The following is a 72,089-nucleotide window of genomic DNA, read 5'->3' as shown; positions in this document are numbered from 1 at the left end:
TATTGTTTCGTCATACAAATTTTGAACCACCCCCATTTTACCCCTTTAGGGGTTGAATTTCGAAATATCATTCCTCATTTTTTGTATACATCGTAAAGGAAAACTCTGTGCAAAATTTCAGTATTTTTAGGTCCAAGGATTTGGGCTGGACGTTGATGAGTGATTCAGGATTTGTCTTTTTATATATATGAAGATAATCTCACTGGGATAGCTTTCTTCGGTAAGCAGGTATTGTAACGTAAGCGGAATAACAATTTTTTTATGCATCTTCTTTGTTTAGTAATCACAGCCGTTTTGACTTATTGAATGTTTTACAAATAACTTTCGAGATCAAACAATGAATAAAATACTAATATATTTATGTTATATATATTTGTGTAGTTTATACAGTCTTGCCATTGCGCAGTGTTTGTAGGTATGTTAAAAGTTGTTGACGATGTATGCGTGTAATTATTTTTAGTCAAATATTGGTAATATAAATTTTTTGTACGTATATCATATTCGAGACTTTAGCAAGCAATTTTAGTTTACGTATGATATCATACGATAGCAAAATTCAGATCTCAGAGGCTCTTCACAAGTTAGTCTTGAAAGTGTTTTAGTCTAACAGTATGCACTAGTCTTAACACTCGTCCTCTTGTACACTACGTGCTTAGTTTTTAAAAGATTCTTAAAACATCTTGACTGCACTTTGTACTGAAAATGTGTCCGATACACGTCTTTAAGAACAGAACAGATGTATTACTTAGCTAGTTTTCTGTAGTAAATCGCTTTCATTTATCTTACAAATCTAAAAGAACTTTCTAAGACAATTTACATTAAAAATATATTTTACTAGCTATGCCCCGGGGTTCCACCTGCGTAAATTTGAGAAAAAAACGTTCTAAAATATTTTTAAACCTGTGAAAATTACTGTGCAACTCGGGCGAGTTTAATTCGTTGCAGAGTTATTTTCAAACTATGATATCTTCTAAGGTATTCATTAAAATCAGTTAATGATGAATAAAGAATGTCAAGGACAATTCTCTTCAAAAAGAAATACTTATGATGAATGGCGTATTTATTTGGACTAGTGGTCGCCCAGATGTTGAAAATCCACCACAATTAAAAATAGAAAATAAAGAAAACCAAAAAATTGTGAAAATAAAGAACCTTTTTTTTATATTTTTCAATTTCAATACTGACTTTGACAATCAACAAAATAGTGCGTATATGCGTATATGCGTGTGTGTGCTAAATACGTGGTAGTGTGTGTAATGTTTTTTTTTTTATTGATTTAATATATTTTTATGCATAATTTTAAAAAAATATTAGCATTTTGCACTCCTTCTATATAAATTATAAGTGTACGAAATTTCATACTCCTCCGTCCGCGCAATTTTTGTAAAAAGGTGTACAAAGTTTTTATTTCACGTAATAATATATAGATAAGGATTTACATAATTTCTATAAAACCACCTTTCCAAACAATTATTTTAGAACAAACTTGATTATCATAAAAAAGCTTGTAATTAGTTAACCTTAAAAGATAGACATCAAGTCCGCGACATCATGGCCTTTTTTTTAGAAATTCATGGTTATTTACTCCATAATATTACATATTTTTTTATGATACAAAACAAAAAAAAAAAAACACATTTTTGCACAAAATTTCTACTCGTGTTAGTCACAATCTTCTCATGTTTTATGGGATTTAAAGCTGACACGTAATCGAAATAGCCGAAAATATTTTAAAATCTGACGCGAATGTAATTGAGATTCCCTGACGCGATCTGTGTCATATTGCCGACGCGGCGTGACACGTCAGTGCACAAAAACAAGTAGCGTTTCAACGACGTGATACGAAGTCACCTAAATTCCAATGTTTTAATATAGCTGGCAGACTTTATCTCTAATATTATTAGGTTTTCACTATAGTAATTTGAAATATAGAGATTGTGGTGGACGATCTCATCACATTAACGTATAGTATCATTTTTTGGAAGATAAAATCAAGCCCAAAGGTTGAGCTAAATCCGTAAACAAAGAATTCTAATAGCATTATACAATACTCAAAAATATTGATTCTTGAGATCAAACTAAAAAAAGAACATAAAAATTCACTTTCTCCATGGCACTGTGTACATTTTCACATTGTCAAAGATACGGTGTGTTCGTGCATGCATGTGTGCGTGTATGAATGTTTTCTAGCAGTATGTCGGATGATCGTATTCAAAGTTCATGTCAACATTAAAATCAAATTAAAAAAATATGTTGTAAAACTTTAGCGATGCACTATTTAAAGAAACGTTTCCTTTCAATATTGGTTTTCTTTAAGAGTTTCTTTGACGTTTTTCTCATAAGTAATATTGTTTTACCTTCACTCCATATGAGGACTTAATGAGAATTACATTTTTGTTGACATTTTTTTTAATAGTTTAATCGAGGTTTTTTCTTGTTAAAACATAAGGTTTATTTTCAGACATCACAATGTGATTTTGGGTTAATTAATGTGTTCCTGCAAATCAAAGTTAGAAAACAGATTATAGTATAAAAATCGAAGTGTATTAGTACGACAAAAAATATATATATAATGCATATTTATAAAGTGGCACATGAATCGAAAAAAAAAATAGTTAAATAATCCTGCTCCAAAATTGTATGTTCCTTCTTATGTTCCTTGTATTCCTGTGGGGTGAGGTAGCTAAAGCTCCTGGAGAATATCAGAGGTGGATAGACAACGCACTTGCAATGCTTCTAGTTTTGCAGGCATTCAGAGGCTACGGTTGTAGTAGTATTAAAAATAAATTGATGGGAAGAACCAAAATCCCTCTACATTATATTTTTAATGACTGATAACTTAACAATATATATATTAGTACATTATTGCTTGTATATGTATAACAATTTAGTAAAATAGCTGAACAAAGAATTTTAGGACTTATTAATTTTAAACACGCACTCGTAATACTCAATCTATGGATTGTGGTTATTAAAGCGCAAAATCCAGTAACTTCATGTCGACACGAATTCTTACATGATATACTGTAATGTACTTATCCAACAAAATATATAGACAAACGAGTGCCCTTTCATCTCAAAATTATTACCAAGAAGATAGGGAACGTACGGGCTGTTTGAACATAAGTACGATTTTGTGTATAATATGCTGCTCACAACCATATTTTCATTGATATTGAAATAAAGATTTTCTTGAAATATAAAGTGTAATATACGAAAGTCCATAATCAAATAGAAGATATATTACGTATTACAGTTACATAATTTATTTCTTCAGAGTTTTATTACATAATAGATTCTAAGATAGAATATATCTGTTAAGGTAGTATATTTGTAACACAAATACAACCCTGCACTGTGTTGTTAAATATTCAACATTTTTGACCCTTTTATGTCTATATTATATTGATGAGGCTACCGATTGATTTTTTTAAGTTAAAAGGAGATATAAATAGTGAAAAGCTTGTAAAGGACCTTCTTCACTCGCTTATAAATTATTAAATTGGTGAAGTCAGATTGAAGGAACAAGGACGTGAGGTTAGCTAAGTATTTTTAAGTCTTTAACTTGATTCACACGTAAATTTTGTAACAAATAAGAGTATTTGTAAATACTCCTTTATTATTAATTACGAACTAATTCTTAGTTCGTAGTTACATTTTACTGAATAATGATATTGTTTTCTTTTGGAATCTGTAAATATAATTAGTGTGGACGAATATTGTTAATAGTTTTTAATTTCTCCATTTACTAATAGATGGCGTTGTGCTGTCTGTTAAATCGCGCTGTCAAGATTATTTCACAGATTTACTTAAGAGACTTCTGATTAAAATTCTGTGTGTTAAATATGAAAGTGTAAATAATAAACATACGAGTTATTTAATGTGTGCGTGTTTTTTTAACAATATGTTTATATCTACCGAGTAGTACCGAGCCGTAGCAACGCATGGCTGGGTCAGCTAATATATATTTTATATTATTTTGCCGTCCTAATTAAAGATCACGCATTATTTACAGGTATTGGTACATCTAAATAAACGGTCAGTTTATGTATTATTACGATTACGATGACAAATTAAACCTTTTAAATATATTTTTGTAAGAACATGTGTGTACCTACCACAACACTGATAATTCAATGGTAACTTGGAATGAACGTTGAATTTGCAAAATTTGAACTTATTTTACAACTCTTCATATATTAAATATTAACTAAAGCTTAAAATGAACACTATTAACTCTCTGTAACTTAGCGGCTACATAAGTGTATTCATTTATATAATATAATTCTTTGTTTCATCGTTCTGTACCGAAAAAAGAAAATGACCCCTGTACATGCGCTGCTAAAGAATGTACATTTAGTCTTTACTATATTTTGTGTGCCAAACGCTGCCTTAAATTTAGATCTATTAATAATAAACGACATTCTACAAGCGATAGAGACAAAAGGCATCGCCGGCCATTTAACATGTCGCTTCCGAAGGCGAAGGGCCCAATAATTGGATTCATTGCCGAACAGAAATTATTGCCGCTATCCATTGCCAGCGACGTATTGACGACGACTTGCGAGATATTGGAATACTAATGTCTTTTACTTATTCTATTAACGATTTGCTATGGGGTAAAACGTTCTATTTATAAAGATTTATGATAATATGGAATTGTCGTTTCTCGATTAATTCGGATTGTGTTTCAGATAGATGTAGTTATCTACTTGGCAGATTAATAAACAACGTCATCATTGAAATTCAGACACATGAATTCACGTCATTTTGTAAATGTAAATGTAAATTTGCCATTGCGAAACAAATACACCTTCTTATGGAGAGAAAGGTTACATATTAGTCCACAACGCCTCTTCACTGCAGGTAAGCAAATAATTTTCGACCATAAGTATCAACTGATTGCAATCAGATATGTACAATAACAACCCAGGCCTATGACTGTACATAGTTTTTCGTGGCACTATTTGGAGATCCATGAACAATTTGCTTTTAGATCAGACATTCAAATTTGCATTAATGACAAATATATAAACAAATATTCATCGAAATAAAAATTTCCGTTCTAAGCGGTAACCCAAAGCTCACCGGTTGTCCCTACTGGTGCTCGAATAACACAACAGTGAGTATTAAAACTTAGTTTGAAGCTAAATTAATGTACCTTATATTCAACCGAACAATTATTAAAACCAGGAACCCTGGAAACACTGTTTTTTGAACTTTTATTGAATTAGATTTAAGCTTTAACTTTTTAGCTTAGACTATTTTTATTTTAGTAATTTATTTATTTTGTAACTCTACGATCTGAACAATATATATTTTTTAATTCCACGCCGACGAAGTCGCGGGCACAGCTAGTTATCATATATTACTCTTTAATTATATAATTTATTGCCCTCAAAAAATACATATAGAAACATAAAATAATAGTAAGGTTTATAGCAAAGGTGGACTTATCTCTGAAAGAGATTTCTTCCAGTTAACCTATGGTCATGAGTAAGTGTTTCATATAGCGAGGCAAACAGTGACAGAAGTATTCATAAAGAAGAAAAATAAAAAATAAAAATATTTTTATTGACTCTTTATTGGTAGATATACGACTTTCTCAATAAGGTTACACTAAAATAATTGTGTTTGCTCGCAAACGAAAAAAAACCGACTTCAATTACATCGCAGAGTAATACAACGTAGATCGACGAAAAAATAGTAATACTTTGTTCGTATTCCATATAACGCGACATTATAAAATTGTAGAATTATATAATATTCTACTGTTATTTCTAACATTTTGTTAGCGATTGTAGGCAGAAATTTCATAAAAGGCCCGTCGTCGATTCGCGCGAAGCGCTGACATCGCTTATTACGGCGGGTTTTTTAGTTGAAGCGGATTTATATTGAATTACGGTTTGTCTTTTTTATTAAAAATATGTAATGTTCATGTTTTCACACAGCTCCGATGCACGATTGGAGTTTACCCCTTCACGGCAATAGGCACAAAAAGGCTTACTAGTCTAAGAAATATATTATTACTATATCAAATTGTAAATAAATGAATCCAATAACGCCATCTATCGGAACCTAATTGCGTTATTAGAAAACGTCTGAACGCCATCTCTAACAAGGTCATTCGTTCAGTAGATTTTACTGTTCAATTTTTTCATTCCGGGGCCTTAAATGAAAATCGATTCTTAAAGAGAAAACTCCAAAAACAGTCAAGTAAATACGCCATATTAGATATAGCTCAAAAAGTTCGAGTCAAATCTCAATTATATTTGAATGGGACCACATGACAAGCACCACCTATCGATTAAAAAAAGAATCATCGATATCGGTCCACCCAGTAAAATAGTAATGAGGTTAATATAACGTTGGTCGACGTAAAATAGCCAAGTAAATACCCAGTATTAGCGATAACTCAAAAATTAAAAGCTCAAATATATTTATAACGAATAAACTGCTACTCTCTACTCTAGTGGAATATTGTAATTTGATCGATAGTGAACGAAGTAATTTCATTAAATTTTGATAGATGGCGTTGTGGCAAAGTATTGAACATGACCACAGTCGTCTTAACATCGTCATGTAAATACGTGTCATCAAAGATTACTCAAAAATTGCTCATTATATCTCAATCATATTTAAAACGAACGACATGACAAGTATTAGCTTTTGATTTATACAAAAAAGATCAAAATCAGTGCACCCAGTAAAAAGATATAACGTATAATACAACGTAGGGTGACGAAAAAACCGTCAAGTAAATACGCAATATTAGATATAACTCACAAATTACTAATCAAATCTCAATTAAATTTGAATGGGACCACGTGACGAATAGTAGCTTTTAATTTATATAAGAAACGTCAAAATCGGTGCACCCAGTAAAAAGTTATGAGGTATAATACAACGCAAGGTGACGAAAATAATGTCAAGTAAATACGCGTTATCAAAGATTAATCAAAAAGTAGTTATCAAATCTCGATAAAATTTATATGTGACCACATGATAAACATCAGCTTTCGATTAAAGTAAAAATTATCAAAATCGATACACCCAGTAAAAAGTTTTTGCGGATTTTCGAGAGTTTCCCTCGATTTCTCTGGGATCCCATCATCAGCTCCTGGTTTCCTTATCATGATACCAAACTAGGGATATCCCCTTTCCAACAAAAAAAGGATTATCAAAATCGGTACACCCAGTAGAAAGTTATGTGGTATAATACAACGTAGGTCGACGAAAAAAGCGTCAAGTAAAAACGCATTATTAGATATAATTCGAAAAGTAGTTGTTAGATCTCAAATAAATTTAAATGGGACCAATCGGCACACACCACCTTTCGATTAAAACAAAATTTGTCGAAATCGGTCTACCTGGTCAAAAGTTCTGATGTAACATAGATAAAAAAAAAAAAGAATACAGTCGAATTGAGAACCTCCTCCTTTTTTGGAAGTCGGTTAAAAAACGATAGAAGAAACTAGCTGGCCCCGAACGTTGTTTTGCCATATATATATTTATTCTTAACCCTCTTAATCCCCCCCCCACTCTTGTAACTTAGTGGTATGAAAAATAAATGCTGGCCGATTCTTAGACCTACCAGATATGCACATCAAATTTCATAAAAATCGGTCCAGCCGCTTTGGAGAAGTATTGTATATAACATTGTGACACGAAAATTTTATATATAAGATATACCACCAGATAACACGCTGTCTAGACGGCATCGCTAGGCATGACAAACAGACATTGCTTTTCAAGTTCATTCAATGTCACGAAAGAGTGATGTTTTGTGAAAAGCGACAGAAAATGAAAGACAAAATAAAAAAGTCTTTGTCTCATTTCATATCTCGTTGATATAGTTTAAGAAAAGTAAATAAAAGTAATAGCTTTAGACTTACTAAAACACGGTAAGAAAATCTAAAGTATTTGACTTGACTAAACTTGTCCATAAAGTTGCAAAAATACCAATAAATCTTGTTAGAAAATTAGACTTCGTGTTTTTAATGCTTCTGAATATAATTAACGCGATTACCGTGAATGGGATTTGTCTTGCCTTGAAATTATTAGGTAACAGATTGGATTTAGTAATCAGAGACTTTGGCTCTCCGTTAGACTCAAAAAATACGAAATTTAGGTTAAGTTTTTATAATAGTCAGTGTTTTGGAGGTATAAATAACGTTTTTATGTTTCAGATCAAAAAATAAATAAATAAATAAATACGTACTTTACCGTCCTTTCATAGCTAAAGAAAAAAATTGGAATATTCTTATAGTAATTTCTCTTAGGTTTGAAGCCAAAATATTTTTGACATTGCATTTCAATTACAAGTAAATAATGACGTGTTTAAATGATTTTAATAATTTCACTTTTAAGGTAAAATAAAATAATAATAAAACTACCTTTTTATATACCTACCTTTTTTATTTGTAATACTCTACCCTTTTTATTTGTAATTTTTAAACCACAAATACACACATAATAAATTTCCAATTTTGTAAAATTTTGTTTTTGCAATCATTGTGGGTCTCCCCACCGTGCCTCGGAGAGCACGTTAAGCCGTCGGTCCCGGTTGTTATCATGTACACCTGTTAGCGATCGTTACTCATAGTAGGGAAAGTATTCGTCAGCCCGCATTCGAGCAGCGTGGTGTATTAAGCTCTGATCTTTATCCTACACGGGGAAAGAGGCCTATGCCCAGTAGTGGGATATTACAGGCTAAAGTGTAAGAACTTCAAATTTTCAGAAGATCATAGCTAAATAATTCTGCTCTTAATCAGTGTTGTGTTCCAGTGGTCAGTAAGGTACAGGTACAAAAAAAAATGACTAGCCCGTTGGTTTGTAGTGACCCTGCTTACTGCTCCGCGAGTTGTAGATTCGATTCCCGCCTGGTTCAGAGTGTAATGTTTGTATTGATATATTCACATATTATGTATTATTTCCATGTATATTTATTAAAAAAGATATATTTAGTTATATCAGTAGGTTGTTACTATAGCACTAAATTCCTTATATTAGAAACAGACGACCGGGTGTAAATGTTATAAGATTTTTATTTATTGATTTAAAGGTTATGGAGAGGCTCGGTTACGCGTTTGCGACGCTTCTCTTATAGCAGGTGACTATAAGCAAAAGTAACCGTTTACTATCATAGTCTTTTTTCCCGCCCTAGTCGTAAAAATATTATTTACTGAATAGATGTAAAAAAATCCAATACTAAAAGTGGAAACGGCAAAGTCGTACCATTGATTCATAGATAGCAACTCTCGTATATAGCGGAGTTTGTTTGATATATGATCGCAAAAGTGTGCAGTCATTAAAAACATTTTTTTTTGATATAACAAAAAAACCTGACATATTTCATTACACCCACAGTAGGACTTAGTCTGTTTGTGTAAATTTTAAATGCTATATCTTTTTCTATTGGTATATTTTTTTTTATATAAAATTCGGATGAATGACTAATTTTGTAAGTAAAAATTTAGTTATCATCCGGATTTTATTATGAACATATACACAATAAAGATTCAATAATTGTGTTTGCTCGCAAACGAAAAAAACCGACTTCAATTAGATCGACAAGTAATAAAACGTAGTTTGACGAAAAAAATTAAAAAAAAATTGTCAAGTAAATACGCGTTATCAAAGATCACTCAAAAAGTTGTTCAAATCAAACAAAATTGGTACACCCAGTAAAAACTTATGCGGTATACAACGTTCGACAAAAAAATAGTCAAGTAAAACCACATTATTAGATATAACTCGAAAAGTAGCTCAGTTTAGATAGATCTCAAATTAATTTAAATGGAACCAAATGACACGCACCACCTTTCGATTAAATTATTTTTTATCGAAATCGGTGCACCCAGTCAAAAGTTCTAAAGTAAAACACAAAAAAAGTACAACCGAATTGAGAACCTCCTCCTTTTTTAGAAGTCGGTTAAAAATTGTTTTAATTCATTACGATTTTTGTTTCATATTCTTTTGAAAAGAGAACTTCTTCTTAGTTTTTTTTTTTTCAGCTCTTCATCTATATTTATGTTATGAAGCTGAAGAGATTGAGCGTGTTCAACTAGAACACGCTAAACTGAGAGACTACTGGCTTAAATCGGTTAGTGTTTTCTTTTTATCGCTTAGTGTTGGACCCAAATATTGAGAAGAACCAAACGCTATATAACTTCACGCTAAATCCAATGAAATAATCAATAAATTTTACTGAATATAGTTTAAAATCCGCCATTTAGATTAAATGGAGACGTTTGTACCATTAATGTACTTGGAAACAATCTAAAACTTATATATTTTAGATTTAAGAGTTGTAAAACTTAGCATTTCAAGCACGGAAAATGTCCGAACATTGACATACTCTCACTTTGTGGATCGTTAAGACCGAATAAAAGCTATCAAATAAATTAGATTTCAGTGCTGACTAAAGCCTATTGTGTTAAATACACTAAAGCCCTAGAAACAAATCCGTTTTTCTTCTTTCATTAAATGTTAAATAAATAATCTCATCTCATTTATTTTGATACTAAACTTTTTAATTACGTGGCACAAGAAGAATTTTACTCACTTTAGCTCTTGCTGCGAGTTTCTTTGAAAGCTTTTGACTATTACTCTATATTAATAATATAGCTCAATAAGTACACGTATATCTTCTGAAAGCAAGAAGGAGACACAAGAACATGGGGTAAAATATTATTGTCTTCTATTTAGCCTATTTAGTAGAAGAACAGACGCGTAATACGATGCTTCATTGTGAATGGAGAACAGGTACAGGTCTCAAAGTTATTCGAAAAGTTATTAATTTGTATTGAAACAATATGTCTCTTAACATTATTAACTATCTTCTGTATACAATTTAGTATATGAGGAGTTCAATAGTAGTTGTTCATCCTAAAAATGAATTGTTTCTGATTCAATGAAAGACTTCAACACTCGATATTAAAAAATAATACATCGTTACGTTTTCACTATAACTATTTACAACGTAGAAACCACTTTAGATGGTGTATCAAAATGAAATCTGTCAAGAAAATTTGAGATAGAGCTTCAGATAACCAGTAAACATCGAACCCAATTTAGTGTTCCAGATTTTGTCTGATGTCTAAAAAATGAAAATACAAGAAGTCAGACACATCGACAACTAGACGTTATATGAAGAGCGAAAACTTGAACAATAATTAATCGTTTGGTTTCTATTATATCATGCGACTCTTTATAATTTATTTTTCGAGATAAATATATCTCTCATCTTCATGAAATATTATACATTCTAGTGTTTTACGCTGATTATTCTATTACCTGTACTTGTGTTTAATAAATAATATAATAATATGATTATTTATTTGTTTAATTGATATAATACTAACAAGAAAAAAATGTAGATTGGATTAAGTTGAATTACATTTATGTTAATTTGTAATTCCATATTATTATTATGCAGGCTGTATTCACCTTAAAAGGCAGGATATTTAGTTTTAGGTTTCTTTTTGTATTTACATTCTTTGCTCTGCATCGATGTATGTGAATTAAATAAATAAAAATAAAATTAAAAAAATATTATCCGACTCGATAAACGTTGTCCCGTGATCAGAATAAGAACCTAGAAGGTTCTTATGTAAGTTCAAAGTATTAAAAATCTACTAGAATGGATTCAACTGTTCTCGTGATTAGTGCTTTAACATGTTTAGTTTGTCTTAAATTAAATAACTCAAATGAGTCTTCTAAATATGCGGTAAATCGGTTAAAGATATACGCTTAAAAATTGCATAACAAACATAACAGCAAACAAACAAACATACATACATACTTGCTATAAGCCTATGAGGTTGTATGTTAACTACATTGCAAGTTTTAAACAGTGTAAATATTGTAGACTACAATTTTAGAAGAGATACGAATTGTCGCCTTGAACGCTTTTGAAACAAAAGTATCACATTTTTTTATCCATCAAATATAAATTCGTAGAAACGATGAAGGAACGAGGCGAAAATTTCTCGTCTCTTCCACAACATTACCAGTTTTCTTCGGAACGTCTCCATCACGCCGTGTAAAAGAAAGTGTCGTTTTTAAAATTGAATGTCTTGTTTTGTTTTTTTATTATTACTTTGACGGTGCCGTTTATTTCTTATATATTTTTTAGCGTTACTGGATTAAATTTAAATATAAGTGAAGTATTAAAACTAAATTTTGTTTTTTTAAAGTAGTGGAGACTATCAGATCGTTGACTTTGTAGTTTCGAATGTTTCATTTATACATATTTTAGAATAGATATATTATTTATTTACCGTCTTTGAGTTTTACTTCTCAACACTGTTCTGCTCTCATAAACTTATAAGGATGTATGTTTTGTAGTCTAAGTCACTACTAATATTATAAATGTAAATGTAAGTTTGTTTGTTACGCTTTCACGCGAAAACTAATGAACTGATCATCATGATACTTTGTACACATATTCTTGGAGGTATAAGAGGTAACATAGGATACTTTTTATTAAAAAAATTCAATGCGAGCGAAGCCGCGGGTAAAAGCTAGTCTTTTATAAATGAGCTTACTGAACAGCATATTCCCAGTTAATTATATTTGTTCTACATACAACATCTTTATCACGACAAGGTACTGCACGTAGTATTTTTGAATTACACTTGTTCATGGTAAGGGCACTTCGTAATTTAAACTTTTCAATCACAAGATCGTCTCACCATGTTTGAACATAAGTTATTACTTACATTTTGAAATTTTTATTTACTGTTTTAATAAGTAAGTTAGTAACTTGTGTTTTTTAGAAATTTTATTTAAATAGGAATTAAATACTGATGAAATATGAATACTATTTTTCGCTCTTACCGACATAAGTTAACTGTAATTGTGAAGTTTCTTGCCGGTTTTTTTTTCCTCTGCAGAATGAACACGCAGAATTTAATTTTAATTCATTATTGATCAAAATTATTTACCTGTAATAAAATAAGGGAACATAAATCTAATAAAGAAGAAATGTGAAACGCAACAAAAAAAAAAAAAAAAAACACATTTATTAATCTTAATAACCAAGCCTTAACTGATAAATATTTTTTTATTGCTCATTTACTGTTGTGGATTACTTTCATTTTACTTTCAGTACTTTATTATTTTACGCTACCACCATGAACAGGCCAAAATGACTGATAAAAGTACTTTGGGGAATAATTAATTATGATTCCGTCTGTAACACCCCACTTCTGGACATAGGTCTCTTTTTCCATATAGGAGAAGTATTGGAGCTAATCCATCACGCTGTTCACCTACAGGTTGGCGGGTATATTCCCTAATATGAATAAGGATCACTATCAGGTATTTATGATAGCAAACAGGACCAACGGCTAAACGTGATCTCTGGGGCACGGTGGAAAGACACACAAGGACAGACCTCCAAACCCGAAAGAAATAATTTTACAAATACAAATTTCTAAAATAAAAGTAGCCTAAGGTACGCCTTATTACATCAGCTATCTGTCAGTGAAAGTCCCGTTAAAAACCGGCCCAGCCGTTTCAGAGATTAGCCAGAACACACCCACAGACAGACAGACAGACCAACATTTAAAATAATATTATTTTGGTATATGTACTGTGTATACATCATTTACCATTCAGTAAAAAGCGGTTATTTTAATATTACAAACAGACACTCCAATTTTATTTATTTGTATCGATATACAAATGAGTCTAAAGGACACAAATCACTGTATATAATATTATCACGCTTTTATTTTATAAAACACTAAATATAATAACCGTGATTTACAAAAACTTCTTAGTCACAACAAAATAATCAAAACTTAAATTTTTATTTATTTATTCTACCGAACTAAATTTGGTAAGCAGTAAATCTTTGAAATGACAGTTGGTAAAGAAGGAATTTGATATGATCAAAGAATTTCTAATTATAGTCTTATTTATTAAGATACAAACCACGAATATGAATTAGAAAAACAAAATTAGAGCTCAAAATAAATAGACGCGTGGAAAAATTGCTGATCACGTCTTATTTTGTGTCAGTATATTTCACGGTTACCTCTCTCCGTGGCGAGAGTATCTATCCCAATGACTTATATTTCAAGTACAGTTTTTGAAAAGAAGGAACTAATTACAAATCAAACCTATCTAATCATAAATTCTCACCGACTATAAAAAAGATAACAAATTTGAATTCAGAAAAACAAAGTCGAAAGTTCAATTAACTATCCATACGGAAAAAAGCCCAATCGCGTCTTAATTTTGGCAGAATATTCTGTAGTTACTTCTTCGTTCCGGGAGTGGGTAATTTGCGCGCCTGCTGCCTTTCTTGGATGTGGTAGCCGTTTCTCAGACCCTCCCCTAAAAATAAGTTCGTTCTCCCGATTGCTACTGTATCATTTACGTTTTCTGCATGGCTTTGGACTTACAGTCGATAATGAAGGAACTAATTACAAATCAAACATATCTAATCATAAATTCTCACCGACTTCCAATTCCATTCTCACCAAATTATTAATTCTAACCAATAAAGACTGTTGCAAAAAAATCTTAGTAAAATATGAGTTTATTTAATAAATAAGAAAATTAAAAAAGAAACCTCAATTTGAATAATTCAGAAAAAAAATTTGAAAACTTGACAATTTTGAATTATACTAAGAAAATAATTCTATATCAATCAATGTTATCAATGGCCAGTCGGGTCTCTTCGTGCATGTGAATGAGAAGGGCCGGGTTCGATTCCGGCACACACCGATTCATTTTTTCCTTATTAACTTACAAGAAATCAGTTATTTAACATAATAAAATTTGAAAATTTTATATTAACTGAAATTTTGTAAAATTTAAAAGTAAAAGCAAAAAGCAGAAGTTCGAACGGTAGAGTTTGAACCTGTCCGTACAGGCTCAGTCCTGCAACTTATGCGTTGGCAGTTACCAACTATCCGCCGCCGCCTGAACCTATGTAATCTAACACATTCTACACACTGACTTTTTGTGTTGGCCGTATTTATATGGAATGGACATTTAAAGTGCCACAATCGGCATGGATTAAAGTTGCACCGTACAGGTTATAGCCGTGCTGACCTTTGTATCTGGTCTTGAAATGGACATTCAGATAATATAAATTCCGAGATTTCAAAATTACGATTACATAATTTTTTTATAAAATCCTGCAATTTTATGAAAAAAATATCTATCATATTGTAAAATGCTAGAATATTGTTGTGAACAAGCTATCAAACGAAATGAATTGCTTGATAGTGCATGTGAATGTTGATTGAAAAGTTGAGTCATGTTTGCTGCTGGACAAGCTTATTTAGCACTAAGTCGTGTAAGATCTTTAGACGGTATTCGGATTGAAGAACTTGATTGCTCTAAATTAACAGAAAAAACCCCATGCAACAGTGAAGCTTTAGACGAAATGACTAGATAACAGAATAGTTCGTAAGGCATTTCAATACTATCACATATCCGCAAATAATTAATTGAAAAATTGAACTAAAAAATAAAAAATAAATTATAGTTTAACGTTTTTACTCTGGATTGAATTATTCTCTTAATAACTTAAATTTTATTTTGAAGTAATTAATTATGATTGATCGTTCGATCTTCTACTACTGGAATATAAACTCTTTGTAATTAAAAAAATATTATTTATATAGGTATACAGATTAGCATTTATGTTTTCAAAACATTGTGTCTCATAAGTAACATTTAAAACGTTAGTCTTTTAAAAGCGCTCCTTCGTGAATTATTTTTGGATTTGCAATTAAAAGATATCAAAATAATATTAACGATTAAAATAAGTAGTAAAGTAACAATAATATTTTAATTTCTACATTTCAAATAGTTGTTCCTTAAGATCTCGAATTTATTCCTATCAAGAATTACGAGAAACATTTTTACAATTGTTTTTTAATTTTGGCGCGAGAATGTTCTTTCTTAGCGATAGTTTCAATGAACGATAGTCGGGTGCATGTCAGTCGAATTGAGTTTTCTAAGTTATATTTCCATACAACAGAGGTGTTTACTTTACTCGTTATTATTATTTAAAAATTTGTTGTAGTCTGTTTATATGATTCGTTAGGAAATTTGTTTAGAATATACAACATTATTAAGTAGTGAATATATAGATATAGGTATGTGTGTGTCTTAGAATAAAATTCCTTTCGATATTTTTTCACGATGTCTTATCTCGTGATACTGCATCATAAAGGCTATTTAAGTAATTAAATAACCGAGTTTTCAGTTTTATAAAAAAGAGAATACTTCTTGAATAAGCGATCTTAGTCGTTATTTTCAGTGAACTTATTTTCATAATAAAATAATCCCAATCTAACTATACTTTAAGAATAGCGACTCAATGACAGATTTATTAATTATTCCCTAATTTCTTGAGACGGAATGTCCTTGTACTGTATTCCGCAATAAATATTCATGTTAGAACCTCCTCGAATATTCGGTAGAAATAGAAAAGACGATTTTGAAGCTGTAAATACAGTCAGCGATAACGAATTCAATATTAATTATGCGTAATGTTATATTAAATATAAAATAAATTATAACTTTGTAGTAAAGTTGTACATTTGCTTTTTATATCATTATTGTGAAGAAAAATAAGTCATTAATAATATGAAATATATTTAAAACACAAATTAATTGCTGCTTTGTGGGTATTTTAAAAGCACGTTAACAGTGCAGTGACTTTTTATTGGTTCTGCGTATTGCACTCAGTCTTTATTGCCCTTTGTTCTATAAATAATTAATTGTATATAAAAGATAAAAGAGAGAAACCATAAAATAAAAGGCAGACTTATCTCAATGAGTCTTCCAGCTACTCTTTGAGGTATTGAGGAAAAGATTTCATCGACATGTAGGGTAGTTTATAAAAGTTACGTAGAATCTAGTCCTTGAATATGTTATACTAGACGCACCTTGCAGTTGCAAACAATGAAGTTATTATAATAAATTTGAAATATTACACCTAAATTACTTTATTTTGCCCAGCCCAATTAGTAAATTTTCGAAAATGTCAATTTGCTTATTTTTTTTAATTACTTTATGTTACTGTGGTTTAGCAATAGATGTATGCTAATCTTTATGTAAGCAATAGTCGTATGCTTTTATCATTAATGCACATATTTATTTATTGAAACGTGTACAAAATTATAAAAAAAGTTCATTAAAAAAAAGGTCAAATCTAACACTTTTTAACCGACTTCAAAAAAGGAGGAGGTTACTCAATTCGATCGTATATATATATATATATATTATGTATTTAGTCGTTTATGAACCAATTTTGATAATTCTTTTTTTGTTGGAAAGGAGATATCCCAAGTATAGTACCATGATAAGGAAACCAGGATCTGATGATTGATGAAATCCCAGAGAAATTGAAGGAAAGCTTTGAAAATCGTAGTGACGACTAGTGCGTTTGTTAATTTTTTTTCGTCTTCTTACGTTGTATTAATTATTATCGATGTAATTGAAGTCGGTTTTTTTTTTCGTTTACGAGCATTCATATGTTGGGGTAAATCCAAAGTATACATAATAATTATGTCAAATCGTTTCTTACATACAATACGATTTAAGATATTTCTATTAAATGTTTTTGGATTTTTTAAAACGGGCACTTTACATTCTATATTGCAAGTAAATACTTTATTAAAAATAATTAATTTACCCTTTACTCAGTAGATTCGACTCATATTAAATCCCGAGTAGAAATTTTTTCGTGTTCCTTAGAAGGACCGGGACCGGGCATGCCTGATTTGGACTGGATAAGGTATGTTACGCAGAAGATTTGTCTGGACCTGCTCAGGGTGAGGTGAGATTTCCTGATCGGGTTCAGATCAGTAAATCTCATCTCATCCTGATCAGCCAGTCGGTCCAGTCCTTTTAAAAAACACGAATGTATATCCTTGAACAGCGAATTGATATTATAAATATATTACTTAACATAATTATTATGATATTTATTTCCGTTTATTTTTTCTAATATATTATTTATTTATGTTTTTACTTTAAATATTAATTGTTTTTGGAACCAAGTTCCTTACTGCAGGCTTGACATTTGGCTGGGCGAGCGAACTGCAAAAAATGTGATACTAAAACCGTAAGAAAAATATATAACGGAAGTGACGTAATATCAGTCACACTACTGTATAATATGACGTTTATAAAACTAAAATATTACTAGTAAACTTTTTTTTAAATTATTTATGTAATTTTATACTATCGACAAAAATAAATAAGGACATATGTGTTTTTATTTCACTTAATAGTTTGAATTATTATTATTATTATTATTTTGTTTGATTTATTTTATTTTACGGTATTTGTTATTTTCTAAAATACTAAATTTCCTAAATACTTTTATGTACTTAATTAAAAACCAATCAACAAAAATAAAAAAATCAAGAACTAGAAAATATATATAAAATTCAACATTTTTTTTTTCAAATTGTGTTGCTTCTATACTATCCGCAGGAACTTCGTTCCTACCTGGTGTCCCTTGACACCACATAATTTTTATTTATTTTTATATTATTAATTAATTATTATTACTAATTAAATTTTATTTATTAACTTCTAATAATTAACTACTTACGACTGCTCCACTGTGTATAAATGGACTCCCTGATAGACCGTTCTGATAACTGTATATATACTAAGTGCGCTTAGAAAAATTGATAGCGCGATACAGACTCAGTTCGCGTAATTTCTTTCAGGCTATCCTGATCTGGACCTGACCGGGTCCTGACCCAGTATGCCTTACCATCTTGATTATATTTTACACCAGGCTATCCTGATCTACACCGGACCGGGTCCTGATAGAGCTTGCTGTATCTAGCATGCCTCATTTTATCCTGATCCGATCCAGATACATGATCTGGTTGAGCCTGACCTTCTTTCTAGTCGAGAATACTTTCATGACAATGAAATTAATATTTTGCTTATTCGAGTTCAGATGAGCATGAAAACTTTAAATTGCTGTCAAATGTAAGAAGTGGATCGTGAAACTGTTGGTTTGTAAATAATATTAAAAAGAATGGACCTAGAAATGGTCTTTGGAGGAACCCTGAAAAGAAGTGGCAATATTAGTAAAATACGTTTTGTAGTTAATAACGACTTTTGACTCGAACATCGGATTGAAAATTACGTAAACGTTATGTAAAGACTTTTAAAAATCCAAATCTCAAATAATAACTTCTACTTAAACTATTAATGATTTGACGACGCATTGGCGCAGCGGTCGCATCGCTGGTTGTTGCGCTGGCGTTTTCGGGTTCGATTCCTGCACATGACAATAATTTGTATTGGCCATACAAATGTTTGTCGTGGTCTGGGCGTTTGTGCTTGTGTTTTGTGTATTGTGTGTGTTTCCGGACCCCCGACACAGGAGATAATCATACTGGGGGCCGTTGAGTGTGAAGTCTTTACTTATTTAATAGTTTTTGTGAAATCAGAAATATAACCTAGCATTTTGTGTTGATGCTTTTTTATAATGAAAACGTTCCTAATGACAACGACAACACAAGAAACTTCCAATTTTTCTGACTTACAAGAAATATATATGATCAACACTAAAAATGTTAAAAATGAGTCAAAAGTTACATTATTTCTCAATTGTTGCTTACCTTTCTAGCTATAACATAGATCATATATAAACAAGATCGATAGATTTGTCGAAAATATATAAAATTTTGGCCTACGACACAAGTGAAATTAAATAGTATTGGTATCTATCTACGTTATATATAAATACACGTTTAATATTTGAGTCCAAAGCCGTGTCTCGGGTAATCCGTACGAAGACGTATCTAGTAAATTCTTATACGTGGATTAAGTCCAAAACCCAAGCAAATTAATCCCTTCAGTGGAAATCAAGACGATTCAATGAATATAAATTGTATTATCTTACAAAGGTTTCGAGTAAATAGTATTATCTTTTCCCTTGGGCTCCTAAGGTACGCGTGAAAGGCTAGTTGCCAAAGGATGCCTACGAAACTCTTAATGTCTGTTTTATCAGTTTTTACTTCATTGCAGTTTTCTAAGTTCATCTATTATTTTTACTATATTGTTGTATGGAACAGTCTATGGTTGAGTGAGCGATGACACGTGAGGGAAGGTTATGAGGGTTATAAACCAAACCCAATGAAAGTCGATCAAACACTAAATTTATTAAGATTGATTTTGAGTATATATAGGCAGAAGTACGTCATACATACACACGTCATACAGAGGACAATCATATTGCTCAATGTGCGTTAACCCGTACAATTGTTCCAACTTTGATTTTGGTGACGTAATTAAAAAACCTTATAATATAACGTAGAGTACATCTTATAATGTACAGTACAGTAGTAACGTATAGAGCTTACTAAGTATGTAAGTTAAGATTCATGTTCGTTAAAGTTTATATTTCTTGACTGGTTTAATTGTCACTGTTATTTTTGCTCCTTTTTAACCGACTTCCAAAAAAGGAGGAGGTTCTCAATTCGACTGTATTTTTTTTTTTTATGTATGTTACATCAGAACTTTTGACTGGGTAAACCGATTTCGACAAATTTTATTTTAATCGAAATGTGGTGTGTGCCAATTGGTCCCATTTAAATTTATTTGAGATCTAACAACTACTTTTCGAGATATATCTAATAATGCGTTTTTACTTGACGCTTTTTTCGTTGACCTACGTTGTATTATACCACATAACTTTTTACTGGATGTACCGATTTTGATAATTCTTTTTTTGTTAGAAAGGGGATATCCCTAGTTTAGTACCATGATAAAGAAACCAGGATCTGATGATGGGATCCCAGAGAAATCGAGGGAAACTCTCGAAAATCCGCAATAACTTTTTACTGGGTGTACCGATTTTGATAATTTTTAATTTAATGAAAAGGTGATGTTCATCATGTGGTCACATTTAAATTTTATCGAGATCTGATAACTACTTTTTGAGTAATCTTTGATAACGCGTAGTTGCTTGACTATTTTTACGTCGATCTACGTTGTATTACTTGTCGATGTAATTGAAGTCGGTTTTTTTTTCGTTTGCGAGCAAACACAATTATCTGTAATCTGTTATATGTATCGCTTCAGCCTGTAATATCCCACTACTGGGCATAGGCCTCTTTACCCATGTAGGAGAAGGATCAGAGCTTAATCCACCACGCTGCTACAATGCGGGTTGGCGGATATGTATATAGATTATATATTGACTCATGTTGTTATTAAGCAATGCAAGTTTCAAATGAGAAACTTGCATTGAGAAAGAGATATTTTTTTTTTTACTTGTAGACATTTTCTTATACATAAAAGTCATATTTCCTTTTTTATAAAAAGTTAAAACTTATTTTTATTAAATATTATATATATGTATAATTCACAACTTAGAACTAAATACTTACATATAGTTTTGGTACAAATCATATCCGCGTGGAGTGGTGTCAAGAATGCTGGCAGCATTTCCCCGTTGAAACGCTATGCCGATTCTCTGGGCAAAAAATGTACCAGCCCTTTTGTCACCAGCGGAAGAAATAACGAGAGGAGATAATATCTCATTTAAATTTTTTTAAGAACTGCTACTCCAAAGTCCTAGTGTTAAAATAGAGTTTTATATTCTTAATTTTGTTCTGTAAAATCATGTGGATGTGCAACATGCATGAAATTTGCATAATACATAACTTGTCCTGAGGACACTCGCTTTATAATATGATTTACAATAACTGTAATTGTATAATTATATATATACAGTCACAATTTTATGATATCTTTTTGATGTGAATATATTTATTACAAATATTCAACTAATATTATTGATAAATTCCAAATTGAATAGCAAATAGAATGAAGAATGAAGCGAACTGTTTAAAATATTGAAATCATTACCATTTACTCCTAAAAACGAATTTACGAAAAATCGTGGTAGTGGAATATTCGGAGATTTTAGGATTCAATATATTTTATTTATGCCATCCCAGCTTTGCATAAACAGAGAAGAGAGATGTTTAAATTTGACGGATGTATAAAATATATTCATTTATCTTATCGTTTTTAACATATCTCTATCTCATTTCTTAATGATCACATTACAGGGAACAGTTACAAAATGAAACTCATTCGCGACATTAAAATGAAAATTTATGCATATGTCTCTTAAAATGTAACTTACGCCGATGTTTACATTTTTATTTATCATCCGGAAATAATATTTGCACAACCAAAAGAGAAGGCTAGGCTATGTTCATCATCATTCATCATCACTCATCATCACTCATCATCACTCATCACTTTAGCCTATCGCAGTCTACTGCTGGGCATAGGCCTCCACAAGTTCACGCCAAAATACGGAGTGAACTCATGTGTTCTGCCCATAATCACCACGCTGGGCAGGCGGGTTGGTGACCGCAGGGCTGGCTTTGTCGTTTGCTGCCCGTCTTCGGCCTGTGTATTTCAAAGTTAGGAGTTGGATGGCTATCCCGCCATCGGTCGGCTTTTTAAGTTCCATGGTGTTAATGGAACTGTGTTATCTCTTAGTCGTCTCTTACGACAGACCTACGGGAAGAGGGGGTGGCTATATTCTTTACTACCGTAACCCTGATGATGCTGTAGCATGATGTTCATCAAGGTCAAATTAAAAGAAGACAGTGAGTATAGATAAAATCGGTTCAATAATTTCATAGGTTTACCATCTTCATATAAAGGGCATCAGCGGCGTTGGGCCTTGGCTTAGTCAAAAATACTTTTCCAGTCGAATATCTCGGGCTTTCACAGACAATAAGCTTGCAGACCATATTCGACGCTATTAAACTACTTGAGGTTTAGATATCATCTATATCATCATCATTCATTATTATCATACAGGTAATATACAGGTCACCGTGTTTTCATTGATTATTTATAGTAGAAATTTGTATTGCCTTTTTAAAAATATTATTGTAAGGATATTTCATTTTTAACGACGAGTTAATGTATCAACTTGCTTGTATTGTATAGACAATGGCCATATATAAATGTTGGTCATGTTCTTGGCATTCGTGTATGTTTGAGAGCCCCCTAAATTCACTTTTTGAGTTCCGTTAAGCCTGAAGCTCTAATTTCACTTTCCTGAGTTTTTTTGAGTTGAGATTTGAGATGTAGTTTATGCTATATTGACTCATTTAATTAATTTTAGTTGTTAATTAATTTGCGTTTCTGTTTTGTAAACATCTAAACAAGATTTAATTACACGATTTTCGTCATACATAACTGTACTTAATATATATTACGCAGCAGTTTTATTGTAAATTAGCTTTTGTCTCCGTCTTTATAGTCGTAAAATTTTCTAATAGGTATATTGATGTAAAGAACAAATAGTTAGTTGTAAATATACATAAGGACAATCAGACAGATCTACTATATTTTGTGTTTTTTTTTTGGTCTTAAAATTCATAGTGAGGTGCAAATAACTTTAAAAAAATGTGTAACCAAAATGATTTACCATTTAGGTTAGGTTTAAAGAACTTTATTTCTCAAGAACATTACAGTTCACTTATGAGTATTGTACATAAAGATACTTTATTAAATATGTAACAAACAGTTCGACCGTATTTGTTTAAATAGGTAATGACTCAAAAAGGGAAAGGTAGCAATAAAGAATCATGTTTATTTATTTGTTTACTACGAGTAGTATGAATCTTAATGCGAACATGGTTTAGTTTGTGTTTTCGTTTGATTGAAGGTAGTTGATAAATTAATGTGTAAGTTTATGAGTAATTTTCGTTGTGATTGGATTTTCTTTTGTTTATATATTTAATTAATTGTTTTTAAAGTAATAACTTTATTTCTAGATTACGTATGACTGACAATAGTGAAAATTAAATCAAATTTTGTATAGTTGATTGAGCATTAAACCAAAAAAAGCATACTTCTTTACCTGTAAACAGACATATAAACTATTTTTAGTTTTATTATTCATATAAAAGCCGAAGTGTTAGCGTTAGCTTCGCGGATTATCGACATAATTATTTCACATGATGCGATGAATCAATTGTAATTAATCTTTTATACTTTATTTAGGGAATTCGGTAGCATTAGGTATTAACAAATATTTTAGCTAATATGATTATAAACGAGTAGTATTTGTAGATTATATGAACTCCAATAACAGTACTCTATTTTCTATGTACAAATAATGAAAAGATCGCGTCTTATAAACACGGTTTGATTTAATTCACTTTAGGATGATTTATCTGAGGTAGAGTACAGCAGGAATTTCCTGCTCAAAATATGAAGCATCCCGATTGGGGTAGTACCTCGACCTTACAGAAGATCACAGCTAAATAATACTGTTTTCAAGCAGTATTGTGTTTCTGTAAGTGAGTAAGGCGACCAGAGCTCCTAGGGGGGATTAGGGATTGGGCCGGCAACGCGCTTGCGATGCTTCTGGTGTTGCAGGCGTCTACAAGCTACGGTAATCTCTTACCATTAGGTGAGCCGTACGCTAGTTTGCCGACCTAGTGATATAAAAAAAAGGATGACGAGCAGATTATATCAATTTTATTTTTAATTTGCAGCTACGAGCATATTAATCTCTATTATCCATTTATACCTCCATTCAAACGCAAAAAAATTTCATTTTCTGTAGTGTACTCGTAAATGTAATTGTAATGTAATTCCTTAATTATATTGTAATTAATAATCTCACTGCGTATTATATTCTACTTAGTATTTTTAGGTTTTTATGTCTGTGTTCTAACGTTGATCTTAATGGTTTTTGTGATGTAACCGTTGTATATGTTAAAATAGTTTATATCAAATCAAGTAACATATGTCAAAAATATTTAAATCACATTATTGTAATATCCCCTCCGTCTATAGACCTCTTTCCCCGTGTAGGAGAAGGATTGGACCATATTCCTCCCCACTGCTCCACTGCATGTGAACAGATAAATTCCAAATACTATGAGTAACAATCACTAACAGGTATTCATGATAACAACCGGTACCGACGGCCTAACATGCTCTCCGAGGCATGATGAAGTTAGCCACAAAACAGACATCAAAACTGGAAAGAAATATTTATAAATACATATTTCCATTCCAAACGGGAATCAAACTTGCATAACGCCGGTGCGTAGGCGCCGACACGGCACACGTTCCACTACACAAGAGCTGTCGTTGATAATTAATTATATAAATATTGAAATATTATGATATATCCCAAATTTTAAAATTACACATTAAGTTAATCCTAGAAGCCTAATAAATTTTATAGGCTTTTAAACCTTAATGTACGTCTCAGAGGCATAGGTGCTAATCAGTCTGTAAGTCAAAGTAATATAGTTGATAAAATATTTTATAGATAATATTTTTTTTTAATGTTTCATTACATTATAATCTGCGGCTATAATGATATTGTGGTGATATTATCATTATATTTCTAATATCTTTACTGAAATTTAACCATCATTATATTATGTCATGTTTTATTTTATATTATATTTTTACTAGTAACATGTTATTAGTACAAACTCAACACAAGTTTGTAAATTATTTTTTATAAAGTACAATAAAATTATTGTACTATTTTAAAATTATTTTTATACACAAGTCAGAAGTACACTTATTTTGTTACAAGTTAATTATATGATCTTTATTGTTGTTATGTGATTTGTAGCAGAGATTAAATTAAGTATTTAATAAATATCTTGACAATATTTTGTTAATTACAAGGGAATAAGGTAAATAAATTCTAGATGTGTTATTTTGCTCAATATTGAATTACATATTCCGTTTTAATTTATGAGCACTATCGGTACGCTATAAATAGTTTTTTGAGACTCTGGATATCTTCGTGAGGCTCATCTCTATTTAGGTCAAAAACTTTTATGTGTACATAATTATAAAATCGGCTTTCCGTCGGCGCAATTTGTCGTGACCCTGTTTTCTGCTCCAGGGGATATGGGTGCGATTCCTGACCCGAGTCTTAATGGATACGTAGTTATTCATATATATATATATATATACGTAGCCCACAGAATTAGCAAGTTGAAGTGGCAGTGGGCTGGTTATCTGTGTCGCAGGACTGATGGCCGTTGGAGTAGACGGGTCCCAGAGTGGAGACCGCGTCTTGACAAACGCAGTGTGGGACGTCCTCCGGGCCGTTGGACCGACGATCTACGTAAGATTGCCAGTGTAGGCTGGATGAGGATTGCGGAAGACCGCAATGTCTGGTGCGAGCTTGGGGAGGCCTATGTCCAGCAGTGGACTGCGATAGGCTGAAGTGATGATGATGATAATATATACCATCGATATGTAAATTAAAAAAAAATGTTACTATATTACTTGGCTGTTAACGATAACACAGGCATTAAGTTATTTGCTAACTGTTAACAGACGTTGAATAAACATTCGTTACTTTTTTTTTAAATTTTTCATTGCCTTAGAATATTCCACAAACGATTAAAAAACTTTGAAAAAGCAGTAGACGGAGCAGTACGTGCACGTAGTAGTGTTTTGCACATGTAGATGTCATGTGTGTGTCGCTAAAATCGCGATACTATTATTATTATAGTTCATTGTGTCAAGTACATATCAGTGTCAAGGACATATTTTTAATAAGAAAAAAAGTGTTAACATGCCATTCAGTTGAAAATAGAAAAGAAATCGTCGACAAATACTTCACGAACAAAGTGGAACAGTAATAAAAAGGATGTGTGAGTTATCCCAAATATTTTAATTTTATGATGTTTGATGGTACATAAAAAGGAGCATTATCGTTTTACACCATCCAATTTCCTTTCATCCCTATTGAATACGAGACTGGACTGGTGAATTAGGCTACTCGTAAGTCTCATCAGTACCATCTGACTTTGATAACTTGGTAGATTATCAGATAACTTTTTTGTATAAATTATACATACATTTCTTATTTTAGTAAATAAGTCCCGAGACCAACCTGGAAATGGCGCATATATTAAAAACTGTTTTGATTTTTAAAAAGTACTGGCTATCAATACAAGAATATGTGTCAAATTTTTAAAAATGGAACAATAAAATTATTGATTTTGAAACATTTAAGTGACGCTACGGTTGTAATTTCGATACAATGGAAAAAAACGAGTTTCGTGTGTTGATAAAACATTGTTTTTTAATGGGAAAAAATACCGTTGAAGCACAGCAATGGCTTATAAAATGTTATGCAGGATCAGCTCCCTCTAAAGCAACCATTTGTCGGTGGTATGCCGACTTCAAACGCGGTCGCATGGACACCAATGATGGGGAACGCTCAGGTCGTCCAAATGAAGCAGTGACTCAACAAAATATTAACCAAGTCCTCGAAATCGTATTGGAAGGTCGGAAGGTAAAAGTGCGAGAGATAGCCGAGATAGTGAAGATTTCAGCTGGTAGTGTTTTCACTATTTTACATAAAAATTTGGCCATGAAAAAGCTTTTTTCTAAGTGGGTGCCGCGTTTGCTTACAACTAATCAAAAGGAACAACGTATCAATGATTCAGAGCGATGTTTGGCGCTGATGAATCATAATAAAAAGGATTTTTTACGTCGGTATGTAACAATGGATGAAACCTGGATATACCATTTCACTCCGGAATCCAATCGGCAGGCAGCGGAGTGGAGAGCGGCTGGTGAAAGCCGCCCGAAGCGTCCAAAGACTCAGAAATCGGCCGGTAAGGTTATGGCGTCTATATTTTGGGATGCACATGGAATACTTTTCATCGACTACCTTGAAAAGGAGCAAAATATAAATAGTGACTATTACATGTGCTTATTGGAGCGATTGAAGTACGAAATTGCGGATAAACGGCCTCACATGAACAAAAAGAAAGTGGTGTTTCACCAGGACAACGCGCCTTGTCACAAGTCCGTGAGAACGATGGCCAAAATTAACGAATTGGGCCAAAATTATCGAACTGCTTCCTCATCCCCCTTATTCGCCAGACTTGGCCCCCAGCAATTACTGGCTGTTTGCAGACCTCAGAAAAATGCTTCAGGGTAAGAAATTTGACTCAAATAGTGAAGTTATCGCAGCAACGGAGGCTTATTTTGAAGCCAAAGACAAATCGTTCTACACACATGGGATAGAAAAGTTAGAAAAGCGTTGGAGGGACTGTATCGCTCTTGGAGGAGACTATGTTGATGAATAAAAAATAATTTTATAAAAAGACCTTTTTTTAGTACTTAGTCTCGGGACTTATTGAACCACGTGTTATATCATACAGTGCTGTGTGGCTACGGCACTAAAGAATTTAGCCACCCCCTCTCTTCCCGTGGGTGTCTTGAGAAGCGACTAAGGGATAACAAGGTTCCACAACCACCTTGGAACTTAAGAAGCCGACCGATGGCGGGATAACCATCCAACTGCTGGCTTTGAAATACACAGGCCCAAGACGGGCAGCAGCGTCTTCGGTGCGACAAAGCCAGTACTGCGGTCACCAACCCGCCTGCCCAGCGTGGTGACTATGGGCAAAACACATGAGTTCACGTTATTTTTGGCGTAAACTTGTGGAGGCCTATGTCCAGCAGTGGACTGTATAGGCTGTAATGATGATATCATACAGTGAAGAGAAAGCATACTATTAATTAGAATATAGGTATATATTTTTTTCAACTTTTTTTGGGGCTTTTATCTTCACAGACATGTCAGCCCCATCATACCCCAATTCTCACAATGTCTAAGAAATGGAAAATGATATTATCAATAAAATAAATATTTTATAACATACACAGACGGTCGTCTGTTCCAATGTTAAGCAACTTAATGTTTGTGTTACAGGTAAAAGCCGACTGTTATATCTAAATATTTTTTGATATATATCATCATTACAGCCTATACAGTCCACTGCTGGACATAGGCCTCCACAAGTTTACGCCAAAAATAACGTGAACTCATGTGTTTTGCCCATAGTCACCACGCTGGGCAGGCGGGTTGGTGACCGCAGTACTGGCTTTGTCGCACCGAAGACGCTGCTGCCCGTCTTCGGCCTGTGTATTTCAAAGCCAGCAGTTGGATGGTTATCCCGCCATCGGTCGGCTTCTTAAGTTCCAAGGTGGTTGTGGAACCTTGTTATCCCTTAGTCGCCTCTTACGACACCCACGGGAAGAGAGGGGGTGGCTAAATTCTTTAGTGCCGTAGCCACACAGCACGTATGATACACGTAGTATATATATATTTGATATATATACATAAAAATAATACATATATAAATATATAAATACACATATACACACACCCAGACTCAGGCGGGAATCGAACTCGCAACCCGCGGAACACAAAGCAGGGCCACTACAAACTGTGCTAACGGGCTAGTCATTATTTAAAGTAACTTATTTAGCTTACATAACATTTAAATTACTGTTAACTTCGTATTTTGATGCGTTCTTCTTTATTCAGGTACTAGTATGTATAGATGATATAGTAATAGACAAGATGTGGCAGTTGGCCATACAAAATATTAAACATTGGTAGGAGACATGAAATTCTCATTTATTAGTAGAAGATCTATGTCTAAGTGTTCTTATTGTTTACTAAAATTCCTTTTAAACGACAAGATACTTTTTTGACAAAATGATAATAATGTCTTATAAATAATATAAAGAAATAAATATCTTTAACATACACCTACACCAGATCACCTGTTGCTAAGGTAGGCAACGTAATGCCTTCGGGGCGAGGTGGCGAATGCTAGCGCGACCCATCTCGCCCCACCCCGGTAGGTGGACGACGGCTCATACGTGGTGGTTTTTTAGTCAGTAAGAGTCTGACATAACCCTCTGGCACCTCCGCGTATCCAGGGTATCCATGATGGATTTTCCCCACGTTAAAAAAAGGCAACTTTATGTCTATGTTTTAAGTAGTGCGATGGTGCATGCTGCGAAACCATCAACAGAATGCTTAGTGCCAAATGTAAAATGTAAGTATTGTGAATATTTGAAATTGTCCAGGTAAACTCGTTCGTAAGGCTTTGATAACATTCTCAATATTAAGGCAGTGATCAAGCGTCTATCAGTATGTATCTCTTTTTAATTTGATTTTTATTTCCTTAAGATAAACTTTCCGGAAAAAAATATGCGTTATATAATTTAATCATCAGGTAATATATGGTTTGTTTTTAAGGTCGGCGATAAATGTAATATTTTCTCTATATTGTGTATTATCTACATTTATTACATGTTACCTATATTTTACTTTAAGAGTTGAGGAATTTAAAGTGATTGAGTTTGAAAAGAAGAACACATTGTTAATAATACTTTTACGTTTATTTACAAGTGCTGGAGGGCTAGTAAACGCAACGATAAAATCATGTGCTTACGAAAGTTGTTATTATTTGAATAAAATTAAACCATTTCACTACAAGCTACAGTTTACGCAATTTTCACTCTGAAGTAATTATTAGAAAAATTCTAGACATATTCAATAAGTTAGACTTTGTATGATTGTCTAATTATTATTTGATATTTTAATTACTACCTTGATACTTAAACTCCTTCATCGATCAAATTAATATCTATATTTAAACACGTATATAATGTGTGCCTATTCCCGAGTAGAATTTTTTTCGTCTTCCTTAGAAGGACCGGACCAGGCATGCCTTATCTAGTCCTGATCAGGCATGCCTGGTCCGGTCCTTCTGATCAGGACTAGATAAGGCATGTAACGCAGATGATTGGTCTGGACCTGATCAGGATGAGGTGAGATTTCCTGATCGGGTCCAGATCAGGAAATCTCATCTCATACTGATCAGCCGGTTCGGTCCGGTCCTTTTAAAAAATACGAATGTATATTATTGAAAAAATTGTTTAATAAAAAAAGTGTAATGATATTATAAATATGTTACTTAACATAATTATTATGATATTTATTTCCGTTTATTTTTTCCAATGTATTATTTATTTATGTTTTTACATTTGATATTAATTATTTTTATTTATTTTTATGTTTTAATTAATTATTATTATTAATTAAATTTTATTTATTAACTTCTAATAACCAACTACTAATTGACTATTTCCTATTACTTACGAATACTCCACTGTGCTGTGTGGCTACGGCACTAAAGAATTTAGCCACCCCCTCTCTTCCCGTGGGTGTCGTAAGAGGCGACTAAGGGATAACAAGGTTCCACAACCATCTTGGAACTTAAGAAGCCGACCGATGGCGGGATAACCATCCAACTGCTGGCTTTGAAATACACAGGCCGAAGACGGGCAGCAGCGTCTTTGGTGCGACAAAGCCAGTACTGCGGTCACCAACCCGCCTGCCCAGCGTGGTGACTATGGGCAAAACACATGAGTTCACGTTATTTTTGACGTAAACTTGTGGAGGCCTATGTCCAGCAGTGGACTGTATAGGCTGTAATGATGATGATGATGATGACTCCACTGTGTAGAAATGGACTCGCTGCTGGACTGTCCTGATAACTGTATATATACTAAGTGCGCTTAAAAACATTAATAGCGCGATTCAGGCTCAGTTCGCCTAATTTCTTTCAGGCTATCCTGATCTGGACCGGACCGGGTCCTGATCCAGTATGCCTTACCATACTTGATTATATTTTACATCAGGCTATCCTGATCTGGACCGAACCGGGTCCTGATCCAGTATGCCTTACCATACTTGATTATATTTTACATCAGGCTATCCTTGTCTGGACCAGACCTGGTCCTGAAAAAGCTTGCCGGATCTGAAATGCCTAATTCTATCCTGATCTGGTTCAGATACATGATCTGGTTGAGCCTGACCTTTTTTCTAGTCGGGTTAGTGCCTATCTAATGTGTAATGCTTATTGGTTTAATTTAACATTTTTTTTAATTTCCTGCATAATGTACTCATTATATAGATTAAGTATGCTGTTTACAGGTTCGACATAAAATGGCAGTTTTTGTTAATCGATCACGACTCTTGAAGTTGAGAACAATTTACACCTTTCGAAGAATTCAGTCTGTATTTCTTTAATTAAGTTTCAGCCCTCAAGGACTTCTATCTTGAACACCTCTAGCACCTAATACTCTTAACCTTGTTGTTTTCATTACTAAATGCTACAAAAAGGGTACAAGTAAGCGGAAAACAAATTAACGTTATTTGAATTGTCGTTTAATTTGAATCAATATTTTTTTATATAAGTTTTAACATCCATGGGCTCTTAAGTGCCCATGCCTTTTTTATTTACATTTTAATTTTCAAAGCGTTGAGGCGTATTATTTTCAACACTGCATGCTTCTAATTGCGAACTAGAGCTTATTTTCTCTAATTCGATGGTGTCCAAAACTGCCCGTGAGATATATATATACCTATATATACAAATATATTTATGTAGGTTAATAATTAAGATAATTATTTACGACTATGGTTTTTTCTATCCTTTTTTTTATCGCTACATGCTCTATGCATTACTATTTTATAACACACTACATGCTTTATACATTACATGTGTAACTCTACAATGTTAATTTACCGCATTGTCGATGACCACACTCATTTTTCTAAAACAGCACTCGCTGCCAGCTTCGCGAGCACATCCTCAATGATGCGAACGTTTCGCATCCCTATTATGGATCGCCATTTTGAGGCTGTGCTCGAGGATTTGCCTACGGTCTGCCTCCACTGCCCTTCTGACAAAGTGACCGATTGCGTCGTCCTTGTCGTCGGTGTAATAGACACAGGGGTTAGTTTATCTAGTCACCGCGATCACCACATGCGAGACACTATCATGGATTCGCAGCCTCTCCGCCCTCGTCTGGGTAACAATGACGTTTTCACTCGTCTGTCCTTGCGCCTCATGAATGGTCAAGATTCTCGACCCCTCCCCGGCTCCGTATCCCCGACCTATCAACGCTTTCTTCTCCTCTTGCGTGAAAGTTAGGTACAGGGTTCGGTCCTGTTCTGCTGGTATTCGTGAGTCAGTGAATCCTCCCATGCGCAAGGAGTGGATGATCGGGCTCGAGCTGTAGATCCTGTCGTACTCAATATATTAATTATGTGTAAATTTACATTTATATTTTAATGTGTATAATAGTTTTATTTCATTTAAAGCGATTAATTATTATATTTGGGATTTGCCAATTTATAAGATTACTTTACAAAATTATGAAGTTTATGAAATTCCTAAGTTAATTCATAAATAATACAGAGTTTATTTTTTTTAAAGAGTATATATTATTTTTAAAAGAATAATTGTGGAGTTCCTTGCCGGTTCTTACTGTTTTACTTTTAAAATTTTAATTTGTAAAATGACGATTCGAAGGTGATTCGATTTGAATAAAGATATTTTCGATTTTAATTTTCTAGCTGTATGAAATCGAATATAGTACTTAACATAACTAGCTAAACTCATACAGAAGAACGGTAGAAAGTAGTGACTAAAAAACTTGCGTTACCTTAGGCCAGCAACAGAATGTGGCGAATGCTAGGGCGACCCCATCTCGCCCCACCCACGCAGACGACTACTCACACGTGGTGGTTTTTTAGTCAGTAGGAGTCTGACATAACCCTCTGTCGCCACCGCGCTGGAGGGTATCCATGATGGATTTTCCCCACGTAAAAAAAGGCCAGCAACAGAGTGTGGCGAATGCTGGGGCGACCCCATCTCGCCCCACCTAGGTGGACGACTGCTCACACGTGGTGGTACCCCTCCCAGGTGGTACACCACCCTCTGGCGCCCCCGAGTTGGTATCCATGAAGGATTTTCCCCAGTTAACAAAAGGCCAGCAACAGAGACGTAAAAAATGTATCACCTTCCGCAATAATATAAACTAAAGTAATTAAGAACAAAAGCTAATTCATTTGCAGGTTAAAATTCTATGTTTTATAGCAATAGATATGAATTTTAATCCTCTCTAGCATCTTTGTTCTATAATTTTAGTTCTAATTAATGGTTAACCATCACAGAAGATTGATATACATCAACTAGCATACTTTACAACGTGCACACACTACACTAACTTGCGCTACACGAACATTAGGTACTAAACGCAGAATAATTACATGCTGTGCGAACTTTTCGTCATTTAGAATGGGAACTCTCACGAACTTCAACTACTGTTAAATCGACGTCGATGTTTCTTGCGCAATTGAATACTTTCTTATTAAGTATTAAGGGTGTGATAATCAATAATATTATTAGTTCGAGTTTCATAAATATCATTAAGGAAGATCTTTTCTTAGTCAGTTCTTAGCTTAAAATGCTTAAAATTATTTTATCACAATATAAAATAGTATTTAACAACAAATGTACGAGTAAATACTCCGTAAAAACAGTTAATATACAAATTATATTGAACTAGAAAAATTATATGCACCTCTTAATATTCGTAATTAGACCATTTTAAAATGATTAGTTTTAGATAATTATAATTCGGCTATTATAAGTGTAATACTTGATTTAGTCATAAATTTGTTACAAGGTTTTGGGTGGTGTATTGGTAATATGTATTTATCAGATCACATGTTAAAAGATAAACTTGTTTCACTTAAATTCGTATTCCCGTTTATTGAAAGAGTATCTACTGTGATTTAAAAAAAACTTAATTAAATAGTGTAGCCTGTCTATGTGTATGACAGACCTGACGATAACATTACAAACTTCAAAAGTGATGACAACTTTAATAAAAATAAAAATACAACTTGAACTGAGAACTTGACATGATGAAGGAAATTGTATATGCCTACGTTTTATGTAACTCAAAAGATTTTATATGAAACTAGCTGACCCGGCGAACTTCGTATCGCCTAACACAAACTTTATCGTATGGTATTAAAGTTCAAATTGAATTTTAAGTATTATCACAAATCTTTTGTATGGGAGTATAGAAAAGTGTTGTATTTAGACTTTTTCAGGAAATTTAAATTTTTTTTTTTTGAATTTTTCTCTCCGTAAGAACCATCCTCGTACTTCAAGGAATATTTTAAAAAAAGATTTAGCGAAATCGGTCCAACCGTTCTCGAGTTTTGCGCTTAGCAACACATTCAGCGACTCATTTTTATATTATAGAAGATGAAAGGTTATTGTCTCACACAAAGTGTCTCAGTAAGGGCAGTTTCAATCTAGAACATTTCACTTCAAGGAACACATAATACTTTACTTTTAAATTACCTTTCAATTTTTCTCCACATTTTATATTACCCACTACTTCGGTTTACTTTATTGTCAAAGAATTGATTGATCTCAGAATTACAATTTGTATTGTGAAACAAAACATAAAAGCTTTTGTAAGAGACTAATATTAATAAAAGTATATTCGAATTGAAATCGGTTTGGTTTGATATTACTTTATACGTTGGACCAATTGTTATATAATTACTAGCTGTTCAGACGAGCTTCGTACTACCATTTTATATTTCGTAAATGTATCGATTTTCCAAATTTTCTTTTCTACAAAACTTAATTTATTTTTATTAAATTTTGTATTGAAAAAAACCAATGATTGATATTTTGCGTAAATGAATTTTAATAGACTGCTAATACTACGCTTCAGCCTGTAATATCGCACTGCTGGGCATAGGCCTCTTTCCCCATGTATGAGAAGGATAAGAGCTTAATCCACCACTATTCCTTATTATGAGTAACGATCGCTATCAGGTGTACGTGATAACAACCGGAACCGGCTTAACGTGTTCCCACAGGCATGGTGGCGAGACCCACAAGGACTGCACAAATACCCAGACCACGGCAAACATTTGTATGGCCAATACAAATGTAAGTAATGTGCGGATCGAACCCGCAACCGCTAGCGTAACAGTCACAAACCAGTGCTGTGGTCGTTACGCCAACGCTGTAGCCAAAACTAGCAGCTAGCAAATATACACTTAAGGGTCATTTTGAGACAAATTAAAGCTATTTTAAGGTGATTACCAAATTATAACTACTGTATTTTTCTAAATAACCGCGAGTCAAACCGCGTTTCACGGCTTTTATTATAGAGCAAGAGCCCACGATGGCAATGTGTCGAGCAAGATGTAAAAACCATTAAAACTGTCCGGCTATTGAGGTAACATTTTGTAACAGGTCCTCAAGTAACATTAAAATTTAGTTTTTATACTATAATGAAAGTATAATTATAATTTATTAAATTTTAGGGGTAGAGGTAGTAACTATCATAAGTGTCCGGCAATGGATAACAAGAATTTTCAAGTTATCCCGAAGAAAATATAAAAAAAATGAGTACTACCTGTTAACTGCCCAAGTAACAACAACCTAAACTCTATAGTCGCTGGTCGTTCTTACCTATATAGGGGACATGCACAGAAAAACTTTCAGCTTTTATAATATAACGAAGGTCTGGCCGTCGTGGGCTCTTGGGCTATTACATATATGTGGCTTAGTTAAAATAATTTCGTATACATGATAACCTCATATAAATTTATTTTATCAATTGGATTTAATTTCATATTAGTTATTTTTCTAATGATATTTGATATTGCTATAGTTCTGGTTATTTTCTCCGCTTTCAATTTACATCGACCAGTAACAAAACGAGAACATTCCATTGTAGTCAAAAAATTTGTCAATGATATACGCATTATTAAGGATAACGCAAAAACTACTTTGCACATCTCGCTCAAGCTAAAGTGGAACCTCATGTAAAGCACTAGCTTTCGAATAAAAAAGGCCATCAAAATGGGCACACTCATAAAAATACATGAGATAACAGTTATATAAAAACTTATAGTCAAATTAAGACACTCCTCCTTTTTTAAGTCGGTTAAAAAGAAATACGAGTCCATTAGCATAAGATCTTCCATATAATTTAAATAGAACCGGAAGTCAGCCCATTCGTTTATCCCTTATTGTTATCCTTTCACTCTTATTTATCGTAGCGGAATGTTTTACTGCTAAGCCTTTCTCATTAAAAATTAATTCAAAAAGATTTTAATACTGTAACAGTAAATCTCAAGATTAAAGCTTTAAGGAAAAATAGCTTTTTTAAATGATAATCTATCAGCTTTTCTATTCATACAAATAAATAAAATTGGAGATTCTGTTTGATATTCAAATAACCACTTTTTACTAAATACATATGGATGTAGACACGGTACATATTATGCCAAAATATTTTTTTTACAATTTTTGTCTGTCTGTCTGTCTGTTTTTTCCGGCTAAACCCTGCTGGCTGAAGTGATTTTGAAGGGACTTTCACTGGCAGATAGTGACTTAGGCTACTTTTGTTCTAGAAATGTATTTATTTTATAACTGCGAAGGAACTACTGCTCCCGTTTGAAAAATCATCTGCGTTACATACCTTGCTTGGCCCGGTGCGGTCCTTTTAAAAAACACGAATGTATATTCTTGAAAAAATTGTTTAATAAAAAAAGTGTATTGATATTATAAACATGTTACTTAACATAAGTATTATTATATTTATTTCCGTTTATTTTTTCCAATGTATTATTAAATTATATTTTTACTTCAAATATCAAGTATTTTTATATTATAACTATTAATATTTATTAATCAAATTTTAAATTTATTAATTTATTTATTTGTTATTATCAATTAAATTTTATTTATTAAATTCTATCAATTCACTACTAATTAATTACTTTCTACTACTTACGATTACTCCACTGTGTAGAAATGGACTCCCTGCTAGACTGTCCTGATAACTGTATATGTATATATACTAAGTGCGCTTAAAAACATCGATAGTGCGATGCAGGCTCAGTTCGCGTAATTCCTTTCAGGCTAGCCTGATCTGGATCAGACCTGGTCCTGATGCAGTTGTGCCTTACCATACTTGATTATATTTTACATCAGGCTATCCTTGTCTGGACCAGATCTGCTCCGCTGCGGGCGGTGCGTAAAAAGTTAAAATTTCGCAAAAATCATGTATGACATAATGGTCCCCCTTTAAAAGTTATAAAAAAAGTTCGCAATAGTATATGTCTTTCAAGGTTGGCTTACTATAATACTTTTTATGCTAACCAAATTTGTTTTAAAATAATACATTATTTGCGAATTTGTTTTTATAAACATGACATTATTCCTTATCTAAATAAATACGTTATTCATCACCAGTAATTAGTTTATAACAAAATTGCCTCTAACATCATTCGATTTTCGGCCCACGGAAGGTTTTATATTAAAAAAAAAAAATTATCAAAAATAAAGTGATCATTCGGAAAACGTCACTTTTATTTAATTTTTTGTTGTTAACTTTTGACAGAACAAAGTTTTTCCGGGCGCTAGTCTTATAATAAAACTGTATACTATATATTTCCGTAGATTGGAGTTATTTTAAAAAATGTTTTGGAAGGTCATAGACACACATCGCACCTTTAAAGTGAAACCGTTACTAAACGAAAATTTTCATGAATTGAGTTATCAATGCCATATATCTAAAATAGACTTAAACTACAAGATAAGCTTGTCTTTTCTTAAAAATGTCGTATGTTACGTCATCTAGCGGTAAATTAAAGCGTTACTAAACCGAGCTATGATCGGCTCACTAAATACAATATTGTGTCTTTACCAGTAAGAACACGATCGTAGACGAGTGACGACGAAATTTTAAAACAACAGTGCTATTATTTGTATAAACACGGCTGCAAGTCACAAAAAAGGTAAGTTGTGGATTTTTTTAAAATAGGTATAGTGTTTTTATTTGTTTAGACACAGTTTTCGTGTTATAAAATTACGCAATTCATAATTCAATTTCATTGATAAAATGTTACAGTTTGTAAAATCACAGTTTACCTTTATTTTTAAGCAAGTCATCCAATAATATTCATCACTAAAGAGTAACCATTTCTTTAGTTGCAGTTTTTAGATTAGAAAGAGTGAATTAAATCATTATTGCTTAATTACAATAGTGGGACGTGGACAAAAAAAAACAATCGGGAACGGTTGACGAAGAACTAAGGGGTAAACATGGGAAACACAACAAAGTCAGCTTAGATATCATCAAAAGCATAAAAAAGCATATAGACTCAATCCCAAGGATAGAATCCCATTACTGACGACAGCAAACAACTCGCGAGTTTATTGATGGGGGTAAAAACCTAGCAGACTTTTATGCCGATTACCAAACGAAATGCCTAAATGAAGGTTTTGAACCTGCTAAAATTCATACCTACAGAAAAATATTCAATGAAGATTACAACATCGGTTTCCAGAAACCTAAAAAAGACCAGTGCGAACTATGCACTAACTTTAAAAACTCTGTTAGTAAAACAATAGAATTACAGATCAGATACAACCAACACCAGCTTGAAAAAGAATTATGTCGCCAGGAAAAGTCAAACGACAAAACCATGGTCCAGGAAAACTTCATTGTCGCCTGTTATGACCTCCAAGCAGTGTTGCCTCTTCCAAAAGGAGATATATCCACTTTATATTACAAATGTAAACTCAATGTTTGTAATTTTACCATAAGAGAGTTAGCAAAAGACTATTGTGATTGTTTTGTTTGGAGCGAGGTCGAGGCATTAAGAGGAGCTAACGAAATAGCAATGGGTGTCTGGAGGTATTTAACAAAGAGGGCGTTACAAATAAACGATAATAATTTACAAATCACATTTTATTCTGATAATTGCTGTGGTCAGCAAAAGAACAAGTATATTATGTTTTCTATGTATGTATATGCCATATCTGTTCTTAAAATAAAGTCTATTACGCACAAATATTTAATTAGTGGCCATACACAAAACGAAAATGATTCTGTTCACTCTGTGATAGAAAAAGCCATCAAAAAGTGCTTACGTTCTGGTCCTGTATACACACTAGATCAATACGTGACCATAATCAGAACTGCAAGAAAGAAAGGCAATCCATACAATGTTACCGAAATGTGTTATTCAGATTTCGTTGATATAAAAAATCTCACAGAGGCGTGCGATGGTCAATTTTCAAAAAATACTAAAGGAGAAACAGTTATCAGTCAGAATCTCTCTTTATTTTGTAATAAAACATTATTAATTAAATGTTAGTTTTTTTTAATTTATTTAGTAATATTATAATTATTATTATTAATGCCAACAGCTTGTACAAATCATCCATCCCGAGAGGGAATCGAACCCGCACACCATCGGTGTTTTAGGCGATTACACGCATCACTACACCAGAGTGGTTGCTATATAATATCACACCATAATGAAAAATAAAATTAATGGTAAAGTGTTACTATAATAATATAAATCAAAATAAATAATGCTGTAAATAACAAAAAAATCCTTTTTTAAATCACATGTCATAATATAAACAGGGATCTATCATAGGATCTCATTAAATACCTTAAAGAATCCCGAACTCAGATTCTATTGAGAAAAAATAGTGACTTTTTTCTAATATTCGCTCTCCTGTAAAATTTCATAATTTCGTTTAGTAACGGTTTCACTTTAAAGGTGCGACATGTTCATTTTTGTTTGGTTGACTATATAGGTCACCTAATTAGGTCGAAAATCTCATATATAAAATTCTCCTGTCGCGGTGTTTGTTGCCAAACTTCTACAAAATGGCTGGACCGATTTTTGTGAAATTTTGTGTGCATAAGTATTGGGTAGGTCTGAGAATCAGCCAACAATTGTTTTTCATACCGTTAAGTTATAAGGGGGGTGGAGATTAATGGGGTTAATAATATATATGGCAAAACAACCAGGTCAACTAGTGTTCAATAAATTTAAATGAAACGAACATGATTGGATGTGTACTACGAGCTTAAGTGAAATGCCTGGTTACTTTTTATCTCGAAATTTAGCAAGGTTCTCTTATGAGAATGGATGTAAGTTTAAATGAATATATATTTAGTTGAAATTCATTATGGGTAGTCCGATTACACTCATTTTTCGTTTAAAAGAAAGTCGTTATATAAATTTTTGTTTAAATATTTCAAAACATTTGGTTTATAAGTGAATAGAGTTCAAATCTAGAAACGTTGAGTATTGAACATTACAGAAACATTTGATCGTACGGCTCATTTAAAACTGGCTCTCATATTTAATAGGTTTAATGGAAGGTATTCCATTCACGAGGGAATTCTACAGATAGTTTTAGCTTATACTGTGAGAAATATGTATATAAGCACAGACATCTTGTACTTTGAGATGTTAGAGTTTAATCAATCACTTTGGTCTATTGGCGTATACGTTACTTAAAACTTTTTCTAAAATGCGCAGGTTTTACTACGATGTTACTAGCAAAGGCTTAAAAACAGTTACGTATTCGATATTAATATATTTGTAATGTTTGTGTTATAGCTTACTTATTTTTTACATTACAATCGGAAAATATAAGTATCAAATACCAGTATTATGATGAGGCTATCGTATCAGAAAATATAAGTAGGTATCAAATAACAGTATTACGATAAGGCTTTGCCTAGAAAAGCTATTAGTTAGAAGTAATAGCTAGATAAATCTCTAATTACTTTTACGTTTGCTGGGAGCTCGATGTTCTTATTACTGCTTGTAAAGGTTACAAATGATTTATTACTTCGTTATTTTTTTTTGTTCCTTTTTTCTATAATTAGTATTTACCTGTGATCTATCTACTTTGATTTTTTTTTTATATCTTAATAATAAATAATAATAAATATCTACACAATACACACACGGTCGTCTGTTCCTAAAGTAAGCAACTTAATGCTTGTTATGGTTAACAGCCGACTGGTATTATATATACTAGTATTATATAATACTGGTATTATATATGTATAGCTTCATTTTTTTTTCGATAAACATACCGATAAATAATACATAAATAAACATGTAACTTAATATTTTTTTATGTTTCCATTTATATTACACCCAGACTCGGGATGGGAATCGAACCCACAACGCGCCAACAGGCTAGTCAAAGTAATACATCTTTGTTTTATGTAATCGATTATAAAAAATTATCGAGCATAAATTTGTCACCACACTACTTATTTACTTAGTAAATCGTGCATAATTTACTGCTCTCTAAGGAATATTTATGCTAGACCCCAGTTTCATGTAACAATTTATGATCTTGATAAGATAATATCAGTAATTGGTTATTTAATATATATTTAGTATTTAGCGCGTAACTTTTACTTAAACCTACATTGATTGTTTACGAAAATAAAATACAATAAAAAATACATTGGATTCACAGTGCTATTAATTATTACCTTGCTACGTGGTTAAGGTATTAAAGAATATAGCCATCCTATCCGTGGGTGTTGTAAGAGGCGATTAAGGGATAACACATATCCACTACTCCTTGGAACTTAAAAAGCTGACCGATGGCGGGATAACCATCCAACTGCTGGCTTTGATATACACAGGCCGAAGATGGGCAGCAGCGTCTATGGTGCGACAAAGCCAGCCCTGCGGCCACCAACCTGCCTGCCCAACGTGGTGACTATGGGCCAGTTTTGACATGAACTTGTGGAGGCCTATGTCCAGTAGTCGACCGCGAATGGGCTGATGTGATGATGATGTGATTACCACTATCCGTCAGACATCAAGCGGGCGTATAAGGATAATCGAGTAAATTAAAACGTAACGGTTACAATCGATTTTTAATAATTTACGGTTATTTTTTCAATTATACAAACGTATCACAGTCTTTAATTGCCCAATCCTGCAATCTTCGGGAGGTGTGCTACGCTTTGTTTTGAGATTTTACTAATGATATACATAATAGCTTTTCTTATGGTATAATTCCCCTGATACGTAACTTTTAAGTTTACAAAATGCATACTGCATTATTTTTTCACATATTTTTATTTATATTTTATTTTATAATATTTTTAAATATTTTAAAAATACGTAAGAGATGACCAGCGGTGACATCGTGTGGTTATGAGTATCGTTATTCATGATTTTACATAGTATTTTCCGGGGTTAATACATTGTGCTATGCACGTAATGTTATAAAAACCAAAATTTAAGTAATTTATTTTTAGCAATAAAACATTTCTCTCTCGTTTTAAAATAAATAAATGAACTAATGTTAATGTTAAAACTAAATGAACTGAATAGAATCGGTCTATAAAACATCACACTGATTTGCATGCCTCTTCTATTGTACATGAGAACGACTAACGCTTTAATCTATAACTCTGTCGTAAATGGCTAGTTAGTAGAGCTTTATATGTTGCCATGTCCACAGTCAGCTAAGATTTATTATAATTAAAAAAGGAAATGGTTCTCACTTCTACTGTTTTTTCTTTTTTATATGTGTTATCTCATAACTTTTTACTGGATGTAGTGATTTTGATGATTCTTTTTTATCGAATTGGTGCTTATCATGAGATCTTATTAGTGACGTGGGTTTTAGCCTGAGCTATAACATTTTAATTAAGATTACTGTTTTCGAAAAAAAAAACCAAAATAGACGAAATTTTCGACCGTTGGTCTTGAATAGCTTTTCTGACACACATGAAATATATGGCGAAAGTCGTCACTTTTTTTCTTCTGACTTACCCAAAGTCCCTATAAAAATTCAGTTTAGTCGAAATTCTTGTTATTAAAAATGTTTGATGTTGCCCGAATTATTTATTTCACCAATACAACAAATTCAACTACGACTCAATGGCGGATTTACGATTACGAATTTACCTCCAGTAGGCTATTCATTTTTACCGCCCCTACTCATCTTTCAATTAGACAGCTTACGAAAAATAATGTTTATTTTGTTATAAAATATACTTGTTAAGTATGTTTTACTGCACTTATAGTTTAAAACATATAACTAATACCTTTATTAAATTTTCTTTTAACAATCCGGTTAATGATGACCATAAAATTATTTAAATTGTGAAAGTTTTATGTTAGTTTTATAAGAGATTTTAAAACCGTAAAATTATACAATTATATCAAAGTATGACATTTTTTTCATCAATACTGATTCTTTAAATAAAAAAATTTAAGTTATTAAGCTTTTATGACTTAAATTAAATCGGTCATGCTTTTTTCCTGATTACAGCAAAAAAAGCTTCTCATACCCGAACGATTGGTTTCCGCTGTGCATAATAGGCTATATGAAGTGCTATATATACATTTGTCCAGTAAATAAAATGGTCCAAACTCTGGTTTATGGAAAATTGGCATTGAAAGTGTTCTATGATCAGCAATAAGTCAGTTTCTAAACCATTTTCATCAAGATACATTTTTTTGCGCCCTGTGCCTGTTTTTGTTACAAATGTTTCCTTTATAAACGGGTTGTTTATAAGAAGTCACTATCAGTGATAAGACCGCCTTTGCAGTTTATTCATTATGTTTTTTTTCTCTTCTTTTTAGTGTGCAATAAAGTATAAATAAATAAATAATACATTTTTTTCAAAAGTAGCGTTTTTTCGTCCCTTTTGTTCCAACCTACTGTTAAATCTGCCACTGCTAGGTTTTAGAAATGTTAAGTGCGCTCGTCAATTTTTACTAACTAAAACACCTTAGCTTTTCAATAATTTGTACGATCGGCCAATATTATTTCTCTTTTAATTAATTGACCAAGACCAATTACAACTTGAATTATGGAAAAAATTATGTCATAGAACACCTAACTCCTAAGCCACTTTTGTTTGATTCTGTCCCTTTAGTACCTTTCAGAATAACGATTTAGTGCGATACTTTTATCAAAAGCCGATAATTCAATAAAAAATATTCAATATAACTGAAGACCCTTTTGACATGTCTTAAAAATATGAGATTAAAACTAATAGATATTCATGCCACTGAATGTAATGTGACAATCAAATAGCAATAAGTAAGAAAAGTATAAGATTCACCACAATAATTAAAAATGATACCAAAAACGACAAGCTTTCAAGCAAAATAATTTGAAGCTGATGACTCTTATCTCCCTGTTACAAACAGGTAATTTAGATTCTAATCAGAATGTAATTAAATATAATTTATAGCAACCTCAAAGCTAAACAGAAACTCCTTGTAGTGAGAGGGTGTTTATTAAATATATAATAACATTATTACGAGATAGAAACTGAAAATTAAGAGTCAATTTCATGAACTGAAAGCTATAAAGCTAATCAATTAATTAACAAAGTAATCAGTGCTTGTAAAGCAACTCTTACGGCAACTATTTTTTTACAAAAAAAGAACTTTTCTTATTTTGGATGGAATAAATAAGAACTATAGGTTATATAGGATCCATTAATTCAATTTATTTATTTAAAATTCGACTAACCTCATAAAATTGCTACAATTCTTACAACTTACGCTGGTATAAAAAAAATGAATCGCTAAATGTACTATATTTTGTATGCTAATGCTGCGTGGCTATGGCACCAAAGAATATAGCCACCCCCTCTCTTCCCGTGGGTGTCGTAAGAGGCGACTAAGGGATAACAAGGTTTCACTACCATCTTGGAACTTAAGAAGCCGACCGATGGCGGGATAACCATCTAACCGCTGGCTTTGAAATACACAGGCCGAAGACGGGCAGCAGCGTCTTAGGTGCGACGAAGCCAGCCCTGCGGTCACCAACCCGCCTGCCCGGCGCGGTGCCTATGGGCAACACACACGAGTTCACGCATTTTTGGCGCGAACTTGTGGAGGCCTAAGTTCAGCAGTGGACTGCAATAGGCTGAAATGATGAATGATGAAATGTACTGCTCAATGCAAAACGCAGGAATAGCTGGACCGGTTTGGCTATTTTTGAAGTAACACTTCTTTACACACTTGGGTAGTAAGTGTCAGTAGGTATCGAGCCTGGTTTTAGCTTTATAAGAGCTTTAGCGAATATTATGAGGGATCTGTATCTAATACTATTAAACGAGCAATTCTTGTGTATATATATATAATCTGAATCTTGAACACGGCTCCAAAGATTTTCGTGAAATTTAGTTTGCAGAGGATTTCGGGGGCGATAAATCGATATAGCTAGGGTTCATTTTTACAAAATATTGTTTTATGCCTGTTTTTAGGCAATGAGAAAATGGCTACAATATCGTTAGAATATGAAGGTAAATTTCGCATATCTCAATAAAGTTGTAATAGCTCAGGTGGAAAATCGGTCGGTCGGAAAAGACCGAGAAGACTACGGTTCAAATCCCCATGTCTCCAGGTCGATTATTTTTTTCCCTTTTTTTCTAATTACACTTATGATTTTTTATTTAAATAACTAGTTCATATTTTTTTAAATAAAATAAGTAAAATTGGAAAATATTATTCATATTTTATTAATATGTAATTTGTATTTAAATATGATTTCCAAAAAAAGACAATTTACTAAAAATGCTGAGCTAAGCTCGGTCACCCAGGTACTTATCTCTTTAATAGGAATTAGAGCTTATTAGAACATGAATAATTTCTTGAACGCACGTATGTTTCAAGAGGTTTTCTTAATTATTATGAATTATAATTACATAACACGCACACACAGTAACAAAGCTTAATAAAGTCTGGAAACTTTCAAAGAAAATTTCTTAAAACAACCACTTGGAGTAATAAATTATTCAGTTACATATTATTTTATCGGTCTGTAATTCTTTAACAGAGACTTATCGCCTCTCTTAAAGAATATTATTATTATATTAAAGTAACATTTTCATGTATGTGAGTGAATACTTATAATTAAGTAATAATTAGTGATATTGAAAGGAAAAAAAAAACGCCAGCTGACTTATAATATTTTCATGTAATGTTTCAGGGCTTGTCTTATTAAGAGGCTTAAAGCCACTATTTAAAAACCATCAAGTACGTGGTGGGCTAAGCATTATATAGGCCGGCGTATTAGGCGTCATAATAATTATGTGGTTTTACAAAGTGACAAGTTTTTTTGGTAAATTTTAATGCGATTTATATTTTCTTTTGTTCTATCTTTAAGCCTGGCATAAACGCGAGGTCTTAACACGTCTTAGAAATAGATGACGCATACTTTAGTATATGTCCAAACACTTTCGTAAAAGCACAATAACCAAAAATAGACAGGCAACTTTTCAAATTTCTTTCAATGAATTTTTACACACCAAAATCAGAAAATAGTAAATTCATAAAAAACTCATTGCTTTTATTATAATATACTATAAAGTTCATTCTTAAAGTCAAACTGTGTCACGCATTAATCGTGTCAATAAGCAACTTTGGTTATTCACTGATGCGTCGGGAATACTAGGTAGTAAATGCTACGATTGTGCAATATGGCTGAATATTTGCATACACTGCGCCATTGACGGCGACGCGTTATGTAATGCGATTGAGGAATGTGTTGTTTGAAATAAGGCTCGGCGTATTGTGCATATACTAGCGGAATATTCATTATTAGTGTTTTAAAGTTTAGACCTTTATAATGAAATAAATAAACGCTTCACACTCAACGGCCCCCAGTAGGATTTTCTCCTGTGTCGGGAGTCCGGAAACACACACAATACACAAGCACAACGCCCAGACCACGACACACATCTATATAGCCGATACAAATGTCTCTCGTGAGCGGGAATCGAACCCACGACAGTAACAGCCAGTTCTAAGACCGCTACGCCAACGCGTCGTCATACTAAAGAATAAACAATACAATTGAGACCATTATGAAATCATCAGAAGGCTTACAAAACTATTATAGAATTTTATTATATATAGAAACTATTACTCATTAATTGATCAAGTTACCATTTAAAATTAGCACAAATATAAATCATGGCTTAAAAAATAACATGAAATGTAAACTATTTGTAAATTCTGGTATTTTATTATTGTAAAACAAAAAAAAAGTGAAGTAAAGTGAAACTTTTACAATGTCTCGTTTAGTTTTTACATACACTTTAAAAATACACAGTTTTCTTTCTTTTAAATTAAATATATAATATAATATCCTCCTATAATATAATAAAATATAATATTAAATTATGGGAGATATGAACTTACGGTAAGGAAGCTGTAACAGTAAATTTCAGCTAATCTGATAAGAATCAGTGTTCTAATCTCGTGAAATTATGAGGTGACATGGAGTTCAACAGTAAGGCTCCATGCAATACATGTAAATGAATCAATTTACCCTAAATTTTTGTCAGACTCTAAGAATATAAAAAGCTGTATCTAGTTAATTAAATCAATATATATTTTTGACGCTCCTTTGTTCAAATATGTCCACATTAAGTAGGCTCTCTAACTTAAAAATAATATTTCAAGATATAAATCCGTAGATATTAGCGTTCAAGTAAATAAACCCTTCAGCTTTGAAAGCATAGATGTACTAAAATATTTAAATGTACATCTTTTTAAAACTATATCAAATGACGTAGTGGCATTTATATTACTCGTGTTTTGTTGCGCTACAGAATCTTGGCAGCGTTTGTACTACAGGTGTGTCTGAAACTCTGAACCTTGCCGTGTTTTATTTAAAACGTATGCGTTAGGAACCGCCTGTTATCTACTATATTTGAACTTTAACAGTGTTTTCTCTTTTATATATATAACTAGGTCGGCAAACAAGCCTACGGCTTACCTGATTGTAAGCGATTACCGTAACTTATAGACGTCACCAGTATTATTTAGCTGTGGTCTTCTGTAAGGTCGAGGTACTACCCCAGTCGGGCTGTTCTTATTTTGAGCAAGAAATTTCTGGCTGTGCCCTACCTCAGTTGTAGTACTAAACAATACAATTGTATTCCAAATGCAAATCATAGGTATCTAGATATAATTTTATTTGTAGCTGCCACTGTGTAACTTCTAAATCGATCTGTGCGTTTGTCCCCAAGGATGTCCAGTAATAGAAGTACGTTTCAATGTTTGTAATAACCACTCTGGTGTAGTGGTGTGCATGGCATGTACTTGTACGTGTCTAAACACATGCGGTTTTTAGGTTCGATTCTCGCTCGGGATGGATATTTTATTTGTATAAATATTTCTTTCGCGTTTTGATGCCTGTTCGTGTGAGTCTCCCCACCATCCCTCGGAGAGCACGTTAACCTATCGTTACTGGTTGTTTTCACAAATAACTGATAGCGACCGTTACTTATTGTAGGAGACATATTCAATACCCGTAGTGGAGCAGCGTGATGAATTGAGTTCCAATTCTTCTCCAACATGGAGAAACAGGCCTATGACCAGCTGTGGAATGTTACAGGCTGAATTGTTCGAATCGTTCAATCTTTTTAACCAACAAACCCTTTGCTCACAATCACGAACTATGCCTTTATAACGTGCCGTTAATTATAGTATTGTTAACTGGATTATTGATAATACTAATTGGTATGAAATACTATCAGGCTTCGATATTGATACGTCTGTTAGTGTCTTTTATCAAACCATTAACGAAATCATATCCGAATGGGTCATTGCAGGTAGTAGGCATTATTTGTGTTATTTATTCGAGCATTTTAATAAAAATTGTTAGGAAAAACTCAAATATCATAGGAAGTGGGTTTTTGTCATCATGACAATTTATTTGGAACTGTCGAAATGTCGCCTGGCTTTGTATCAAGTTAGTTAATGAAACTAGATGTTAATAAAAGTTGTGGCCCTGACATTAAACCTCAATATTTTCTAAAAATGAGTAATGACAGTTGTGCGTTTTCAATATTTATACTTTTTACTGAGTCTTTTGAATCCCAGAATTATGCTGCTCATATGAAAACAATCATTTTTGGTGCCCGTTTTCAAGCCTGGTAATAAGCATAACCTATTTCCAAATTGTGTTATCGCTAAGTATTTGAAAATAAATTATATGACAGCATTTTTTCCAAATTAATAATGATAATAAAAATTTAAAAGGATTTTTATATTTTATATTGTCTCACATGAATGATGATTAGCAGGTTGACGTGGTGTATACTGTTTTCTTAAAAGCCTGTGATAAAATTTCACAAAATTGTTAATTCGTAGGCTTATAGAAGTTGGTGTACATGGCGATCAAAATTATGACGGTTACTGCGGTGAGGAACCTGTGATGTGATAATACAGTACATTGACTATAAGCTTTAAGTTAAGTGTTACGTTGACTAGGTGATATATGTGTGACAAATATGTCCAGAATAATTTTCTTTATCGTGCATGCAATTGAAATAATGTATTTGGTGACACTGATATGTTTAATGAAAATTTAAATAAATTGAAATCAATTACGATAAATTTCATTTCTCGATGATTTTTTTTAATGTGTTATAGTTAGTTAGAATTCTGTCATTTTTTTAAATACATTTTACTAGCCCTTTAATTCTGTATTTACAGTATATGTCTAAATTTAGATTCTTAAAAGTTGAAATTTGTATGTATTCTTATCAGTATGTACCTATTGCTATTTATCCCGTTAATATGTAACTTAAATTTATTTTTAATATACGAGCATATCAAAACTGTCTTTCTAACAAATAAAATAAAAAAAATAAATAAACAACTATATTGAGTAGAATATTAAGCTAGTAAACTTTGGCTAAATAGTTTTTACAAACGCTTTTAAAAGTTTCTAGATACTGAACTACATAAATTTGTGTTTAAAAAACAGACCACGAAAAATATGCAACAGTTATTCTGAGTACGAATCGAAACCGCGATCGTTAGGCTAAAATCCAGTTAAGCTGTGCATTTACTTCGTACAAAATTGAATATACCGATACCCTTTTCAAATGGACCGTATTTGTCTAAATCGTGGGATAAATGTTACTATTGGACTCGGGCGTAGTTCAAGAACAAGAAGCGTAATTGGGATCTTAGCCCACCTAAGAATTAACACGTCAAATTGATAAATATACTAAAAAGATAATTAAGTGCAAGATAAACAGCAATATCAAACATCAGAGATTTTAAAAACTCGGGAAACTTAGATAAATACTAAGTTTTTATCAGAAGCACAAAAAGTTATAACTATATAAAAAGCACGTTTTTTTTTAGTATGGATCAATTTATTGTGGAACAAGATTGGTCGAGCGTGTAGGTTTGCGATTAACATACTTCAAAGTTTAATATTTAATCACAGCCTACCTAGTATACTTTTTAAACTTTTTATGTGTACTTAGGCAATACGAAGTCATAATGCACGCCTCCAGATTGTCCTGAACTGTTGTGTCATCCCTTTCCCCTTAAATTCTTGTTTCTAGAGATTTAAAAGTAACTGTATTCGTAACAGCCGAATAATAATTAAAACATGATAAAGAGGAAGACAGTAAATGTATGAGCGTTGTACGTGTTACCTTTTTGAAAATTGTGTCAGTTGGCTATAAAGTAACGAATATAAATATGTTTTGATTTTATTTATATTTAGTCTAACAGACGTCTTTTGGAGTGTGAAGTACTCATTTTATCAAACCTAGATATTTTTATAAAACTCGTTAGGTTAATTAACTATAGTTAACGAGTTAAATATTATTATATACTGTATATTAATTAAAATTTTATCGCCATGTCTTATGCAATGTTGTTATCTAATTTGCATGTTGTTGTTGTGACACTGAGTCGATACAAGTTGACTGAGATTCGTGCTGATGAAGCTAATTTACGAATTTCTGTTTTGACTTATAATTGGTAACTAAGAGATCTTAGACGCATAATCTCTTTGGACAAACTTCTCATGTACCTATCACTGAACTTCATATAAGTTCGTTTGATCACCAAATGTACTTAAAGTTTCGCCTTCGATATTGGTAAATATATGTGTAGATAATTGAAAAATAAGAAAATGTCGATAGCATGATTAACATAATTAACAAATTGATGAGAATTTAGAAAAAATAAATGAAGTTAAAATGAATGAACAAATAAAATGTTACGTAAATTACAAATATTACTGAACATCAAAATATGAAAAATAATAAATATTTAAGGCATATTTACAGTTACGCAAAAAGGAGAATATAATATGTAGTTATATTAAAAACAATCAATGTAATATAACATTAAAAGGACAATATTTTCCTATAAAGCAGAAAAATATTTTACAGTAACACTAACACGTGCATTGTAATGTACACACAATAATAAATGCGAATATTAAAATTTTAATTAATCTAATATATAAAATTCTCTTGAGATTCATCTGTATGTAGTTAAACTCCTCCGAAACGGCATTTGTGTGCATATTGGGTAGATCTGAGAATTGAATAACATCTATTTTTAATCCCACTAAATGTTAAGGGTAGTCCACCGCTAAATTTTTTTATTTAATTTTTAGATAAATTATTTATTTTTCATTTTATTATGATTTGGCATTGAAAAATACATACAACTCTAAATTTTCTCCGTTCTGCCGCCAACCCTTATTTTTAAATAGCGTTTAGCCGGCAAGACTACGTTTGCCGAGTCAGCTAGTATTATTATATTATATTAAATTTAAAATTATTATAATTCCGTCAGTAATGAAATGACATCCATAAGCATAAACGTGAAAACGGGTGGTATATAATAGGCTTTTTATATTCATTAATTTAGTTTAGTTGCTTTGAATTGTGAAAGTTTTTTCATTTATTTATATTTTACAAATATCTGTTAGAATTGCGAATACATGGAGGAGATTCATCACTGCGATCGAGATAGTATCATATGCGATCCATTTAATAATATAGACCTAGAAAGTATTTTTTCGTATAACTAGGTCGGCAAACAATCGTATGCCCCTCATGATGATAAATGGTTACAGTATTCTATAGACGGCTGCAACACCAGAAGCATCGTAAGCGCGTTTCCGACCATACTCCCAATTCCCTTACTTCATCCTCTCTGACCACCTTACTTATCGCAGGAACAGGAAGTGGTATTTTACTTTATAGCAATATTATTTGGCTGTGAACTTCTGTAAGGTCAAGGTACTTCCCCAGTCGGGTTGCTCCAGATATTGAGCAGGATATTTCCTGTCGTTTCTTACTGCAGTATCTAATAATTTATTTACCATTTTTACACACTAATATAAAACAAAAAAATAAATTTAAAACAAATAACTTGCATCAGATGTAATAGGCGACCTTTTCGATAAAACAGGGATAGAATTAGCGTCTCGGGTAAGACTCAGCTATGATCGTGAAGTTTGCAACCTCTTCGAAATATGACGAGTTTCAACATAATAATCTTGATAATTCCTGTTTTACACACTTTAGCTTGTAATATCTCACTGCTGGGCATATTCCTCTTCCCCCGTATAGGAGAAGGATCAGAGCTTAATCTACCACGCTGCTCTAATATGGGCTGTCGAATATATTCCCAACTATGGGTAACGATCGCTATTGGGTGTACATGATAACAACCGGGACCGACCGCTTAACGTGCCATCCAAAGCACGGTGGGGAGACCCACAAGGACTGCACAAACACCCAGACTACGGCAAACATCTGTATAGCCAATACAAAATGTTTGTCATGTGCGGGATCGCAGCCGCAACAGCCACAAACCAGTTCTGTGACCGTTGCGCCAACGCGTCGTTTAATTCCTGTTTATATGAAACAATATCGACGATAATTTTCTAATAATAAATTGACATATTCGTATACGTATAAGCGTAAAGAGTGAACGTGAGAGCTAAAAACTTATATTGTCTTGTTATAAGTATGACAAACTACGAATGCATCAAGTAAAAGTTTTTAATAACTTTAATAGGAACTAGAAATTTATTCATAGCCCTTTTACACAGAAACCTCGGTGGACGTTAAAACTAAAACTAAAAAGTTTATTTTCTTAGCAAAATATTTTGCATGAAGTAAAGAAGCCAAGATATAAATTGCAGTTCCTTGCATTAATCCCACAGAAATTGTAAAGTTGCTCGAAACTCGTCTCTTGAATAGTTATGTTAAAAAGATAGCGTAAAATGATTACTTAATTATTAGTATAAGTAACAGAAAATTTATTTTGTATTTAAAAAGTTTAGTATATCTTGTATTGACTAAACGGGAATATGCTCACTTAGAATATTTAATAATGGCTGGGGTATATTATAATATGGGGACCCCGTCCAGGTACACAGGTTACTCTGGATGGGGTCCAGGTCCGGGTTGGGGCCCAGATGAGGTACCTGGGTCTCACCCTGGACGGGAGGTGGGCTTTCGGGGCTCATTTTAACCAGCTAGCCCCGAGAGTCGTGAGAGCCGCCGCCTCACTGGGGAGGCTGCTGCCGAACGTGGGTGGTCCGAGTGCCCATTGCCGTCGGCTGTACTCCGGAGTCATCCGGAGTATGGCCATGTACGGGGCACCTGTCTGGGCGGACGCCCTCAGTCGCAGCAACAAGACCCTGCTGCGACGTCCGCAGCGGGTCATCGCGACGAGGGCGATACGCAGTTACCGTACGGTGTCCTGGACGGCGGCGTGCGTGCTGGCCGGCGATCCCCCCTGGGAATTACAGGCGGAGATCTTCGCCGAAATTTACCACTTCGTGGCGGCGAGGAGATCCCGGGGGGAGCCCCCAACGTTGGAGGAGGTCGCACGCATGCGGAGGCAGGCGCAGGACACCCTGTTGCGGCGGTGGACGGAGGACCTGGCTCCACCGGTCCCCGTGCAGTAGACGGTGGACGCGATCAGGCCGGTCCTTCAAAAGTGGGTGAGGCGGCGGTTCGGGCCGCTAACCTTCCGTTTGGTGTAGGTATTTTCCGGACACGGGTGCTTCGGCAAGTACCTGCACCAAATCGCGAGACGGGAGGCGACTCCAGCCTGCCACGAGTGTGGGGCACCAGAGGATACGGCGCTCCACACGCTGGAGGTGTGCGCCGCGTGGGAGTCACAGCGGCGCGCGCTTTCGGCGGTCCTCGGACGGGATCTCTCACTGCCGAGCGTCGTAAAAGCCATGCTCGACAGTGAGAGATCGTGGCAGGTGGCGGTCTCCTTCTGCGAAGAGGTAATGACGCAGAAGGAGACCGCGGAGCGGGCCAGGGAGAATGACGTCTCCGCTGACCCACTCCGGCGCAGACGTACGGGGGCAAAGAGGAGACGGTTTGCCCACCTCCTCCCCCCCTCGTAATAGTGGGGTCGCCGGCCGATAGTCGGGGGACTTCGGCCGGCCGGGCGACACGGCCCCACACTTCTGAGGGGTGGCCTTGTTGTGAGCGAGGCCACCCAACCATTGTGCCGGGGCCCGGAGGCTTTATCCGGGCCTACCGCCGGGGTGAGGTGGCGAATGCTAACGCGACCCCATCTCGCCCCACTCAGGCGGACGACTGCTCACACGTGGTGGTTTTTAGTCAGTAGGAGTCTGACATAACTCTCTGGCGCCCCCGTGCTGGAGGGTATCCATGATGGATTTTCCCCACGTATAAAAAAAAAAAAAATAATTATAATATACTAAATGGTTAAACCGTATAATATAAATAATTACATCGTATTTGATAAAATTAGCTAAGCTTGCTAGAAAATTTAAATACCGATTAAAACCGAATTAGCTGCTACAGCAGCCTTAAGATGTTGTTATTTTAAATGCTATATTTATGCTATATTATATTATATATACTATTTTCTGCAGCAAAGGTTTACTTTTATATTTAATTTTTTTTTTTTCAAAAACTATCATTTCAATGTAGTCTAGTGGGTAAGTCCTATGAACAACAAAATATTCTCTTGTATTTTAATGTACGTGTATACATTGTATCTACTATTGGATAGTAAAAACAAATAATCCATACAAAAGTATATGATAAAACTTGACATTCTTTGAAATCTCACAACGTGTATGAATATATATAGCGGTGTTTGAACAGTTGATGAAGTTTGTTCTGAAACTGCCTCGTGGTATCTAAGGGCGGTAACACTGTTATTGAGCGGTTGTGAAGCTGCGATGTCTGCTGAGATATTTATAGATTTTGTAATCAATTAATTTATTCATTTAGATTTGCCATTAGTAACTATATCTAAGCTTAACACGTTTTCGATAGCCAATACCTCACGAAGTATGTGCTTGAAAAATAATTTTATTGTATATGAACACTTATTTGGACTTTTAGTTGTAACATAAGTTACGATTGTTGCAGCCACACCGTAGCCGTACCGTGGGGTTAGGCTAGTGTAACATGTATGTATGAATAATAAAATTACACAAAATAATATTTATATATAAATTTAAATAGAACCTACATAAATAAAAGTAAAATTCAAATGTTGAAATAAATGATAGTTGTTCCAAAGTTTGAAATAAACTGCATAAAAATTAGAAATCAGAGACGCTTTTAAAAATTTACTTGAAAACTTCGAAAAATTTTATGTTAAAGTAAATTTATTGCAGGAAACCGCAATAAGTTTCTCACAATGAATATGAATCAGTACTTATAAGCACTTATTGGATCTGCCAGAAAAGTGAACATTTTAATAGATGTAATTATATATTATTTAATGTCTGTTTTCAACTTGCTGCACAAACAATATGTGTCTTCCCACGATGCGCTTAATGTCATAGTACCAGGGTGACCGAGCTTAGCCTGGAATTTTTTTTTAGTAAATCGTGGTTTTGGAAATCATATTTAAATACGAATTACATATTGATAAAATATGAATACTATTTTTCGATCTTACCGATATAAAAAAAAAAATGAACTAGTATTTCAAATAAAAAACACGAGTGCAATTAAAAAAAGGAAAAAAAAATAACCGAAGTATATCTAATACCGCGTATTTACTTTACAATTTTTTCGTCGACCTACGTACGATACGATTATACGAGTACTTTATTACTTTTTATTTACATTACATTACATTTTACTGAGTCATTACATTTGATGAGTCCTATTTTAATAGAAATTTGATGCTTGTTTTTAGTCCCCTGATCGAGATGTGAGTAGCCTCAGTCTTTTGGGTAATCGATCATAACGCGTATTTCTCTCTCCTCTCGAAAACCTTGTGTAAGGTAAATTTTCATACATGACATACAATCGACTTTGGGTCGTGGTTTCGTTAGTTAACTATATTTTTTTTTTCATGAAACAAACACCATGTGTAGAAAAGGATTTATCGTCTGCAGAGATACACATATTAGTTCGATTATATCGCAATTCGATTTTTGGGATGTTATTTATGAGGCTGCGGCGGGTGACTCAAACATACAAGTTGTATATTTTACGGGAAAGCAAGCGTTATTTATGGTTTATATTATAAATGTAATTTAGCAAAAGATAAAAGTAATTGACATTTTAGTAAATTTCTCGTAATAGTTATATTAATACAAATACAAAATAAAGACAGCAGTTTAACGATAACCTAATAACTAATCTATTTTAGTTCCAATAAATTTTTGGTAGTGTCGATTATCTCAAGGGAAGTTAAATGGCTAATCCAAATCTCTCAAAGATAGTTTTAAGTTATTACGACGTCCTGCGGAGTAAAGTCGTCTCAAGTTATAAAAGATGCTAATGTTGTAACATAATGTTAAAGAAGATAGCATAGATATTAAAGAAAAACAACGTTTTAATGATATCGACAAGTTTATATATTTCACGTTAGGTGCAATGTAATATCTTATACTAATTAAACGAGCTATTCTTGTATATATATCATCTGAATCTCGGAAACGGCTTCAACGATTTTCATGAAATTTAGTATGGAGGGTATTTCGGGGGCGATAAATCGATATAGCTAGGATTAATTTTTAGAATATGTCGTTTTATCCCTGTTTTTAGGCAATGAAAAAATAGCTATAATATAAAATAAAATTGTAATAGCTCAGGTACGAAATCGGCCGGTCGGGATCGACCGAAAAGACCACGGTTTAAATCCCCATGTCTCCAGATCGATTATTTTGTCATCTTTTTTCTAATTGCACTCATGATTTTTTATTTAAATAACCAGTTCATATTTTTTATTATTATGTCGTTAAAATCGGAAAATATTATTCGTATTTTATCAATATGTAATTCGTATTTAAATATGATTTCCAAAAAAACACCATTTACTAAAAATACCGAGCTAAGCTCGGTCACCCAGGTACGTACTTAGCTGTAAAGCTGAAAAGCTAAGTATTTTAGAAATAAAATTTGTAAATTGATTAAAACTTTTGTTGGCAAAACCTTGTTTATGCATATAGTGTAGTAGTTAGGTTTTTCTGAGTAAAAAAATTCAACTGGAAAATTGTTTTGATACATATATTTTCATTCTAAATACTTTGTAAGAATACGTGATATACCTACGTATTTTTATGTCGTTACAAAACAATTTTATAATACAAAACAAAAAATTAAGTACTTGACTCATGTTATCAATATTTTATTTTGGCATTTAATTTATATTCTAAGAAATTATAGAACCGTACCTACAATATTAAATACCAAACTATATTTCTTATAGTCTCTATAATTCTTTAGTTGTAATTTATTATGACACTTTATAGAAAAATTGTTTTTTACAATAAGTGTTTCTAATATTTAAAAAGAGTTAAAAAGTTTTAATGATATCATTGTAAACAAAAAAACAAAGCAAAAAGGAAAAAAAAAACGATTAAAATTAATGTTAAAATATAACAAAGAAGTACAAAGTAATCAAAAATATCCGATACGAGGGTACACAAAAAACAAAGTTACTGCAAGATTAAAGTACAAGAAATATTTATCACAACAAGTGGATAGACTGAAAAATTTAATAAATTTATTTAATAGTTTTTAAATTTAAAAACCGTGACTACGCTCTTAAGACATTTTAATTTAAAAAAAAAACTTCAAATAATACTTTAAAATTCACAATTTAACAAACTATCTAATAAAACAACAATCAATTTTGATTAAAAAAAAATACTTTTCACAAAAACACAACACAAAAAAAAAACACGGACAAGACCATTTCCCACACCCAGAGACAACCACATGCCAGGAATAAAAACATTGGATATATCAGATAAAAGATTGAAATTAATTTATTGCAAAGTATAACACCCCTTAGTACATTATACTTCATTGTAACACATTCGTGTAGTTTAATAAAAGATGACAAATTTTTAAATATTAAAATTAAAATTATGAACTCGTAATAAAAAAAAAAACTATAGCACTAATCTAAGGTTCGACTAATTCCTGCCACATAGCTGGAGGTTATAAAAAGTCACTTAGCCGAATCATGCTTCGAAGCACCACGTGGCACCGCCCTCTCCACGATTTCTGGCGACGTAAACAAGCGTCGCCGACTGCCACAGAACCGGAAAAGTCTAGAAAAATGTCTCGCCACTTGGTCACAACAGAAGCATTCGGCACCGTTCGTGACCGCCTCGCCAAGGACACCAACAAATCACACCCCGAACCTAGCCGTGGCTGGAGATGAAGAAAAAAGAAGGAGCCACTCGCCACAAGCACTTATATACTCATGAGCTTAAACCCTACTCACCTAATCCCCAACTATGGCCCCATACGCAAAACCACACATCACAAGGACCGCGCTAATATACAACAAGCCTAGCAAAAGAAAAGAGCAATTACGCATCAAAATAAATTAGTAAAATTATATATGTTATAGTTTGATGTACAAAGAAAGTAAAATGTCCTGTAGGTGGGGGACAGGTATGTATGTGAATCTGGATAGATAATTATATAGGTGAATTTATGTAAGTATGCAATGTAATGAAATGTATAAGTTTGACGTGTGTGTGTGAGTGTATACATTTTGAATAAATAAAATAATAATTAAAAAAAAAAACAAAAGACCCGCCTGCGTGAAGAACAACTAATAGAAAATCAACTGAAAAAGCTGAAACAAGATAAAAATTCAATATGCACACAAAGTCAGCGAAATAAATAGAAACAATATCAAACATTTTGTGCTGTACATTTAAAATATATTAATACGGTAGTCCTTCGAAACTTTATGCAACGTCGTAGATAACATGCAGTCGGAGACATGCACAAAGAGAGAATGACTTATCCTTCAATTTCATGCCTGCATATTATCTGTATTTGTTATTGATTTTATTAATGTGGGGCAGCAACGATCAGTCAAACTACGGAGATCTTCGAATGAAACAACGACAGACTAATTTTAACTACGTTTAATGTCGCGGTTTACAATATTTTAATTTTATACAAGAGAGATGTTCGGAGCGTTTACGTTTAATTTCGATTATTTTTCCAGTCACCGTCTAAAAGAATTTATATAAAAAAAGAATCCGAATCGATGGCTTCAGCGCCACACAGTGGACAACGGTAGCAACCATTTAAAACTTCACGTGTGCCACCATCTGCACACTAGATGGGGTTGCTTGCTAAGCCGCGACATACCCCCCGCCTTGGAAACACCGGCTTCCAACATCAGGCTTCATCGTTGGATGGCTGCAGCGGCAAAGGGCAAATTTTCGAAAACGCCCTCCTCGTCGTTCCGGTTGCGGTACGGATGTCGGCCACACGTGTAACACCATCAGTTCCCGGGTAAATGCGAGTTATGCGTCCCAGACGCCATTTAAGTGGTGGTAAATTTTCATCTTTGATGAGGACGAGACGATCAATGGTTATATCGTCATGATGAGTTTTCCACTTGGTTCTCTGCTGAAGTTCTCCGATGTATTCTCTGGACCACCTCCGCCAGAACTGCTGCCGCAACTGCTCTATACGGCGGTACCGGTTCATCGTCAGACCTGTAGCGTCAGAAATGGTCTCGCATGGCAGCGAAGTTAACGGTCGGCCAGTGAGGAAGTGACCAGGAGTGAGGGGAGTGAAGTCAGTAGGATCGGTGGATAGGGGTGACAGTGGACGAGAGTTTAAAACGGCTTCGATTTGAATTAAAACCGCATTCATTTCCTCGTATGTTAATTTGGCGTTACCAACAATACGTTTAAGGTGATGTTTGCAAGACCTTACACCACTCTCCCACAGACCTCCAAAATGCGGTGCATACGGTGGAATAAAATGAAAGTCAATACCCTCACATGAGGCGTAATCGTTTATTTGTTGTGAATTATTATGAATTAAATTTCGAATTTCTTTTTCAGCACCAACAAAATTTCTACCATTGTCGGAATAAATAGCTACTGGTTTTCCGCGTCTACCACTGAAACGTTTCAAGGCTAAAATATAGTCGTCCGTCGAAAGGCTCGTGACTAGTTCGATATGTACAGCTTTAGTTATGAAACAGACAAATAAACAAATATACGATTTTATTTGCCTAGCACCTCTTCCTTTACGATTCATTATCATAATAGGTCCAGCATAATCAACACCGGTCCGCTCAAACGGAAATCCCGCATCCAGACGTTCAGATGGTAAATTTCCCATTATAGGCTTAGATATCTTACCGTTAAATCGAGAACATGTAACACATTGACGTACGATTTTTCTCACAAGACCTCTTGCACTTAACATCCACCATGTCTCGCGCAGAGTGTATAAAATAAGTTGAGGTCCTGCATGAAGTAGCCTCTTGTGCTCATGATTGACTAACAAATTAGACATCCAGTGTCGACTGCACATTAAAAACGGATGTTTTTTATTAAAATCGAAATTAGACGAGTTTCGAAGTCGACCACCAACACGAATTAATTTTTTATCGTCTAAAAATACGTTTAATCCAGATACACGATTTAATTCTTTATTATTACCTGTGTAACTTCTTTCATTCATCAAATTATCATAAATAGTCGGAAAGGATTGCATTTGTGCAAAACGAATCAGCGTACACTGCGCTTCCCCTAGTTCGGACACCGATAACGAGCCGGTTTGTTTTGTTTTGTATCTATTAGCCTCGCCCCATCGAACGTTGTTTATGAATCGAAGTACGTAGGCCCATACGCGTTTAAGTTTTGTGAAAGACGAGTATTTATTAAATTGAATAAAATCTAAATTTTCGAAACTGCTAAAATTATGTACTACATTTGATTTTAAGTCAGGCAAATTTTCTAAATTAATTATATTATTATTTAACGAATTAAAATTACTATGACACTGCAAAAAAGACGGGCCGTTCCACCAAAGCTCACAATTAATCAACGAATCAAAGGCTAATCCTCTAGACAATAAATCAGCTGGGTTGTTTTCGCTCGACACATGCAACCACTCGGAGTCACCTGTCAGCTCGTTTAACTCGGTTACGCGATTTTGTACGAACGGCTTTAAGAGATGTGGTGACATCTTAACCCAACCGATTACGATGGTCGAATCAGTCCAAAAGATGACCCTTGAAAATGTTAAACGAATAACGTCGATTATTTTTTTATAAAGTTTTGCGCCTAATAAAGCACCACAAAGTTCTAACCTCGGGATACTTATAGACTTTAAGGGAGCAACTTTAGTTTTTGCGCATAATAATTTTACGACGATTTCAGAATCATGGTTATACGTACGTACATAAGCACAAGCGCCGTATGCACTTTGTGACGCGTCGGTAAATATGTGCAGTTCTTTGTATTGCGTGTAGTAGCTCATTACGTAACGAGGAATTTTTAATTCATTTAATCGTTTCAAAACTAACATAAATTTATTTCAAATAAGTTCGATATCGTGAGGTACTGGCGTATCCCAATCGAGCTTACTCAGCCATAACCTTTGAAGTAAAATTTTAGATATAATTACGGTAGGCGATAATAAACCCAACGGATCGTAGATTTGTGATATTATTGATAACATTACTCGTTTAGTCAACTTAGGTATATTGTTACACTCGTCTATTTGGGTAGTGTAATGTAGGTAGTCACTCTCGCTATACCAACCAATACCCAAAGTTCTATTTTGCGTGTGTTCACCCTTAAACTGCTGTGTTACCTGAGTATGAGGGAGTTCCGAGTTAAATATCCATTTACGTAGTACAAAACATCCCGAACGTAAAGTCGCTGAAACCTTTTCACAAATGGATATTAATTCATGATGATCATCACTGCCAGTAACCAAATCGTCAACGAATAAATCTTCAGTTATTACCCGAGCTGCGATGACGTCATCACAATCGTATGCGAGCTGACGTATACAACGCATACTTAAATACGGCGCTGATGCCGTACCATAAGTTACGGTGTTAAGCTGATATATACCTAACGGATCTGTAGGATTGTCACGCCAAACGATATACTGCAGTGACCTTTGATCCTGCTGAACAAGGAACTGACGAAACATTTTCTCTACGTCCGCACAGGCTACGTATTTATAACGCATAAATCGTAAAAAGTATAGAAAAAATGTCATTTTGAAGAGCCGGTCCCGGATACTGAATATCGTTAAGTGACTTAGAAGAAGTAGTTGTAGCACTCGCATCGAAGACCACACGAAGCTTAGTGGTTAAACTGTGCATACATTACAGCCTATACAGTCCACTGCTGGACATAGGCCTCCACAAGTTTACGCCAAAAATAACGTGAACTCATGTGTTTTGCCATAGTCACCACGCTGGGCAGGCGGGTTGGTGACCGCAGTACTGGCTTTGTCGCACCGAAGACGCTGCTGCCCGTCTTCGGCCTGTGTATTTTAAAGCCAGCAGTTGGATGGTTATCCCGCCATCGGTCGGCTTCTTAAGTTCCAAGGTGGTTGTGGAACCTTGTTATCCCTTAGTCGCCTCTTACGACACCCACGGGAAGAGAAGGGGTGGCTAAATTCTTTAGTGCCGTAGCCACACAGCACACTGAACTTGTTGAACTGAACTGAACTGAAGGTTGAACTGTCTTTTAATTGCGACGTATAAAGCGGGCCACACAATAACCATCCTAATTTAGAATTTTGGAGGTAAGGTCCCTTTTCTAATCGAATTCTATTATCGTTTAACAATAATTCCCAGAATAAATCAGCACCGATTAGTAAATCGATAGCCGAGGAAATATTAAATGATGGATCCGCAAGACGAATATTATTAGGAATACGTATAAATTTATTATCAATGTTTGTTGTAGGCAAACTAGACGTAATGTGCTGCAAAATGTAGCACCGAATTTTTTTACTATAATCGTTTATCTTAGAACGTATAATTATTTCACACGATTTATTCGATTGCGTTTTAGACATACCAACGCCCGATATACGTATAGTGGACTGTATAGGTTTCGTATTCAAACGTTTAAATAATTTTTCTGAAATAAAACTATGTTGACTGCCGTTATCCAAAAGCGCGCGAGCTGTAAACATTTGATTATTTCGATCTATTATATCTACTAACGCAGTGCATAGCAAAACCGGTTGTAATGTACTTCGCGGCCGCGCGTGGCAAGTAGCTAAGCTATGAAGCGCAGTCGACCGGCCGGCCGCTTCACGAGTCTCGTTTAAATCAGCTGATCGCCCGCTTTGCGTATATTCGAATTTATTCAAATTATTATTAATATGTAATAAAGTATTATGTTTGTTCTGACATTGCTTGCACGGTCCGAACATACATTCCGTTGCAGAATGACCTGAACAACGTAAACAATTACTGCATAGTTTGTTATCTTCAACGAATTTTAGTCTATCTTTAACCGACAAATTTAAAAATTTATAGCACGTATAGAGTAGATGATTACCATTGCACAAGAAACAACTATTATTGTCTGGAGAAATTCGTTTATTAGAACTAAATGACTTCTTAGAATTATTTTTATTATAATTAGTAGACGTGTAAGTATGCCCTATGATATGGCCTTTTGATTGGTAATGCTTATTTTCGCTTATAGCGTGAGGCTTATATTGAGGCAACTTATTTTGACTAGAATTAATCATCTCGAGGGTATTCGATTTATTTCTTAAGAATGTCAGTAAATCATCTAATTTTAGTCGTTTATTCGAATCAGTTAAAATTGATCCCTTATAATTCTCCCATTCCCGCTCAGTAGATGCGTCTAATTTAGATACAACTAAGTATATAATTATTGTATCCCAATGTTCAGTAGGTTCGTTTAATGATTTTAAAGCACGCAGGTTTCTCAGTGTAGTATCTATTAACCTACGAATCTGCAAGTGGGATTCCTGTTTGAGCGGAGTGATAGAAAATAATGATTTTAAGTGGTTCTGTATAAGAAGTCGCGTATTATGAAATCTACTATGAAGTAGATCCCAGGCATGCACGTAATTATCCGCTGTAAATTCCAAAGCGCTTATAACTTGTAACGCACAACCGCTCAGCGAAGCCTTTAAATAATGAAATTTCTGAATTTCGTCTAAGTCTGAACGGTTGTGTATCATAGTAATATACGAATTCCTATATTCTAGCCACTGATCAAACGAACCATCAAAGGAGGGTAATTTTATGTCCGGCAGCTTAACATTCGATTGCACTGACGATTTACTGCTAAATTTTAGACTTTCAACGGTATTTTCGACTATACTTTCAGCTGTAGCGAGAACGTTAAAATATAATGATTCGAAAGATTCTACATACTCAAAGTTTGCTGTATATTCCGACTCGGGTAAAGTTAGCTCAATTTGATTTTGTATGTTGTTAAAAGTATTAAAATGATCTTGAGCTGCTTGCATTCTTAATTTAACTTCTTTAACTTGAACTTGAGATATATCATTACATGGCAATGAATCTAAATATTTTTTAAATTGTGTTAACCGACCTTTCAAATTACCTCGCTGTTTTTTGAGTTCGGAAATATCTTTTAGTTGTTTTCCCAAGGGGGAAGCTGCCGAAGGCACTGATAATTTATCTTCAGTGGACATTTTAGAGGCCTACGTGTAAGAATAATGTAAGGTACTCACGGTTATACGAAGACTTTGAATCAGCACAAATCGCAAAGAAACGTCACTAGCCTGAAATGTAAATGATACGATTTTTAATTCAAACGTTTACGGGAAAGGAGTAGAAAGGAAATAAGACCTGACCGTTGACTGAAGAAGTAGCTGCGTCGAATTTTCCTTGACGAATAGCAGTCGGCGCGAAGTCCAATTTCTTGGTAGATCCGGCTCGAAGGACCAAATTATGGGGCAGCAACGATCAGTCAAACTACGGAGATCTTCGAATGAAACAACGACAGACTAATTTTAACTACGTTTAATGTCGCGGTTTACAATATTTTAATTTTATACAAGAGAGATGTTCGGAGCGTTTACGTTTAATTTCGAATTATAATTCTAGTCACCGTCTAAATGAATTTATATAAAAAAAATCGATCGCTTCAGCGCCACACAGTGGACAACGGTGGCAACCATTCAAAACTTCACGTGTGCCACCATCTGCACACTAGATGGGGTTGCTTGCTAAGCCGCGACATACCCCCCGCCTTGGAAACACCGGCTTCCAACATCAGGCTTCATCGTTGGATGGCTGCAGCGGCAAAGGGCAAATTTTCGAAAACGCCCTCCTCGTCGTTCCGGTTGCGGTACGGATGTCGGCCACACGTGTAACACCATCAGTCCCCGGGTAAATGCGAGTTATGCGTCCCAGACGCCATTTAAGTGGTGGTAAATTTTCATCTTTGATGAGGACGAGATGATCAATGGTTAAATCGTCATGATGAGTTTTCCACTTGGTTCTCTGTTGAAGTTCTCCGATGTATTCTCTGGACCACCTCCGCCAGAACTGCTGCCGCAACTGCTCTATACGGCGGTACCGGTTCATCGTCAGACCTGTAGCGTCAGAAATGGTCTCGCATGGCAGCGAAGTTAACGGTCGGCCCGTGAGGAAGTGACCAGGAGTGAGGGGAGTGAAATCGGTAGGATCGGTGGATAAGGGTGACAGTGGACGAGAGTTTAAAACGGCTTCGATTTGAATTAAAACCGCATTCATTTCCTCGTATGTTAATTTGGCGTTACCAACAATACGTTTAAGGTGATGTTTGCAAGACCTTACACCACTCTCCCACAGACCTCCAAAATGCGGCGCATACGGTGGAATAAAATGAAAGTCAATACCCTCACATGAGGCGTAATCGTTTATTTGTTGTGAATTATTATGAATTAAATTTCGAATTTCTTTTTCAGCACCAACAAAATTTCTACCATTGTCGGAATAAATAGCTACTGGTTTTCCGCGTCTACCACTGAAACGTTTCAAGGCTAAAATATAGTCGTCCGTCGAAAGGCTCGTGACTAGTTCGATATGTACAGCTTTAGTTATGAAACAGACAAATAAACAAATATACGATTTCATTTCCCTAGCACCTCTTCCTTTACGATTCATAATCATAATAGGTCCAGCATAATCAACACCGGTCCGCTCAAACGGAAATCCCGCATCCAGACGTTCAGATGGTAAATTTCCCATTATAGGCTTAGGTATCTTACCGTTAAATCGAGAACATGTAACACATTGACGTACGATTTTTCTCACAAGACCTCTTGCACTTAACATCCACCATGTCTCGCGCAGGGTGTATAAAATAAGTTGAGGTCCTGCATGAAGTAGCCTCTTGTGCTCATGATTGACTAACAAATTAGACATCCAGTGTCGACTGCACATTAAAAACGGATGTTTTTTATTAAAATCGAAATTAGATGCGTTTCGAAGTCGACCACCAACACGAATTAATTTTTTATCGTCTAAAAACACGTTTAATCCAGATACACGATTTAATTCTTTATTATTACCTGTGTAACTTCTTTCATTCAGCAAATTATCATAAATCGTCGGAAATGATTGCATTTGTGCAAAACGAATTAACGTATACTGCGCTTCCTCTAGTTCGGACACTGATAACGAGCCGGTTTGTTTTGTTTTGTATCTATTAGCCTCGCCTCCTCGTACGTTGTTTATGAATCGAAGTACGTAGGCCCATACGCGTTTAAGTTTTGTGAAAGACGAGTATTTATTAAATTGAATAAAATCTAAGTTTTCGAAACTGCTAAAATTATGTACTACATTTGATTTTAAGTCAGGCAAATTTTCTAAATTAATTATATTATTATTTAACGAATTAAAATTATTATGACATTGCAAGTAAGACGGGCCGTTCCACCAAAGTTCACAATTAATCAAAGAATCAAAGGCTAATCCTCTAGACAATAAATCAGCTGGGTTGTTTTCGCTCGACACATGCAACCACTCGGAGTCACCTGTCAGCTCGTTTAACTCGGTTACGCGATTTTGTACGAACGGCTTTAAGAGATGTGGTGACATCTTAACCCAACCGATGACGATGGTCGAATCAGTCCAAAAGATGACCCTTGAAAATGTTAAACGAATAACGTCGATTATTTTTTTATAAAGTTTTGCGCCTAACAAAGCACCACAAAGTTCTAACCTCGGGATACTTATAGACTTTAAGGGAGCAACTTTAGTTTTTGCGCATAATAATTTTACGACGATTTCAGAATCATGGTTATACGTACGTACATAAGCACAAGCGCCGTATGCACTTTGTGATGCGTCGGTAAATATGTGCAGTTCTTTGTATTGCGTGTAGTCGCTCATTACGTAACGAGGAATTTTTAATTCATTTAAACGTTTTAAAACTAACATAAATCGTATGAATCGTAAAAGTATAAAAATGTCATTTTGAAGAGCCGGTCCCGGGTACTGAATATCATTAAGTGACTTAGAAGAAGTAGTTGTAGCACTCGCGTCGAAGACCACACGAAGCTTAGTGGTTGAACTGTACATACATTACAGCCTATACAGTCCACTGCTGGACATAGGCCTCCACAAGTTTACGCCAAAAATAACGTGAACTCATGTGTTTTGCCATAGTCACCACGCTGGGCAGGCGGGTTGGTGACCGCAGTACTGGCTTTGTCGCATCGAAGACGCTGCTGCCCGTCTTCGGCCTGTGTATTTCAAAGCCAGCAGTTGGATGGTTATCCCGCCATCGGTCGGCTTCTTAAGTTCCAAGGTGGTTGTGGAACCTTGTTATCCCTTAGTCGCCTCTTACGACACCCACGGGAAGAGAAGGGGTGGCTAAATTCTTTAGTGCCGTAGCCACACAGCACACTGAACTTGTTGAACTGAACTGAACTGAAGGTTGAACTGTGCTCTTTAAAAACACCGTGATATGGCAAGAAAAGGTTAGGATATTCAACCTTATTCACACGTGTCATATGGCCTAACGATTCATATTCGTTTATAAAATCACGATACATACGTTTATATTCTGGTGTGCGCTCAAGTTTACGCTCTAATGCGAAAAACCTATTTTTTGCTAAATTATACGAATCACCTAAAACATCTGGTGATTGTTTCAAAGGTATGCGTACTGAAAACCTACCATCGATGTCTTTTTTAGTCGTATTTTTAAATAGATCCTCGCATATACGCTCATCAGCAGTAAGAATGTTACTGGACTGAGATACGTTTTCTATTTCCCAGAAACGTTTTAAATTGTCGTCTAAAGTTTGATTAAAATTACAATAAACTTGATCGGTTTCACTGTCTTTTAATTGCGACGTATAAAGTGGGCCACACAATAACCATCCTAATTTCGAATTTTGGAGGTAAGGTCCCTTTTCTAATCGAATTCTATTATCGTTTAACAATAATTCCCAGAATAAATCAGCACCGATTAGTAAATCGATACCCGAGGAAATATTAAATGACGGATCCGCAAGACGAATATTATTAGGAATACGTATAAATTTATTATCAATGTTTGTTGTAGGCAAACTAGACGTAATGTGCTGCAAAATGTAGCACCGAATTTTTGTACTATAATCGTTTATCTTAGAACGTATAATTATTTCACACGATTTATTCGATTGCGTTTTAGACATACCAACGCCCGATATACGTATAGTGGACTGTATAGGTTTCGTATTCAAACGTTTAAATAATTTTTCTGAAATAAAACTATGTTGACTGCCGTTATCCAAAAGCGCGCGAGCTGTAAACATTTCATTATTCCGATCTATTATATCTACCAACGCAGTGCATAACAAAACCGGTTGTAATGTACTTCGCGGCCGCGCGTGGCAAGTAGCTACGCTATGAAGCGCAGTCGACCGGCCGGCCGCTTCACGAGTCTCGTTTAAATCAGCTGATCGCCCGCTTTGCGTATATTCGAATTTATTCAAATTATTATTAATATGTAATAAAGTATTATGTTTGTTCTGACATTGCTTGCACGGTCCGAACATACATTCCGTTGCAGAATGACCTGAACAACGTAAACAATTACTGCATAGTTTGTTATCTTCAACGAATTTTAGTCTATCTTTAACCGACAAATTTAAAAATTTATAGCACGTATAGAGTAGATGATTACCATTGCACAAGAAACAACTATTATTGTCTGGAGAAATTCGTTTATTAGAACTAAATGACTTCTTAGAATTATTTTTATTATAATTAGTAGACGTGTAAGTATGCCCTATGATATGGCCTTTTGATTGGTAATGCTTATTTTCGCTTATAGCGTGAGGCTTATATTGAGGCAACTTATTTTGACTAGAATTAATCATCTCGAGGGTATTCGATTTATTTCTTAAGAATGTCAGTAAATCATCTAATTTTAGTCGTTTATTCGAATCAGTTAAAATTGATCCCTTATAATTCTCCCATTCCCGCTCAGTAGATGCGTCTAATTTAGATACAACTAAGTATATAATTATTGTATCCCAATGTTCAGTAGGTTCGTTTAATGATTTTAAAGCACGCAGGTTTCTCAGTGTAGTATCTATTAACCTACGAATCTGCAAGTGGGATTCCTGTTTGAGCGGAGTGATAGAAAATAATGATTTTAAGTGGTTCTGTATAAGAAGTCGCGTATTATGAAATCTACTATGAAGTAGATCCCAGGCATGCACGTAATTATCCGCTGTAAATTCCAAAGCGCTTATAACTTGTAACGCACAACCGCTCAGCGAAGCCTTTAAATAATGAAATTTCTGAATTTCGTCTAAGTCTGAACGGTTGTGTATCATAGTAATATACGAATTCCTATATTCTAGCCACTGATCAAACGAACCATCAAAGGAGGGTAATTTTATGTCCGGCAGCTTAACATTCGATTGCACTGACGATTTACTGCTAAATTTTAGACTTTCAACGGTATTTTCGACTATACTTTCAGCTGTAGCGAGAACGTTAAAATATAATGATTCGAAAGATTCTACATACTCAAAGTTTGCTGTATATTCCGACTCGGGTAAAGTTAGCTCAATTTGATTTTGTATGTTGTTAAAAGTATTAAAATGATCTTGAGCTGCTTGCATTCTTAATTTAACTTCTTTAACTTGAACTTGAGATATATCATTACATGGCAATGAATCTAAATATTTTTTAAATTGTGTTAACCGACCTTTCAAATTACCTCGCTGTTTTTTGAGTTCGGAAATATCTTTTAGTTGTTTTCCCAAGGGGGAAGCTGCCGAAGGCACTGATAATTTATCTTCAGTGGACATTTTAGAGGCCTACGTGTAAGAATAATGTAAGGTACTCACGGTTATACGAAGACTTTGAATCAGCACAAATCGCAAAGAAACGTCACTAGCCTGAAATGTAAATGATACGATTTTTAATTCAAACGTTTACGGGAAAGGAGTAGAAAGGAAATAAGACCTGACCGTTGACTGAAGAAGTAGCTGCGTCGAATTTTCCTTGACGAATAGCAGTCGGCGCGAAGTCCAATTTCTTGGTAAATACGGCTCGAAGACCAAATTATGGGGCAGCAACGATCAGTCAAACTACGGAGATCTTCGAATGAAACAACGACAGACTAATTTTAACTACGTTTAATGTCGCGGTTTACAATATTTTAATTTTATACAAGAGAGATGTTCGGAGCGTTTACGTTTAATTTCGATTATTTTTCCAGTCACCGTCTAAAAGAATTTATATAAAAAAAGAATCCGAATCGATGGCTTCAGCGCCACACAGTGGACAACGGTAGCAACCATTTAAAACTTCACGTGTGCCACCATCTGCACACTAGATGGGGTTGCTTGCTAAGCCGCGACATAATGTAATTGTAAATTGGTGTGACATTTATTAATTTTTATTTGTAATTTTAATTGTATGTTTTTTTTTAACCATTGTATTTTATTTGAAAGGCTACACCCCGAAGTTGATCGTCGCCTAGGAGGCGAGTTTGGCATGGCATAGGCGTAGGAAAGAGCAAAGTCCACATTTTTTAAACTTTAATATTGTATTTCTTTATTAGTATTACGGTAATAATAATCATGATATACCTTTTTAAAATCCTTGTATTGTGCCCTTCAATTTGATACCCATATTGTAGTATTCGAGAAAATTTTTTTTTTTTTTCATTAACTACAATGGCTTCGCGCAGCCGTCATGTTTGATTTTTTTTAATGTCACCTATCTAAGAACACTTGGGCAGCTAAGACGAACCTAACGATACCTTAATTATGTAAATCCGTTCAGTGGTTCTGGAAATATGAGGTAGTAAAGAATATTACATACAAACATACATACATACAAGATACGCGCGAAAAACATAACCCTTCCTTGGCAGTCGGGTAGTAAAAAATTATAATATTAATAAATATACATATATTTATACATATTAAAAAACCCTTACTAACAGTAACATAGA

General features: G+C 33.9%; 3 protein-coding genes and 1 long non-coding RNA gene across 4 annotated transcripts; 1 reads left to right on the top strand and 3 right to left on the bottom strand.

Moving 5' to 3' along the window:
• Positions 1–3,549: 3,549 nt before the first annotated feature.
• Positions 3,550–28,679, bottom strand: LOC123659179. The gene is made up of 3 exons (XR_006743993.1): positions 28,605–28,679; positions 5,602–5,604; positions 3,550–3,564 (listed from the first exon to the last, which is right to left on the bottom strand). It is a non-coding gene; the product is annotated as an uncharacterized LOC123659179 (long non-coding RNA).
• Positions 28,680–53,831: 25,152 nt separating this feature from the next.
• On the top strand, positions 53,832–54,326 carry LOC123658875. The gene has a single exon (XM_045594167.1). It carries the CDS (start codon positions 53,832–53,834, stop codon positions 54,324–54,326), a length of 495 nt encoding a protein of 164 aa, XP_045450123.1.
• An 11,315-nt stretch (positions 54,327–65,641) lies between these two features.
• LOC123659081 lies at positions 65,642–68,679 on the bottom strand. The gene is made up of 4 exons (XM_045594348.1): positions 68,546–68,679; positions 68,094–68,195; positions 67,059–67,853; positions 65,642–66,326 (listed from the first exon to the last, which is right to left on the bottom strand). Exons 1-4 carry the CDS (start codon positions 68,677–68,679, stop codon positions 65,909–65,911), a joined length of 1,449 nt encoding a protein of 482 aa, XP_045450304.1. The 3' UTR covers positions 65,642–65,908.
• A 520-nt stretch (positions 68,680–69,199) lies between these two features.
• On the bottom strand, positions 69,200–70,935 carry LOC123659301. Its single transcript, XM_045594548.1, has 3 exons — positions 69,798–70,935; positions 69,489–69,689; positions 69,200–69,213 (listed from the first exon to the last, which is right to left on the bottom strand). Exons 1-3 carry the CDS (start codon positions 70,933–70,935, stop codon positions 69,200–69,202), a joined length of 1,353 nt encoding a protein of 450 aa, XP_045450504.1.
• Between the last annotated feature and the right edge of the window lie 1,154 nt (positions 70,936–72,089).

Source organism: Melitaea cinxia, chromosome 13, assembly GCF_905220565.1.
Source record: "Melitaea cinxia chromosome 13, ilMelCinx1.1, whole genome shotgun sequence".
In the NCBI taxonomy this organism is placed as follows: domain Eukaryota; kingdom Metazoa; phylum Arthropoda; class Insecta; order Lepidoptera; family Nymphalidae; genus Melitaea; species Melitaea cinxia.
The sequence above is the reverse complement of the archived record's forward strand: the minus strand, read 5'-3'. Positions and strand labels throughout refer to the sequence as shown.

Bases quoted from the DNA above. Each gene is read 5' to 3' on its own strand.
- LOC123658875 (XM_045594167.1), top strand. From the start codon at position 53,832: ATGAGGTACCTGGGTCTCACCCTGGACGGGAGGTGGGCTTTCGGGGCT.
- LOC123659081 (XM_045594348.1), bottom strand. From the start codon at position 68,679: ATGTATCGTGATTTTATAAACGAATATGAATCGTTAGGCCATATGACA. The intron at 68,196-68,545 runs GTTCAACAAGTT...ATGTATGTACAG, and splicing joins TCAACCTTCAGTTCAGTTCA to TTCAACCACTAAGCTTCGTG. The intron at 66,327-67,058 runs CAGTCGACACTG...ACCCTTATCCAC, and splicing joins AAACATCCGTTTTTAATGTG to CGATCCTACCGATTTCACTC.
- LOC123659301 (XM_045594548.1), bottom strand. From the start codon at position 70,935: ATGTCCACTGAAGATAAATTATCAGTGCCTTCGGCAGCTTCCCCCTTG. The intron at 69,690-69,797 runs GTAATCATCTAC...TACGTTGTTCAG, and splicing joins TAGTTGTTTCTTGTGCAATG to GTCATTCTGCAACGGAATGT.